The sequence below is a fragment of the Nicotiana sylvestris genome, chromosome 2 (assembly GCF_000393655.2).
Source record: "Nicotiana sylvestris chromosome 2, ASM39365v2, whole genome shotgun sequence".
Lineage (NCBI taxonomy): Eukaryota > Viridiplantae > Streptophyta > Magnoliopsida > Solanales > Solanaceae > Nicotiana > Nicotiana sylvestris.
The window spans coordinates 1,176,888-1,241,255 of NC_091058.1; the positions used below are offsets into that span (position 1 = coordinate 1,176,888).

Here is a 64,368-nt window from a genome sequence, read left to right on the forward strand (position 1 = left end):
CTGAAATGCACTTCAACCCAAACTTATCAAATTTCTTCCAAAATGCTAACTTCCACAATAGGCGCCAAAACGCTCCTGGGTTATCCAAGACCCGACCCGGACATACGCCCAAGTCCGAAATCATCATAGGAACCTGCTGGAACCTCGAATCCTGATTCCGAGGTCGTTTACTCAAAAATCTTATCTTAGCTAATTCTTTCAATTTAAGGCTTCTAAAATGAGAATTTTCTTTCCAAATCAATTCCGAACTTCCTGAAGTTCAATTCCGACGATGCATACAATTCATAATACCTAAAGTGAAGCTGTTCATGGCCTCAAACTGCCGAAGAACGGGCCAAGGCTCAAAATAACCGGTTGGGTCGTTACAATGTCGAACTTATAAGATCCCTTTCCCACGATGTTTAGGACTTGGTAGGGTCCTTCCCAATTTGGGCCAAGCTTCCCTTCATTAGAATCTCGAGTGTTAATGGTGACCTTCCACAGGACTAAGTCCCCGACTCTGAAATGGCGAAGGTTGGTTCTCCTATTGTAGTATCTTTCGATTCGTTGCTTTTGTGCAGCCACTCGAATGAGTACGGCTTCTCGTTTTTCATCCAATAATTTGAGGTTATTATTCATAGCCTCGTGATTTGATTCCTCTGTTGTATGCCAAAATCTGGCGCTAGGTTCCCCGACTTCCACTGGAATCAAGGACTCGGAGCCATATACCAAGGAGAACGGGGTTGCCCCTGTACTAGACTTCGATGTTGTTTGATACGCCCAAAGGACTTCAGGTAGAATTTCTCTCAATTTTCCCTTGGCGTCGTTCAATCTTTTCTTTAGATTCAGAATGATAGTTTTGTTTGTTGACTCGACCTGTCCATTTCCACTTGGATGATATGATATCGATAAGATCCTTTCTATTTTATGCTCTTTGAGAAATTTCATTACCTTGCTGCCGACGAACTGCGTTCCGTTGTCACATAGGATTTCGGCAGGCATCCCAAATCGGCATACGATGTGATCCCAAATGAAGTTTATAACTTCTTTCTCTCTGACTTTCTCGAATGCCTGTGCTTCTACCCAATTAGAAAAGTAGTCGGTCATAAATAAAATGAATTTAGCTTTACCTGAGGCCGATGGTAGGGGGCTGACGATATTCATCCCTCATTTCATGAATGGCCATGGCGATATGACCGAATGAAGTTGTTCCCCGGGCTGATGGATCATTGGTGCATACCTTTGGCATTTATCACACTTTCAAACAAATTCCTTAGCGTATTTTCCCATACTATCCCAATAGTAGCCTGCTCTGATGACCTTGTGAACTAGTGATTCTGCACCAGAGTGATTCCCACAAGTACATTCATGGACTTCTCGTAAAACATAATCGGTGTCTCCTGGTCCAAAACATACTGCTAATGGTCCATCAAATGTCCTTTTGTATAGTATTCTACCTTAATCTAATATGAATCGAGCAACTTTGGTTCGTAGGGCCCTCGACTCTTTAGGGTCCAATGGGAGCTTTCCATTCTTCAAGTATTCAATATATTTATTCCTCCAATCCCAGGTTAAGCTTATAGAGTTTATCTCGGTATGACCTTCCTCGAACACAGATCTCGAGAGTTGAATGACAATCTCTAAGCTGATATCGTCCTCCTCGACTGATGACCCCAAATTTGCACGTGCATCGGCTTCACTGTTTTATTCTCAAGACACATGCTACAAAGTCCATTCCTTGTAACAGTGCAAAGTTACATGTAGTTTGTCTAAATACCTTTGCATTCTATCCTCTCGAACTTCGAAGGTTTTGTTTACTTGGTTCACCACCAGTAAAGAGTCAAACTTCGCTTCAATGACTTCTACGCCCAAGATTTTAGCTAGCTCGATACCTGCAATCATGGTCTCGTACTTGGCATCATTGTTAGTTAACCTAGAAGTTTTGATAGACCGCCTAATAGTGCTGCCCGCGGGCGGCTTCAAAATGATGCCTATACCGGACCCCTTCACATTCGATGCACCGTTTATGAAAAGGGTCCATACCCCTGATGATGTGCCTGATTTTAACAAGAGTTCCTTTTCGACTTCGGGTACGAGGGTTGGCGTGAAATCGGCCACAAAGTCTGTTAGAATTTGAGACTTGATGGCAGTTCGGGGTTGATACTCGATATCGTACCCACTAAGTTCAACGGCCCATTTGGCCAACCGGCCCGATAGTTTGAGGTTGTGCAAAATATTACGAAGTGTGTAAGTGGTTAACACGCATATGGGGTGACTTTGAAAGTTTGGTTTTAACTTTCTAGAAGCGCTTATCAGTGCAAGTGCCAGTTTCTCTAAGTATGGATATCTAGTTTTTGCTTCTCCTACTGTTCGACTCATATAATAAATGGGAAATTGCGTACCTTTCTCTTCTCAAACTAGGACACCACTTACCGCGATTTTCGATACTGCCAAGTACAAGTAAAGTTGCTCTTCTACTTTTGGAGTGTGAAGCAGTGGTGGGCTCGACAGGCATCGCTTTAATTCCTCTAATGCATGTTGGCATTCCGGGGTCCAAGCGAAATCGTTCTTCTTTCTGAGTAGAGAGAAAATCTGTGGCTTTGATCCAACGACCTCGAGATGAATCGGTCTAACTAACCATCTAGTCAGCCTCTGCACGGCTTTTACGCTGTCCACGATGGAGATGTCTTCGATGGCTTTGATTTTATCGGGGTTTATCTCGATCCCCCAATTTGACATCATGAAGCCCAGGAATTTACCCGAACCGACCCCGAAAGCACATTTCTTAGGGTTGAACTTCATGATATATTTCCTCAAAATCTCAAACGTTTCTTGAAAATGAGCCAAATGGTCCTCTACGCGCAGGGACTTAACTAGCATGTCATCGATATAAACTTCCACTTACCTATCTGTTCTTCGAGCATTTTATTTACTAGGCATTGGTAAGTAGCTCTTGCATTTTTTAGCCCGAAGGGCATTACATTATAACAATATGTTCCATACTTGGTGATAAATGAAGTCTTTTCCTGATCTTCCGGGTTCATTCGAATTTAGTTGTACCTGGAATGTCGAGAAATGTAAGGATCTCATGGCCAGCCGTGGCGTCGATCATGCGATCGATGTTAGACAGTGAAAAAGAATCTTTGGGGCATGCCTTGTTTAAGTCCTTATAATCTATACACATCCTAAGTTTGTTTTTTAGGAACTACGACCACATTGGCTAACCATTCAGGATATTTCACCTTCCGAGTGGAACCTATTTTGAGAAGTTTAGTTACCTCGTCCTTTATAAATGCGTGCTTTACCTCGGACTGGGACCTTCTCTTTTGTTTCACCGGTCTGAACCTTGGGTCCAGGCTTAGTCGATGTGTTGTTATCTCCAGCGGTATTCCTGTCATGTCTAAGTGGGACCAAGCAAAACAGTCTATATTATCGATAAGACATTGAATAAGCTTATTCCTGAGTTCGGGGATTAACTTCGTTCCCAGGTATACCTTTCACTCGGGTAGGTGCTCAATTAGTATAACTTGTTCCAGCTCTTCGACCATTGACTTCGTGGCATCGGAATCATCGGGAACTACGAAGGTTCGAGGTATCATATAGTCACCATCCTCGAAATTTTCCTGCTGCACCGATCTGGTCAAGGCTGGTGACTGTGGTTTCTATTTGACTCCTTGCTTTCCTTTCGACTCTGATCCCTTTGTTGATGATAGTGCCGATATTGGTATTACCTTATCGATTGCAAACATCTCTTTGGCTACGGGATGCTTTCCGTACACCGTTTTGATCCTTTCTGGTGTTGGAAATTTCAATACTTGATGAAGCATTGAAGGTACTACCCTCATATTACGAATCCAAGGCCTTCCGAGCAGCGCGTTGTATCTCATATCGCCTTTGATTACATGGAACTTTGTTTCTTGAATAGTTCTAGCCACGTTTACTGGCAAGATGATTTCCCCTTTAGTGATTTCACTCACCATGTTAAAGTCATTGAGTGCTCGGGCTGCTGGTACAACTTGATCCATGAGGCCGAGTTGATCTACAACCCTTGATCGAATAATATTTGCCGAGCTACCTGGATCAATCAATACACGTTTAACTTAAATTTTATTCATAAGGATAGAGATTACCAATGCATCGTTGTGAGGCTGTTCGATCCCTTCTGCATCCTCATCGTTGAAAGATAAGGTATCTTCTGGTAAGTAGTCCCGTGTACGTTTTTCCCTTGTGATTGTGACTTTGGTGCATTTTAATATTGGGCCTTGAGGAACATCGGCCCCACCAACGACCATATGAATCACGTGTTATGGTTACTCCTGTTCATTTTTCCGATTTGCATTCCTTTCTCTGAAGTGATTTTTAGCTCGGTCACTCAAGAACTCTCGAAGGTGACCTTCGTTGAACAATCGAGCTACCTCCTCTCGTAATTACCTGCAGCCCTCAGTTTTGTAGCCATGGGTTCCATGGTACTTGCATATTTGATTGGGGTTTCTTTGGGCCGGATCGGATTGAAGGGGTCTAGGCCACCTAGTATCTCTGATTAGTCCAATGGCCGATACAAAACCTGATGCGTCGATGCCGAAGTTGTATTCTGATAATCGTGGCGCTTCCTTGGGCTCGACATGTTTATCGAAGCTTCTTTTACTCATGAGCCCTCGGGAACTTTGTCCTCGATCATTCCGAGTGAGGTTGTGTTCGAGTCCATTATTCCTTCGATCAATGTTGTAAGGTTGGTATCGATCTCTATTCGATCGGGGCTCTCTATCAATGTCCCTTTGAACTTTGCGTTCGGACCTATTTGGGTAATCGGAATCGGATGGAGCTCCTAGTTGGTCATTCTCAACTCTGATCTTCTATTGGTACCGATTATGTACATTGGCCCAAGTCACAGCTGGATATTCGATTAAATTCTGCTTCAGCTGACGCGATGCTATTGAACTTCGCTCATTCAAACCTTGAGTGAAGGCTTGAACAACCCAATCATCGGTGAATGGCGGTAGGTCTATGCGTTCTATCTGGAACCGAGATATAAATTCCCTTAGCATTTTGTTGTCCCTTTGTCTCGCTTTGAAGAGGTCTAATTTCCTAGTTGCGACCTTTATCGCCCCTGCATGAGCTTTTACGAACGAATCGGCAAGCATGGCGGAAGAATTGATGGAATTAGGTGGCAAATTGTGGTACCACATCATTGCCCCCTTTGATAGTGTTTCTCCAAATTCGATTTCATCATCATCTAAATTATTTCCTTTTATTGCGCACGTATAAGAAGTGACATGTTCATTAGGATCAGTAGTTCCATTGTACTTAGGAAGTTCTGGCATGCGGAACTACTTTGTAATGGTCTTCAGAGTCGCACTTGGTGGGAAAGGCTTCTGTACGAACTTCTTCGAATCTAAACTTTTTAGAATCGAGGGTGCCCCCGGTATCTGATCGACCCTTGAGTTGTATGTCTCTACCTTTTTTATCATTAGCCTCGATTTTATTTTCTCCTGATTCGATTCGTTTGGTGAGTTTCTCAAGCATCTTCATGATGGCGGGATCTGTTACCGATCTATTATTGTTTGATTTCTCCGGTTCGACCCTGTGAATCACTTACCGTGAGGTATCAAGCTCAATTCTATTTGGTGCTCAATTCTGATTTTATAGTTGCGCTATTGCAGCTTGCTGAGTTTGCAATATTTCAAATATCATACAAAGGCTAATTCCGTTTTCTTCGCCATGTTGTGTGTTCTGATTAGCCGCTCGAGCATCTTTGCGAATGTTGTTTTTGGGATCTGCACCCAAATTTCCATAAATTGCAACGTGAGAATTGATATAGGCTGGATTCACAGCTTGTGGTTCATTAGGATTGATTGAAGGTACTCCATTTCCCGGGGCGACCACGTGTTCGTTTTCGCTATGAAGACCAGGGTCAGTATCTGTGTGAGTAAGTACTGCTTGAAAGTTTGACATGTTGATTCCTGAAATAAAACACACTTACAAGAATAAACGTAAAAGCAGTATGTGTTATGGGAATCAATATTAAGCAATCACTATTATCCTTATCCCCACGGTGGGCGCCAAACCGTTTACCTAGAAAATCGAGTAACAATAAAACTTGTATTGTGGTTTTTAAGGACACGTGATTTTGCTTAATACCAATTGACTAATTTTAAGATAAGTGACGAATTGACAAGAATATAAAACAAACTAGTGTTTGAACAGTGCCCTCAAGCTGATGAACCCTTGAGAGCAGTAGGATAATGACAGTTAAAGAGCGATAATTGAAGAATAATAGTAAAAGAACGGTAAGCTGATGAACAAAAGAAAGAAATATTATATTGCCTTGATCTGTGTGAATGTAAAAGATGGTCTATAAATAATGGGGATCCCTCTTTATATACTAGAGAAATCCTAATTGTAGTACAATTTTAATTACGGAAGTAAATCCCATGATTGATACAAATAACCGCCCATGATTTGATCCATTCTGAGATTTCCGACCGGTTACGGATATTACCTTTTCGTTACCGCTTTTGCTCGAAGCTAGTCATATCCGGTCTCGATCGTCGGAGACTTCGATCTCGACAGGTGCCTGGTCCTCGAACTCCGCACTTTATCACCGTGTTCGAGCCTGATTCATAACGAGGCTGACCCTCGATGCAGTTCTCTAATCTCGAAATAATGACAAAATCGGACAGGCCCGATTTTACCCGTATAGCGATTCAATTGAAGTGAAACAATTGCTTGTGGCCTAATTCTATAAATTTAATTCATTAACTTATTATCCAAATTTTAGGTTAAACAATATTCTTTTCAATTAAATTGAATATTTTCTTTAATTTTGAATATTTACTTACGAAGCTGACGGGACGCGAGTATCAAATATCAAGTACTCCTCAAAGGCTCGAGTACTGGTGCAAGGAACACTCTCCTCAAAAACCCTAGTTTGGGTGTCCTCCCAAACCCCAGAAAACACGAAACCAAAAGGAAAATGGCAGAAACAGGACAAGACGAAGAAGAACACACATTCCCAGTGAAAAGAAAGCCCCAAGATATTCCTGCTGCTGCAAAAGAAGAAGTTATTTCCAAATCCCAGGAAGACGATGATGTAAACAAGAAGCAAAAACTCGCAAGTACTGATTCGAACAAACTCGAGGAAATTGACGAGGAGGACGAAGAAGAAGATGAAGATGACTATGAAGGTGAGGAGGATGAGGAAAACGATGATGATGACACGGAGGAGGATGATGAGCAGTCCAACGGAGAGGCCGAAATCGATCGTAAGGGTAAGGGGATTTTAAGGGATGACAAAGGTAAGGGAAAGTTGATCGAGGAGGACTCCGACGACGATGATGATGATTCGAACGATTTTGGAAACGAGTCTGATGTTGACAGTGATACTGACCTCTCCGACGATCTACTGGCTGAGGTCGATTTGGGCAACATTATTCCCTCCAGGACTCGACGGCGTACCTTTCACTCTGGTCTTAAGATTTCTGATGATCCTGCTAAAGGTGATAAACCCTGATTATAGCGATGCTTAATTCAGTTTTTGAGCTTCCAAAAAGCTATTAAAATGATTAATTGAATCTTAGCAATACTAAGTCTTTCAGCTCATCCCTCCTCGTAGTAGCAATGTGGTTAAATGGTTGCATTCCTCTTGTATTTTGACTTGGATCTACATGTCTAATGTAGTTGGGGAATTACCTTATCCTTAACCAATTTTATTAATCTCTGTTTCTCTTGCAATTGTTCTTTTGCTTTTGCTTATTTTCCCTGATAGTTTGCTTCGAAAGTTGCTATTTGTAGCAAGTGCGGCATCTTCTATCCTTAGGCTTTGAGATTGGCTTATATGAATTTGGTGATAGGCTAATATCGGTAAATGAATGTTCCCTATCTAAGATAGGAACTGAATAGTTTAACAGATGCTTAACGTGCTGAGGTTACTCTATGATCATGTTTAAGATGGGTACCGAATTGTCTAACAGATGTTTATCATGATGTGGCCATGTTTTTGTACATGCATTTCTAAAGGAAGAATTGGTCTCTGTTTAATGCAATCGTTGCCCTTTAATGGCAATCAGGTTATTCTGCATTGCAAGAACTAGGCTTTTGGATGTAATATAATTCTTGATGCTTAGTAAATTTGTTTACCAAGCTTTATCTGCTGCTTGTCATCTCATTTCCATTTCACGCGTGAAAAATTTTGATGTTAATAATGTTATTTTTTTGGTTGTTCAAGGAGCCAGCATCTGGCAGAATAAAGTGTTCTATCTGCATGACCTAGCTCGCCTGCTAATCAGTTTTGGTTCATTAGCAGTAAGTTGAAAATGGCCCTCTGCCTGGTATATGATCTTTGTTAGGAAAAAGGAGTAATTCATCATATGATAGTAAGCGTTCGGAATTTGAAACTCAGCAAAAATCTTCAAAAAAGAGGGCATACATGATCAGTTTATGGCTGATTGGCTGTAGATTTTGTGCCTAATAGCCCTAATCTGAATCTTGGGCGGATCGCTGTTGTTGTTTAAATCACTTGACAACTTGTTAGGTATCAAAGTAATCACATGACAGCTTGGTTTAACATAACAGTCTATACTCTATTGATTTGATAGACAAGTTTGCTGGGGAATAAGATTTTCATCAAATAGTATCTGTTTTCAACAAAATGTTGACCTTCTGGAAAGGTAAAATTGAAGATTGGGGGGGGGGGTGGATTATACTCCATTTAGGACACTCTGCTTAAGCAAAAGATTCATTTTTCTACTGTCTTTGCAGTGACATGATGGATTTTATAGTGCAAGTTGCTGTTCTGTTCTAGTAATAAAAGTTTGAATGTATATGTAGAAAGTGAAGTAGTTATGAGGAACTAATGTGCATTAATCTTTAAGAGATGAGAACTGACCATTTTTTGCCAATGATGGAACCCCTCTTTCATTCACCAACTTCCACGTACCTTCATTCTTTTGCTCATTTCTCGTGGCGTTGTATTATTACCAGTCAATGTGGCTAGATATTCTTGCGACTGTGAGAGTGGTGAACCAAGTCACTCTTCAGACCATAGTATTCAACTGTTTTCTTCTTTATCTTTAATTCCTCCAGTGGATGGTTTAAGGGCAAACAAATGCCTAGTATTGGCAGTTTTGGTTGCATTGTCCTCCTTTTATAACAGATACCTGTAATTAAGTGGAGTAGTACTCTGCTTCTTTCTTCTCACCTTCTGATTAACAGAAGTAGAGAGAAAAACTGCAGTTCAGATCAGGCTTTTTTGCACTTTACCTTTGATCATAGTGGCTTTAAACATCACTTTGTTAATGTAATGTGAGTCGTTAAATAGATTTGTGTACTTTGATGATCCAAACCCCAGGGCAGCTGGTTAATTGCTGTCAATTGTCGTGCTATAGAACTTGGACATGATTGAGCTTGGAAGTTGGATTGGGGCTCTGAGAGCCTTTCAAATTGGGTGACTTTTCTTATTCTGAATATTGGGTGACTGATGACTGTAGGATCTTTTTTTCTGTGTGTGTGTGAGATTAACCTGCAGGCAAGATGAAGAGTCCAATAATTAAATTCAAAATAATGAATTCAAAGGTCAACTGAGGGAGCTTTACCAATTAAAGAGCAACATTTAACACTCGAGCCGATGACTAACTTTGCTGATTAAGAAAACTGCACGATTTGTTGCTGATATATTTATTTGTGAAGTCGTCGTCAAAAGTTAGATTAGGTGACTGCACGTCAAACTTAAGTCAAGTCCCATTATTATATAATACTACGATTAAAGCATGGAGGTGCGCATAAAATTATCCTTAAGCTAAGGTGGGGTTCCTCTGAAATGTTTTTTTTATTTTTAATTTTTAATAAGAAAAGTTCTTGATCACTCATTGTGTCAGTTCCGATACCAAAAACGTAAAAGGAATCTTCTTATAAAATCACTTGAAAAAAGTAAAAAAAGAACAGTTAACTCGGAGTTATTGAGAACTTGTTTATCTCTATTACCCGTATGATTGAATACTCCACGTTAATAACAAGTGATAGAAATAAATATTACTCCCTCTGTTCCAATTTATGTGAATCTGTTTTTGGTCTATTACAAAAAGAATGACACCTTTCTAAATTTGGAAATAATTTAGCTTAAATTTCCAATTCTACCTCCAATGAGAAGTTTTTATAACCACACAAATACTCTGGACCCTTTATTGACTTGTTTAGGACCACAAATTCAAAATATTTTTATTTTTTCTTAAACTCCGTGCCCACTTAAATAAGGTCACATAAATTGGAACGGAACGGAGGGATAGTATTAGTAGATAAATGGACCATAATGGTTTGTACAATGCTATAAAGTATAAACCCAAAGAGTTGCACAATATTGTAGTCTGCAGAGGCTGTAGGGCAATCTATACAAATTTAAAAATTACTCCATCAAACCAATATTTTTATCGACAAATGGTCAAATATGTACTTTCGAAAAAAGTTTAAATATACCCCTCATTATACTTTGAGTCCAAATATACCATGCTGTTATACTTTGGGCTCAAATATACCCCTCATTTAACGGAAGGACACATGGGATTGTTTTACTGGCCAATTTTAAATATCTCCTAATTAATTAAAAAGACTCATATCCATACAGGAAGAAAAAGATGGCTTCGTTTTATTATATTCTTTCTCTTGATCACAGCTACCTGCAGTCGCTGGCATTGAGTGAAATACTTCTCCAATTGCCATAGCTTATTTCTTCTTCGTCTTTTTTCTTCCTTTTTTCAACCTGTGAAATACCCAAAAAAAAACTATTTTTGTCCTGTAGTATGGTGATGGGAATTCACATCCAAAAGGCTGAAATACTTTTGGACATCCTCAGCAGGTTACCGGTGAAGTCACTTCTTCGTTTTAAATACAACAACAACAACAACAACCCAGTATAATCCCACTTAGTGGGGTCTGGAGAGGATAGTGTGTACGCAAACCTTACCCCTACCCTAGGGTAGATATACTGTTTCCAAATAGACCCCCGACATCCTTCCCTCCAAGAACTTCTCACCTTGCTCTTGGGGAGACTCGAACTCACAATCTCTCAATTGGAAGTGGGGGTTGCTTACCATCAGAAACCCCTCTCGGTTGGAACTCACAACCTCTCCAAGAACTTCTTCGTTTTAAATGTGTTTCAAAATCTTGGAATACATTGATCTCTGAACCTTATTTTAAGAAAAAACATCTCAATCATGCTAAGCACCAACCCCATTCCCAAAAATTTCTTTTTTCCCAATGGTCCAATAAGGATAAAAAATATTACTTCTATTGTTCTTCTTTAACCTTGGTTGGCGCAACAGTGTTGGGAGGAAAGCTTTGTGTTTATTACACGGACGAAAGAAGTTTTAATTTATGGGTGATAAAAGACTATGGTGTTAAAAGAGAATCTTGGACAAAATTTTATTTATAATGTGAGTGCATAGAACTTAAACTCATCGGAAACAATAATCAATATCCTTGTAGAATCTCAATAATATATATAATCACCAAATCAGCAATAATTTCCTAGTAATGCTTAAGCGGGGGCTTGCGCTTGACAATCCTAAAAGAACCCAACTTTTCCAAAAGGTGCATCACCTTTCTACAAAATGTTTTCTATAAAATTAATTCTTTTGGTAGTATGATCACCGCCCAAATACTCTATAATAATGTGTTTGTTCCTGTCATATTACAGGTCAATTTCCTACATCCAAATTAATCTGATAAAGATCCACGAATATATATATCTACAAAGAGAATGTAGATTTTGCACTACTCAAGGAAGGGTTGTATTCTTGGCACTTAGCAGCAGGGGCGGATTTAGGGGGGCGCAAGGGTGTTCACCCGAACATCCTTTCGCCAAAAAATTACATTGTATATATAAGGCGAAATCTGTTTTTTATCTCTATATATTAAGTTTTGAACACCCTTAACACGATTGCATGTATTTAGTTTAATGGTCAAGGGAGTTCAAAATCTACATAAGGCCATGAGTTCAATTCTCACTAGCTAAAAAAATATTTTTTGAACCCCCTCCGTGGAGATCTTGCCTCCGCCACTGCTTAGCAAATGGCAAGCCGCATTGATCAATTTGAAGTAATAATATTTGTGGAGAAGGAAGACATAATAATTTGATGTACATTACGTCTCCATAACATATTTTTAAGACATTCAAAATAAAGAAATATGCATTACTCGTGAGCATGAAGACATAATATTTCCAAAGAAATCCGTGCTCAAGGGTCAGTACTGGTTGACTATAATATTACTAGCAAGCCAAAAAGCTCTCGGCATATGATAGAGTGCTAGTGCTATTGTGCGCCATATTCACCGGAAAATGCCACGAGGTCAACTTCGGAGATATGCAATAAGTGTGGAATTGAAGTAGTTACCATCGAAGGGTTCAATCAGGAAGTCAGTAGAGGAATTAGATGAGGCAATTACGGTTATAGTTGAGAAAAAACCAATGGAACGGCGGACAGCCCTAACAAAAAGGCTTAAGATCCCGCCGATAATGGAAGCTCAAATCAGTACAATCTGTGCAGAGTAAGAGTGCAACTGTCATAATTGAAGGACCTAAACAACCAGGAGGTGAAAGGGGAATGGAAGATTCTGGAGCTCAGGAAATTGGAGCTACCTGCTCAGCCAGCTGTAGCGACAAAATAGAAGAATCTATTTGCTGAGAACAAGATGGCTACTAGAGTCTAGAGGTATGAATCTACATTACATAGCTCCTACGATTAAGAATGGAGTTAAAGTGGCCAAATTAGACAAAGAGGTGGTTGAGAGAGCTACTGAGCGATGGAAAATGGCTGTAATAGTGTATGTAGTGGGTGAAACTCCTACTATTGCTGCATTTGAAAGATTTGTCACATTCCAATGGAATTTTGTTGCTAACCCTCAGTATACCTTCATAATGATGGGTATTTTGTGGTAAAATTTGTTGCTATGGAGGATGGAGATGATGTGCTGTATTCAGGACCTTATACAATGAATAGCAAACCAGTTGTGGTTAAAATGTGGAATGCTGCTTTTGATTTTGCAAATGAAGTACTGAAGACCATCCCACTATGGATTCAACTTCCTAAGCTGTCACTGAATTGCTGGGAGGATGACTCGCTGAGTAGAATTGGTAGTACATTGAGGAGTTCCTATATATGTTGATGCTTGTACCACTAAGGTTGAACGTATATCATATCCTAGAATTTTGGTCGAGATGGATGTTACTAGACCTCTCCCAAGACAGATCATGGTGGAAGATCCAAACGGAAGGGAATCCGAACTAGAAGTTTGGTATAATTGGATGCCTATGTATTGTAATAAATGCTTGCAACTAGGACATGTGTGCCAGGAACCACAGAAAGAAGCTCTGCCAAAACAAAAGGGGAAAAAACAGAAGCCTCAACAATTCTGGAAGAGAATAGGGCATGAGGAAGGGGGATCAGGGCATACAAAGGGATGTTATTCCACAAACTCAAATACAAGATGAGAAGCAGAAGGAAATTAAAAATGTACAGCCACAGAACTTTTCAAAAAGTCCAAAAATGAATACAGATGGTGAAGGTTGGAAGATGGTTAAGAACAAGTCTGTGTCAAAGGGCTCAAGAAATGTGGAAAAGAACATAGGGGTGAGCACATCAAATGGTTTCAATACCCTTGATCCCTCAAGTTCTCAGGTGCCTGTACAAGTAAGCTTGGGGCCTAGCAGTATGAATAGGTGTGAATTGATGCAGGAGACAGATGATCCTTTTATACCAAGATGAATATAGTATCATGGAATGTTAGAGGCTTGAATAAAGTCTATAAACAAAGAAAAATAAAGCAGTATCTTAGAGACAATAAAGTAGTTTTGATAGCAATAATTGAGCACGAGGTGAAACAACCTATGGCAGGGAAAACTATCCAAAAAATCTCTAGGAATTGAAAGTGGACAGATAATTATGTGGCTAGTAACAGAGGGAGAATATGGATCTTGTGGGATCTTGGAGTACTGGACTTTACCATTCATAGTTGTTCTGAATAGTTAATCACTGGGAAGACTATCATACACCAAAGTCATAAAGAATTCTAGATGACAGCAATATATGATTTGCATACCATTGAACATAGAAAGGCCATGTGGGAAAAGTTGGAACAGTTGCATAATGAGCTACAAGGACCTTGGATTGTTATGGGAGACTACAATGCCATTCAAAGTTTTGAAGATAGGTATAATGATAACCATGTTATGGAGGCAGAAACTAGAGACTTCTCTGAATTTCTAGAGAACGCAGGAATGACAGAACTTAAAACAGTTGGCAGAGAATTTACGTGGACAAACAGTCATATATATAGCAGAATAGACAAAGCTTTAGTTAATGCTAGATGGATGATGAATATGACACAGTTAGAGGTGGTGTTGCAGGATCCTTTCTTCTCTGATCATACCCCTATTTGTGTTTGCTTTGAACATGATCACCAACCTATGCCTAAACCATTCAAGTTATTCAATAACCTAGCTGAGCATAAGGAGTTCCAAAGGCTAGTCAAAGAAACCTGGGAAGTTAACATGCAGATCCCTGCTATGCAAAGAATTTGGATGAAGTTAAAGAGGCTGAAAAAAGGACTGCGCTAGTTAAATGTTTAGGAGTATAGTAGAATTCCTGAAAAGATCCAAGTTATTCGAGAGAAACTACAACAAGTACAATTGGAAATGAAAATTCCTAATCACTCGGAGGGATTGAAGAGCAGTGAAAAAGACCTGAAAGAGAAGCTGGAGAAGTGGATTATGGTAGAGGAAAGTATACTCAAGCAGAAGTCCAGAATTCAGTGGCTAAAGCTTGGTGATTCAAATTTTGCTTTCTTCCATGCTAGTATCAAGAATAGAAATGCCCAAAAGAAAATCACTAGGCTGCTCACTCAGACAGGGATGCATACCCAAAATCAAGAGGAGGTGCAACAGGAAATCATTTAATTCTACAAACAGCTTCTAGGATCAGCAGCAGAGAAAATTTCAACTATTGATCCTAAAGTAATGAAGAGGGGGAATGTGTTGGCAATAGATCAGCAATTGAAGTTAATAGCTCATGTGACTAAGGAACGGATGTACCAGGCTCTCCAAAGTATAGAATATTCCAAAGCTCCAGGGTGTGATGGATATAATGTTGTATCTTTTAAGAAGACATGGGAAATTATAAGTGATGAATTAGTTGAGGCAGTCCAAGAGTTTTTCAGAACAGCTGAGGTTTACAAGCCAATTAATTGCACCACAGTGACTTTGATACCAAAAGTGCAAAATCCATCCAGAATAGCTGAGTTCAGACCAATATCCTGTTGCACCACTATATATAAGATCATTCCAAACTCATCACTAGCAGACTACAAGAGGTAATGGATTATCTAGTAGATGATAGTCAGTCAGCATTTGTTCCTGGAAGGGTAATATCAGATAATATTATACTAAATCATGAACTAGTTAAAGGGTATAACAGGAAGTCTATCTCTCCAAGATGCTGTATGAAGATTGATGTGAGGAAGGCATATGATTCTGTGGAGTGGTGTTTTCTAGAACAGATTTTAATTCAACTGAATTTCCCAGAGATCTTCATTCACTCGGTCATGAAGTGTGTCACTACAGTATCCTATTCCATTTTCATTAATGGGAATCCTATGAAGCCATTCCCAGCAAAGAAAGGACTCAGACAGGGTGACCCTATGCCCCCTTTCCTATTTGTACTAGCCATGGAATATTTCACAAGAGTTCTAAAGGGGCTGAATGAGAATAAGGAGTTCAGGTTCCATCCAAAGTGTGCAAAGTTGAACATAGTATAACTTGGTTTTGCAGATGACCTTCTACTGTTTTGTAGAGGTGATATGGCTTCTATGAAAGTTTTGTATACATGTTTTCAGATGTTCTCAAGAGTGTCAGGTCTGGAGGCAAATGTGGAAAAAAGCAATGTTTACTTTTGGTGGAGTTAACTAGCAATTACAACTTGATATACTTGACCACCTAGGTTTCTTAAAAGGAGAACTTCCTATAAGATACTTAGGGGTGCCTCTTAGCACAAAAAGACTGTCCTCGGCTCAATGTAAACCCCTAATGATAAGATAATAGGCAGGGTTACAAGATGAACATCTAAGCTACTGTCTTATGCAGGGAGACTTCAGCTAATCAAGAGTGTCCTCTTTTCAATCCAAACATTCTGGTCTCAAATATTTACCTTACCAAAGAAGCTGATTCAATTGGTCGAAAGTGTATGCAAAAGATTCTTATGGACATGAGGAGTAGATAATTCAAAAAGGACACTAATTGCGTGGGATAAAATCTGTATTCCAATAGTTGCAGGGGGGCTAAATATCATGGATATTCAAGCTTGGAACAAGGTTGTTATATGCAAACTACTTTGGAATGTTTGTACCAAAAAGGATAAGCTATGGGTGAAGTGGATACATTGCTACTATGGGAGAAGAACCACATTATGGATGAGTCAACCTAAGCAAGCATCTTGGATTGTACAGAAGATCTTAAAAGCAGCAAAATGCCTGGAAGAAGTGGGACTACAAGAGAGGGAATTCATACTGATAAGGAACTTTTCTATTTGAAGAATGTACAGGAAGATTCGAGGTGAGTTCCCTAAATGTTCTTGGAGAAGACTGATATGTGACAACTACGAGGCTCCTAGATGGGTTTATACTGTATCTAAACTTACAAGGGAGATTTCAAACAAGGGATAGAATAGCTAAATGGAGTCAGATTGAAGACTTGACATGCCCACTGTGTGCAAGAGAACCAGAAACAGCTGAGCATCTATTCTTTAAATGTGAAATGACATCACAAATGTGGGAGAGATTATTAGAATGGCAGGGAATCAAAAAGAGAGCTCTGAGCATCTATTCTTTAAATGTGAAATGACATCACAAATGTGGGAGAGATTATTAGAATGGCAGGGAATAAAAAAGAGAGCTCAAGGATGGTCTGAAGAAGTTCAATGGGCAGAGGTTCATGCAAAAGGACAGTCAGCAATTGCCAATATGTACAGACTATGCATGGCAGCGCGTGTCTACCATATATGGATGGAAAGGAATTTAAGGATATTTCAAGGCAAGTCCAGGACAAAGGAGATCATTTTACGATTGATACCACAGGAAGTCCATAGTCAAGAAAATCTGCATAGAAGCTAACTAGGAAGTTGCAAGCTATGAAGTGGTACCCTAGAGATTGAGGATAGCCTAAGTTGTTTTCATTCTTGTACTCAATGATAGAGTCTGATGAGTATAGGACTTGGGGCATGATGTCCAAGTTCCTAGTAAAACAAGTGCTGTAATGTTATATTTGGTTTGTGAAATAAAAATTTACTTACCAAAAAAAAAAATATCACAAGCATCCTGAAATGATTAGAACCTTAATTAAACCCGGTTGCCTTTGTCAGTTAAACAAATCTTATTGATCCATCATCCGACCAAGAAAATATTTCGCACATAAAATGGAAAGGCACAGATGGAAGTGTAAGAAAATAAAAATCGTTGATGCTCAAGAAGCATGGAAACCACAAACAGGAAAGGGCAAAAAACAAAACTTAGGTATTTAAGTAACCCAGTACAAAATTCTCATAAAAGTGAAAATCTTAGCTTAGAGATCTGCCGAAGACTAACATCTCAGTCTAATTACCTGCTTGGATGTTGTTACAAAGTGTAAAAGTTAAAACTGGTAAATAAACTGATGTTTGACTAACGAGGAACACAAGATAAATCCTGAAGGTTCCAATGGATTCTTGCCGGAATAATGACCAAGACATCTAATTTGTATTCAGCGTTTCTTTTTGCTTGCGGACTTTGAAGGGCTCGCGATCAGGTAGACAAATAGAACCACGATTGAGATCACAGAAACCAAGGAGCCATATTTTGCCATCAGCCTCTGTAAACAAGGGAAGATAAAAATGAGGAAATATTTCCACAAAGCGCATCATACTCATAGAAAAACCATACTGCTTTATGAAGAAGGCAACACGTGGGACATGTAAGATACAGAAATTCTAAATTTAACAACACGTCTAACTTAGGGGTGCTCTCAGAGAGATGTCAAATAGGATAAGTTATCAATGCATGTAGTTCTCATTCTCTCTAAATCAGATATGCTTTTTCTATATCAGATAATGATTGATAACCTAGAAACTTGTTGAATTCTCCACTTTCTGTACGTAATCTTATGTAACAGTAAGCATTATCAAATCTAACACTATACAGGAAGATGTCATACCTTTGCCTGTGAATATTCACCAAGAATTTTGGACAATCCATGCAAAAAAAAGGAAATTGTCTTAGCAAATACAATAAACAGAATATATGTGCTGTAGTTTGTAATAGTGTTCAAGCTTACCCAGTCGAACTTCTTCTCCGGAGGCCTATCAGCTAGTATGTCAAGTGGGAGGATTGGAGTTGAGTATGCCTCCTAAAACGAAAACATTATAGATCAATGTCGTCCATATCAAGCATACTAAGTAGAACCATACAAGCAAGAATGTGAAACCTGTAGAGCAGCCTTTGTGGGAATGCGGAATGTTATAACCGCTGGTGCACCATAAAATACTGTTTTTTTCGTAGCCTCCAACTCAAAGGAATGGGAGAGAGCGGCCCCACTGACATCAAACAGGTAAACCTTTATGAGAAAGAGATAAGATATAGAAATCAAATTGTTAGATGTCACCAATAATATGAGGACTCACGCGTCCAGCCTTTCCCATGACATGGATGTGTTACCAGCGACGATGGTAAATACATCTTGAGACCAGTTGTCATCATAAAGACTCACATCATATGCCGTCCTGAACAAAAAAAGCTTTTTCATGTCAAAGGCACATCATTGGTAAATGATTATACAGATAGCATATGACAGAAATCTAGAGGTAGATCTCTGGGAACAATTTAGAATGAAGTTGGTTGCACAAGAAAGGATAAAAAGAATCATGCAAGTCATTTCTAAAAAGCTTGTGAATTCTTAGATTCCTTAACTTTTCACCAAATTGAAGCCAAGGGAATTAGTCTATCCCACAGACGGTTCAGGAATGAGCACAAGGTTTGAATCATGCTGATGTACCGAGAGATTGCTAACAATGTGAAAAGAAAGTAAGAACACCGTATTATTCAAAAGGAAAATACTATTTTGACCAAAAACAATCCTCAGCAATCCTCTGGATGGTTGAATCATGTTGAACATTGTACACAATAATTTTAGAGTCCAAACTATCAGCCTCCTATTATCAATCAAAGCCTGGAACTATAACGTTTAACCCTCCATTTAATTCATCTAGGTGTTAGTTTATCAAGCATTATAAAGTTTACTCAACTGTTACCTGTTGGTGACAAGTCAGTGGCATCAGACAAGAATTCCAATCCCAAGCGTTAAGAAGGATCTTACTACAACCATAGATGATAGATAAACAACTATTCTAAACTGCAAATATTAGATGATAATAGACACAAAACTAAAGATGAAAGCTAATGTAAAGTGTGTTTATATCTTTTACTCTTTCTATCCCTGGTGATATACAAGTATAATGTTTAATTACTGAGGATGGGAGGTAAAGTCGAAAAGGGATTCCAATCTCTTCATTTGTAGTTTATTTGCTCATATTCCACGGATGCTTCACCTTCAAGAAGCAATAGAAAATCTTTCCGTATCAAAAAATAAATAAAGGGAAAACAATAAAAGATCTAATAGGGATTTCAATAAGAAAGGAATCTGATTTCCTGATCTGAAATTGCGATTCTCAATTAGGTAACAAGGATAGAAAAAGAGAAAAAAAACAAGTAAGAAAGAAGATAAACTGATTACATTTAGTAACCCAACAAAACAATCAGATCGAGAGAATTCGCATTCCTATTTGGAAATGAGACAAAAGAAGACTGAGATTACACTAGCATGCATCATATAAAAATTTTCCTTACCAATTGAGCAAACTATTGTTGTACTTATTTATTAGCTTTGACTCCATAAATACGCCTCTTACTATTATAATCAATGCTAATTACTCTGGATTATCTATCTAATCCTTTTCCAATTATGGAAACAGTATACCAGCTCAGATTAAAAAAAATCATGCATAACATAACTATTTACCCAACCAACGCGCGGATCCTAACAACAGAATCTTCAAGGAAAGCAATTAATAGACATGCATATTTATTTAGCAAATAATCGATGAAAAAGCTAAAAAGAGGGAGTACAGGATCTGATTTTTAAAAAAAAAAAAGGGGGAGAGGGACGGAAGACATACGCAGATCCTTGATTGTAGATGTCGATGGAGACGGAGAGACGTTCGACGCCGGATTTGAGGCGAGTAAGAGCCGCCTTCTTGTGTGCGACGATGAATGGCCCGTCGGAGCCGGCGGCGATGGTCCACGAGAAACATAATACAGCTAAGACCGTAGCTAAAAGGAACTTCCTCGTCCAATCCGCCATGTTTACAATCAGCTGCAGATTCAGATTCAGATACAAATGATAAAAAAGAGTCTTCAGCTGAGGGTCTTTGCATTTGGCATCGGAGATGGGCCACATGTCCGTATTTCATTGGTCTAGTCGCTCCCGATGACGCTGCTCTAAACTGGACTGGGCCTACACTGACATGGGTTAATTAGCAATGATGGATTAGGCCCAATTTTCAAGCCAGCCTTGTATTGAATTCGGGTTCCTACAAATAGCCCCTTTTTACATTGCTCTTTAAGGTGCAGCCACTTTTTGCAAAGCTTTGCAAGGGGCGGCCACTTTTACAAAATCAGCCCCAAGGACTGTAATTGGACTCCATTCAGAATCGATTCAGGTCTGGAGCCTTTTTAATAGAAAAAAGGAATTAGCTAGAATGATCATTTTGGGGGTCAGTAATGAGTTTTTAGCCACTATTTAAAATGTAATGAGAAAAAAAATACTCTTTTTTGACATTAAATAATATTTCGACAAAAATACCCCTAACTAGAACATAGGAAAAAAAAATCATACAATGACTATTGAAATTTGGAGATTTCTCAGTAACAAGTACTGGAGTTTGCTCTCAATGATTACAACTTCATACGGTAACCATGGAATATGGCTTTCACCGAAGGCAAAACTTATGGTATTGTAAAACACGAAAACAAAAATCAAATATCATCACAATAATTCTTGGAGTTTGAATTTTAAAATGTTCATAGTCCTTTGTGTAATTTTCCATGTTTCAGCTCAAATATTTTTCTGCAAAAAAATAGCTAAATGCTAATACCCTTTAATATACTGGCTAAACTCTAATAACAACTTGTTTCTGATTTCTTCACTAGTCCCTTGAGTAAGAACTTGGCTTAATTGCTGGTTGATGTCCCTACAAACAATCAAAAGATGAAATATCGTGTCATTAAAGGCTTGTGATGGCATGTTGGGACCTATTTAAATTAGTTTAATCATTGTAACAACTTATTTACTATTTTTTCTAGATTATAAACTCATACTACTTATTAAGAACAATGGAAAGGCCAAAACAATGTAAAACACAAACAAAATACGTGGAAGTGAGGTTTGACTCACAAGTCATCCCAAAGAGAGAGAGTTTCAAGTACCTAGGATCAATTATACAGGGAGATGGGGAGATCGACGGGAATGTCACACACCGTATCGGGGTGGACTGAATGAAATGGAGCTTAGCGTCTGGAGTCCTGTGTGACAAGAATGTGACACCGAAACTTAAAGGTAAGTTCTATAGAGTGGTGGTTAGACCGGCCATGTTGTATGGGGTTGAGTGTTGACCAGTCAAGATTTCACGTATTCAAAAGACGAAAGTAGCAGAAATGGGGATGTTGAAGGAGCCTAGATACCCCGGTTATGAGGTGTGAGCGGTTGGTTTTGGCTGGTACGAGAAGAGGTAGAAGGTGACCTAAGAAGTATTGAGGTGAGGTAATCAGGCAGGACATGACGCGGATTCAGATTTTCGAGGACATGGCCCTTGATAGGAAGATGTGGAGGTCGAGCATTAGGGTTATAGATTAGGGGGTAGTCGAGCAGTTCTCCTCGTTGGGCCGGTAAGCTGATAGTGTTTCTTCTAGGACTGCTAGCGGTTTTTGTTTGTGTTTCACACTGTTTTGGCCTTTTTCATTTATTTGATGTCTTTTACGATACTAATACTATTTTTCTGGTTTCTGTTGTTGTTACGGATCTATTGTCTTTGAGCCGTGGAAATAGCCTCGCTTTCCCTCCGGGGTAGGTCTACGACCTACGTACACTCTACCCTCCCTACAGAGGCGGATTTAAGATTTTTAAAACATGGGTGCACCACTGAAGAAAAGGAAAAAAAAATACTACGTGGGAATTGGTCATTGTTCCTTTAGGTAAATAACTCAATATTCAATTAAGTGCACCATTCAGGCTTTGTGAAGCATGGGTGCTAACAAATAGTATTGGACTAATTCTAGAAAAAACATACATAAAATATCTAATTTGGCGAAGAAATCATGCGTTCACATACCCCGTAAACTAATCTATACATCCGCCTCTGCCTCCCTAGACCCACTAGTGGGATTCTGCTGGTGTTGTACTTGTTAATAACAATACTCCGCTTTCAAATGTGAAAAGATAGAAGGATTTTGTCCACTCAGCACCACAAGTTAGAAAAGAAAAATCATTTTAATATCTCTTTCTTCAGCATGGTTACCATTTGCATTTGGAAATTCCCTTTCCTTTGCAGGTTTGGAAGGTGTGAGCTAGAAAAAGGGCGAAGGGAAAGAATTGGGGAAAATTCCAACTTTGTTCACACTTCCAAAATGTACGATAACAACTCCACCATTAAGTTACTACCTTTCAATTTTTGTCATGAAATTTGCCACTTTACATGCATAATAATTGATTGTAAGTGTATTCCTCTGTTAATTGTTGAGTTTTTGTTTAAGATGAAATAGTCTTAAAATTAGAGTGAATGGGAAATGGGATTTGGATTCGGATTTGGTCAAATGATCGATCGATTGATTAATTTTTTGGACCAAATTTATTTGTTAATAGTGAATATTAACGTGATATAATCCGTGTTTGTAACGGATGTTTTCCAATCCGTGTATTGTGTTGCAACACTAAGCAACAATGCAGCCTAGTGCACCTCCCACAATGGTGCAAGTGCTCCTCCCACCAAGCAAGTGTATATACCACCATGTAAGTGCTTTCTCCATGATCTAGTGCTTGTTGCACCATGGAAGGGGCGGATTTCTCTCAAATAACTGCTATAAATAGAGCATAAGTTGGAGAGAAAGAAGAACACATCGGAAAAAACACTTGAAACACTCTGTATACACTTAATATACACTCTGTATACACTGGATATACACTCTGCATATACTGGATATACACTCTGTATACACTGCGTATACACTGGAAAAACGAATTGCAATTTGATATTCTCTTCAGTAAGAATTCAACATTGGCTATACTTTGCATTCCTTCCTCTCAGAATTTCCATTCGACTTCTGAGTTGTCCTCCTTATTCTGCATTGTTTTTAACTACAAACAAAGCATCCATAAGTATGATTTGTTGCCGAACTTTGTGTTCGCTGAAACACTGGGGTTTGAAGTACCGCTACACTAGTGTGTAATTCGTTCTATCCTGGGAGGAAATAATCTATAACCTTGGGTACTAGGAGGGGATTAAATTCCTTAAGGAAACACTGTGAATTCAGTGGGCTCGAATTAATTTCTGTTTTTTATTTATATTTACGTTTATAAGCTAACGTCTAATTTCCAGAATCATTATTTACAAGTACAGAGGATCAACATTAATTACAGTGTTAGCTACTAATTCATTTTTGTTTTAGATTGACTTACTCCTTAGTCATTTCTAAAGTTGGCTTCTTCTCTTAAACAAAAGTTTTCTTTTTTTTTTCTAACAGTTTATACTAATCCAATATTACTAACCAAGCTAGAGTTGTCTGTTTAAGATAACCATTGGTTTCTTACTCAAAGTGCACAAATGCCGGACGCATGCTCCATGCACCGTCCATTCACACGTATCCAATGAATGAAAGAAACAACTTTCGTATAATTTCCAAGTAAATAATCAAATTTGTGGAAACATAAATCTAAATTACGTCGAGAATCATGGTCTAAAAATTACAAACGTCACTACTAGAAATCTGGGTTTTAACGACCACAAAAAGCAACCAACGTTGATCTGTTTATGCAAAATACCGACCAAAACCCATCCAAACAGACTTGATCGCTATTTTAATGGTCGCTTTTTGTATACCGACCAAAGTTGGTCAGTAAATTAATTTTAAAAAAAAGAAAAAATTGCAAAAAAAAGGACCAAGGTTGGTCGGTATTTTAATTATATAACCAAAGATTCACCATTTGGGAATCGAACCGGGGTGTGTACTGTGCCAGGATACTATTCTACCACTAGACCATTGGTGCATTTTGTTTTAAGATTTCTTTTTATTTATTTATTTTTAATTGTAGCCAAATGTGAAACTCACAAAAGGGAATGCCTCCTTATTTGCCGGGCCAGTTTTCTCTTATGTAAAATCCGGAGTTATGCCTAAAAGAAATAGTAATACTCACTCTTTTAGTTTATGTGACACTAATTTTTATTTTTTTATATTTAAAAAATTTGCACTTCACATTTTATCCTTAATGATAATTTTTATAGTCACATAAATATTATATAGTCACATAAATATTAAATTGGAACAGATGACTTCTAAGTTCTAATTCTTTTTTTATTTTCCTTCTCTCTTTTTTTCTTGTAGTAGAGTAGTTAGAAGAATACTATAGGAAGTAATTAATTTGCAGTAAAATCATTCTTCTGTGTGCATATGTGAAGATTTACAATCACATAATACACAAATAATGCTTAGGTTGTTTGCAACCTAAATGGTGTTTAAATTACAGTTTTCGCAAACACAGAGTGAGACTATCCAGTTAGGAGTTAGACTAGGAATGTCATTGATCGTCTATCGATGCAGGGCTTTACCTTCTAGTTGTACTATACCAGCCATCTATTTCGTATTTCGTATTTCGTATTTCTGTATTTCATATTTCATATCTCTTATATATTGTTGTTATTTTTAATACGCATTTTTATGGTACTAATATATCATCTCCTATTGCTTTTTGTGCCGAGGGTCTCCTGGAAACAACCTCTCTACCCTTCGGGGTAGGGGTAAGGTCTGCGTACATATTACGCTCCCTAGACCCCACTCGTGGGATTATACTGGGTCGTTGTTGTTGTTGTTGTTGTTGCATATTATATCTTTGTATTAAATTCGAGCTAGGGTTTACTTCACATACTTTTTATAGATAACCCTTTAATATATCAAAATCTGGATGTTTATTAGTGTGTAAATGAAATAGACAGCATCACTGTTATAGCTATCAAGTGGGTAAATTTCGGGAGAAATTCAAAAATAGCCAGATTTACTAGTTCAAAAATAGCTATAATTTCAAAAGTCATCGAAATTTAATCGTTTTTCATGTAAAGATAAATCTGAACGAATACACTATTCAAAATTGGGAAAATACTCCAGCATAATATACTGGAGTTCCAATATTTTGCTGGAACTCCAGTATATTATACTGGAGCCAGCAAAGTATACAGGTCCAGCATAATATGCTGGAAGTTCATACACATGTGCACCGAACTCCAGTATATTATGCTGGACCGGTTTCTGTTACAGCAAAATAGTGGCTATTTTTCAATGACTTGACAAATGTTGGTTATTTTTGAATGACCAGTCCGAAAACTGGCTAGCCCGTACTATTTTGACGTAAAATACGAATTTATCCGAATATGCTTCATTATAATCTATTTTAAAATTTATGTTGGATAAGTATAATCTAATTTGCTTTCTTATAGGCAAAATATATGTTGTTATAATGAAGAAAGTCGTTTTCCAATACGCAACAGAAGAAATTACGTGGCATACAATAACTAGACACAACAATTCACATAAAGCAGCCTATTCATCCAAATTAATTACAACCAACTGCATTAACACTAAACATATGTGTATGAGCTAATAATGGCTGGCTTAAACTTCACCAAAAGTTTTAAGAAGTGATTAAGTGGGGCTGTGGGGCAGGGGCGAAGTTACATGTACTTGATCAATTTTTCGTCGAATTACATTGTATATAGAGATAAAATATTAGATTTTAGAGTTATATAGCATAATTGAACGCCCTCGATTGGAATTTTTTTCCCCTCTTATTTCAGATTTGAACACCGCTAAGAAATTTGTGACTTTGCCACCGTTGTGGGGTCCAGAACATGTCTGTATATATTGTTAGTCATGAGACCATTATTGATATTTTATGATTGTTTATTTCAGAACCCCAATAGAATAACTAAAAGTCAATATATATATAAAAAGAAGGTGCAAAGATATAACGAGCTTTCCATTTCAAAACTAATTGTTCTTACATAGTGCAAAAGCTTATCGGCATTTTGATTTCTGTCCATGGCGGCTATTCCCACTGGCGCTTACACGGCGGCCGGTGCCTCGCCGCTGCTCCATCCAAACTCATGGCTCCGTGTCACCTCCGCAAGATTCAATTTTCGGGTGCGTGCATCAGTAAGTACTGCTGGGGGATCAGCCGCCACCACCGGCGAGCAACCGCCAACGCCTCCTGCTCCGTTGAGCAACAACGGAAGCTTAAGGAACAACTCCACTACTCATGAGCTAGAGGAAAAAACTTTGACTATAAAGGATTACATGGAATGGAGCAAGGATATGATTGGATGCGGATCCGAGGGTGGGCCACCACGCTGGTTTTCGCCCTTGGACTGCGCTTCTCCAATCAAAGACTCGCCTCTCTTGCTCTACTTACCAGGTGAGTTAAAGGACACACCGAGTTATTTCTTTTCTTTTCTTCTATTACTAATAAATATCTAGAATTGAACGGACGATAGACCAGAAATTAAAGAGAAGAAAAGGCGACCTGGATTAGGACATGCCAGTATTATAGTGAACTGCTGGAGTAGTAATTTATTACTACTACTTGTAGAAGTAGAAAGTATCGATTGGGTCTTCTACCTATCTAACTGTCCACGTTTTCCCTGTCATCATCAAACACGTAGTAATCACTGATAACGTAGCTGCTACGAGCAAAGGATGCAGATATATCTACTTTTTACTTTTTCTTTTCTTTTAAGTTCTTCGGCGTCTGAACCAGATAGCATAAAAGACGAACTTTATGAAAAAATGTTCGAACAAGAAAAATAAAGAGCATTAACTATGTGCTGTTTATACTCCCTCCATCTTTTATTTTACGCTATTTAACTAAGTACAAAGTTTAAGATATTAGTATAACTTCTTTGTATAAAAGTAGTAATGAAAGAAAATAGTAAAATAAAAAATTAGATATAAGTTGAATAAGAAAATATCGCATCTGAACTTAAAGTTGAATGGTTAATAGATTTAAATTTTAGAAACTTGTGAAAAATGTATAAAATAATACTCCATTGTTAGTAGAATCTTAACTATTTCCATAATTCCATCACACACTATGTGATAAATTTTTTAATCAACTTATGTTGTTATCTTAACTATGTTTGGTTTTACAAAAGGATCTCAACAAATATAATGTTGCTGGACATAGTAATGAGCTCTAGCTTATTGATCCTCTTGTATAAAAACACTAACATCCTCTCAAATAGCTGCAATGGCAAAATTTATAAGTGATTGCATTGTTCAGTAGTGCAATTATTTCGTTGTGAACAAAGCCATAGTGCAAATATTGATATATGGCACACACTAAACAAATATCCTTCTCTGTATCAGCGTCTGTGAAATATTCATACATTGATCTAAATAGCTAAATCTGTAAGTTAATTAAGCAATTCTCTTTACTCGGAACATTGCAGGGATTGATGGTGTTGGACTTGGCCTTATAAAGCATCATAAGAGACTTGGAAGGTGAGTTTGTTAGTTGATCTTTCCGGCACAATGCTGGAATTTAAAATGTTTGATTTTCAGTATTACTATTGTCCTTAAGATGTTTGTGTTGTACTAGATAACAATATCCTGTTAAGTCATCATCTTCTTTTTCTTCTTCTTTTCTTTTCTTTTCTTTTTGGGTGGTGCTATCCATACATGAAGGATCTTCAATATGTGGTGTCTCCATGTTCCAGTTACAGATCGAACATCGTTCACAGGTCTCTCCTTCCTCATCTCCCTGTTGTATTCTTAGGCAAAACTGCTTGCTAGAATTTTAATAGATGGAAACCAAACAGCTGAATAGGAATATTTAAAGAGTGGAAATGGTAGTAAGTGCCGCTGCCCCTAAATTTTGATTCATTGTATGATTCCATATGAAACTTTAGAAGTTATGATCTGAGGATGTATTACTACTATTATCATATGCTGAAGTCGAACTCTCTAAGTGTTGCATAACAGATACAGATCTTATGTAATTTTGCAAAAACGGCCCCTTTAGGTTCAGCTGAATCACCTAATAAGTGGGAGCAAGCGGTGCATAAAAGTCTTTCAGTTATTCTTTAAACATTACTTGCACTTCACTTTAAGACCGGTCCTTCAAACAAAGGCTTAGTAAGCACAGATTCCCTAATGTCTATGCCGTGATATCTTGTGCTTTTTGCATTTCTTTGTAATGTGTAATTTAATTCGTGTTCACTTTACAATTTGAACAATGTGACTAGACAAATCTGTCGTGTTCCATCTTAAGCATTTTTTCCCTTTTAAACTGGTGACTTTGTGTGCTGGTTTTATCATTTGAAATGAAAGTAACAGCGGGATATGCTTCCACTTAATTGTCTTCCAGACCTGGTGCACCTGGTTGAAGCAACTGTTAGGTCAGAGCATCACCATGCACCAAGACGGCCCATCTATCTTCTTGGAGAATCATTTGGGGGATGCCTAGCACTTGCTGTTGCTGCTCGTAATCCTCATATTGATCTTGCACTAATTTTGGCAAACCCAGGTTCAGAAGCTTGTAATTTTATCTTAGAAGATTTAATATTGCCTGAAGCATTTCATAGTTCTCATTGCAAAGATGTGTCTCAGCCACGCGTCTACGTGAATCTCAGCTGCAAAATCTGATAGTGTTGTCAGAAGTCATTCCTGAGCAACTCCATCCAAGCATGGTTAAAACGCTAAGTGTGACGACAGGTTATTGTTAACTTCACCCTCTAATTTGAGTATAGTAGTTCAACTTGATGGAAATTTGACTTGGCGAACTAGCATTATGATAACTTTTAACAATTCTGAGTTGTATATTTATGTGGCATTTGTTTTGAAGTTACCAGAAACTGAGTTTTTTTAGAAAGTGTTTGTTTGAATGATTTTTCCAGGAAAGATTAACTTCTTTTGAAGATTTCCCAACTCATTTTTTCCCGAAATCTTCCAAAAAAAATTACTTTTCCTGCATGTCCTAGATTACTGTGCCAGATGAAATGTGAACTGTTTGGTTTGGTGGATAAATGAACTAGCTTAGGACTATTATTTATCCTGAATCTTTTTGATTAGAAATCTTGCTGACTAGAATTGTATGAGTTGCTTTTTTAGACTGTAGGAGCAAAAAGCATGCTAAACATGCTCTCCAGTTACATTTTAAGATGTTTGCTTGCCGATCTATTACCACACATCTTGCTTTACATTGTATCTTTCTCCAAAATATGTGCGTATCAGTTGAGGCAACATATACTTCATCTAAGTGTGCTGCTACTTATTCTGGTCATGTTTGTTCTAACTTGCACCACAAATCCAGTCAACTCGAACAGCTTGACTGCTGAGCCAGAATAAACCAATGACTTGAAGAACTTAATCCCATTTTTGAACAAAACATTCAGATCTGCTTGCTCTATGCATAATTCTTTAAGAAGCAATAGATTTGGTAAAACACCTCACCTTGTTATTACAGCCTGTCCTTTAAAATTCTCTTGATAAAGCATGTATGTTCATGTTCATCTGATTTATGATGTCAATAAATCATCACCTAATCTTTTAGCGCTTGCACGAATAAATTTACATTTGGTACTTCTAATTGTAATGTTGATTGGGACTAAACCCCTCCTTAATATTGGACTATGATGGGCTCAAAATGGAGCGACATGAAGAGTGAGGATTCATATAGCCGACCAGACTTGCTTTGGATTGAGGCGTAGTTGTTGCTGATTAGGACTAAATAACATTAGTGATACGTGCCGTTTTTCTTGCTTAAATTGGTTAACTGAGTTTACTTTGTGGTAAACTTTTAGATGAACTGACAACTGACGTGTGAAACTCAATTACAATGATTAGGTCTTCCTGCAAGGGTGGCAGTGGCAATTCCTGGTAACGGGCTTCCTCTGCAACAAGCAGTAGCTGAGTTATTTCGCGGTGATGTAGCATTTTCATCCTACTTATCTGTAAGGTTCAATAGTCTTAATTCAGTAGGTTAAATGCAAAAGTCATCCCTCTAACTCTTAAAGTTTTCACCCCCTTGATTTCTTTTTTTCTTTTTCTTTTTTTGCATTTGGACCTTTCACCAATTTATTCTTTGTGACATCTCCTTAGCATTGATAAGATTTCCTTTCAGTCACAAGTTTATTCCTGTTGAAATCTTCTTTTTCCGCTCTAGCTTTGGTACTTCAATAGTTTCAAAGATTTTAATTTAGAGGTCCATTATTAGTTGATATATTCAGTTTCAGTTTTTTCATGTAGTCAGTTTGAGCAAGAAAATGATGAAAAAGGTCGCAGGTGCTGGCTGATGTTTTACCTGTAGAAACACTTATCTGGCGGCTGAAGATGCTCAAATCAGCCGCAGCTTTTGTCAATTCTCGCCTCCATGCTATCAAAGCTCAGACTCTAGTACTTTCTAGGTAATGCTTCAGAGTTCCAGCGTGTCACTGGTAAAATTTGATGAAAGAGAGATTTTTTAACCCCTCCCCCCTCCCGGGAAATCGTTGATTTTCTCTCTCTTGCCATCTTTACTTGAAGTTTATTAGTGTACACTAGAATTGTTGTATTCTCTTCTCTTTCTAGACATTTCGAGCAATATCTAATTCAGGTTAGCTTTCATGGCTGTCACTACGCATGAGTAAGTGTTCTATTGCTATGCAGTGGAAAGGATCACTTGATACCCAGCCCAGAGGAAGGTGAGAGGCTTCGTCACATGCTTCCAAACTGTGAGATCCGGAGATTTAACAACAGTGGTCATGCCCTTCTCCTGGTAGGCTGTTCTTCTTTTCCAAACCCTTTCAGACCCAATTCCTTTTTCCAACCTCCACAAATGACTTCTGTTCTGTACCACACCCAAAACTGCTAATGCAAATGGTAATAGTTCAAGGACTTTCTTTAGAGAAATCTTTGTCAACAAATAGTAAAACAAAGAAGAGAACTTCTTGATAGACTATACATCAAATAGGTAGAATTACCAAAAATCTTGTACATGAAGTTTCGTTGAGGTTTATTTAGTTATAAAAAAGAAATAAAAGAGAAAATGCTTCTTAATCAAATGGAGCAAAGAGAACATGCCTCTTAGTGAATGAAGAGGTTTAGGAATAAGTGAAGTAGGAGACAGAATCTCAAGGATCAGATGCATAGTGAGGCAAGATGATAGCGAGCCCTCTGTCTTTGGCAGAGGTGGACCAAGGATTTGAAGGTTACAGGCGCACTTTTGCATTCAACTAAAATTTGTTTTGTATATAAGGTGCTACTACTAATATACTGTTATTTTTGAGTAGACATATATGTATATGTATACATGTAATTTTTGCCGAACTTTCCGGATGTCGGTGAACCCTCTCTTTACAACTTAGGTCCGCTTCTGGTCTTTGGTACTTGCAATTTCCTGGTAATAGTGTGCTTTCTAGTTGCTTACGCAAAATACAGATCCTGGTCATTCATTTATACGTTATTGATTATTGGGATATTCCCTGAGCTCTTCCAACTTGGAATTATCCATGCAGTTTGTATACCAGCTGAAGTTTGTAGCTTTTTCTCTCATTTTCTATTATCTGCTGTAATTTAGGATTTCAGGAATGCTACAATCCTGATATAGCACTTTTCTACTTACTTTTTTTTTTTATCTTCGAAGCTTGAAGATAAAAAGTACCAACTTCAGCGTGGCCTTCCAACATTACTCTATCAATATAATTCCATAATAATGTCACACAGTGGCATATTACATGCATTACTTCCTACTGAAATAATCAGTACCAATGGCAGTTTATATAATAGGCTTATAGTAAGTGAGGATTCATATAGTTGTTGTAATGGCAGTTTATATAATAGGCTATATAGTCATGCAGTAGCCTATGCTGTAAGTGCTGCTTGCATGTAGGTGCTTACTTCAAGTCCCCAAAAATATATACTCCCAACTTTTAAAGCATTCATACCAAATCTTATGCAACAACAACAACTACCCAGTAAAATCCCAAATCTTATGCCCCCCCCAAAAAAAAAACTTTGTTGGGGTACATGTTGAGTTGCAGTTTTTGTGCAGGAAGATGGCTTTGATTTGGTAACTGTCATAAAGGGTGCCAATTTTTATCGACGTGGAAGGCACCTTGACTTTGTTAAAGATTTTGTGCCGCCAAGCACTTCTGAATTTGACAGTGTTTATCAACCATACAGGTATGTTGTCCTGTACTATGTTGGAAGACACTAACCAGTCTTTAGGGGACTGTAGAGCCGCATTATTTGCTTCCTGGTCTCTTACAGTTGTATATTGTGCTCTATGTGCATACATAGGATATCTAGTTAATGAGGTTCCATGCTGAAAAAATATTATTGGCGGGTCTTGCTTCTTATAAGATGCTACCTTTGAACTACTTAAACAGGGTTAAGCTAGTCAGGAACTCTTATTGGCATAGTGAACCAACTCATCTGCATCTGCTATTCAACCTATACTTAGTTCATTTGATAAATAACACAAAAACTGTAAGTTTATTTAATTTTTAGTACTTGTATGACTGATCAAAACACAGATGGATGGAAGTTGCCTTCAACCCTGTAATGATATCAACTCTCGAGAATGGAAATATTGTTCGGGGTCTGACTGGAATTCCTTCTGAAGGCCCGGTCTTACTCGTAGGTTATCACATGATGCTTGGACTTGAGCTAGTTCCTCTGGTGTCCCGCTTGTGGAATGAGAAAAAGATTGTCCTGCGAGGCATAGCGCATCCTATGATGTTTCAGAGACTAGGAGAGGGGAGAATGCCTGTGTTATCGATGTATGATGATTTCCGTTTTATGGGTGCAGTTCCCGTGTCAGCAACTAACTTCTATAAACTTTTATCATCAAAATCCCATGCTTTGCTGTATCCCGGGGGCATGCGGGAAGCTCTTCACCGGAAGGTATTATTTACGTAAAACGTATTGCTTAGAAATGCGCTACTCAAAATATTTCTATATTTCATTTTAAGAATCTAAGGGTTGCATCTCTTAAAAACTTTGTGATTAATTCGTGTGATTTTTCCGTGCTGTACTTGAAGCATAAAGTCATGTGAAACAGTTAATGAGTTGATCACTAACCTTTTCTTTCTTTAAAACCACTGCACCATCCAGCAGATCAGTTGATTCCGTATCTTAGGCTCAACATTAATCTTATTAATGTCATCTGGTAGGAGCAGTTATCTTGTATATAAAGATACACATCTCTCTCTTTCTTGCTTACTTATTTTGGCATATATGCATGTTTTTAAAGATACCAATAATTATAGGAAATTGATTATTCCAGTTTGGAAACTGAATCTGTCATCTGTAAGCATTTGATATTACAACTATCTATATGAGCTAATTTAACTTTGTAATATCTGGACCCCATCACTAAATGTAGAATTAGATGGTCATTATTCATATTGATGAAACAAAAGTGAAAATTACAACCTGTTGATTTCTCAAGATGCAATGTTATCTGTTGTTATATGTGGTTCTAAGGAAAGTTTGATACAGTGTATATCTAATGAGAAGGCCAAAATTAAGTACTGAAGTAAGTTGTTGGAAGATATTTCTTATGTAAAGGGAATTGACTTAGAACAATTGCAGTATTCTTTATAGTTTTAAATGTTGTATAAGGTTATTACTTGGATAGCCAATGAGCAGAAAATAAAAGCCTGCTGTTCTTCTAACAGTTTGGTCTTCTAACTTCAGGGGGAGGAGTACAAATTATTCTGGCCAGAACAGTCTGAATTTGTCAGGATGGCAGCTAGATTTGGAGCGAAAATTATACCTTTTGGTACGGTGGGAGAAGATGATATTGGCCAGGTAGTCTCATGAGTTTACATTCTTTGAATAATTTAAATCAGAACATGCACATCTATTCTGGTCCATGTGTTTCAATACAAAAGTTGAGCTTGTTTTGTTTGGGATGCACAAGTACATTTAGAAATATAAATATAAAAAGAAATGCTTAAAGCAATGTTGAATACTTATGACAATCAAGATGGAAAATCATTGTTGAAAGGCAAATGGAAAACGTGTGCAGGCACAAAACAGCTTGTGGCTTCAGTGCCATAACAGTGTTTTATTAATCAAACTGAATCCTTAGGTTTTTTCTGGTGCTGAGGTTACACAATTCTCATTTTGAAAGGGAAAAGAAACAGAGTTTACAAATGGATGTATCGAAACTTGTCTAGTAACTACCATAAGTAGATTGTAAGAAAGCAGCTCTTGTAAGCAGAAAATTTAGTCATTATTTGGCTGGTCATGATTTTTTGCTCAATATAAAAAGACTTTCATCTACTAATTGATGTCCCTCCAAAGCTCAGTTTAGCATGGAGAAAATGTTCTTTTGCTTTTATGTTGAAAGATAAAATTGGAAAATTTTGTTCAACTACGTCGACAGATCTGACTACCCCAAAGCTCTTTCTTGAAGAAGGCATAAAATGAATATGCTTTTCTATGGTGGGTTGTTATTCTAACTTTTGATCTACTGCGAGTAACATTGAGAGCTTTCCTTATTGGAAGAAATTTAGCAACTTTTTTATCATTAGAATTCATCCTCTTGTTGACTCACCAACCTTCAAGTTTCAACAGATGCTCCTTGATTACAATGACCTGATGAAGATTCCCTATTTCAAGGCTGGGATAGAGGAGTTAACTGATGAGGTGGAGAAACTAAGGTATCAAGTTTGTTCTTTCGTTATTTTATCTGACTTAGAGTGTGTTTGATATGATGGAAGTCAATGTTCATGGAAATGGTGTTTCTGATTTGTTCTGGTGTTTGGTTGGTGGGTGGAAAATGTTTTATGAAAAAAAATGTATATTAAAGATTTCATAATAATATTAGCACATAGGAGAATGGTTTGATGAAATTTTGAGTAGTAAAGATCAATAACAATGTCCAAGTGTTAGTTGAAACAATTAATATGAAGTTTAAATTTAGCAGAAAATATTTTTATGAAAAATGACTTCTCATACTAAACATACCATTAGTCTCTATATTGTGATAGTCAATGGACCTTTGCTTTGATAGTTGGAAACTTATTTGCTGCATGGAAGGTAGTTGAGCTAAAAGCCACTTTGCGAACCACATGATTGAGTGACAGTTAAATATCACCTGGGAATGTTGTCTTGTATGTGAATACAGAAATGACATTGAAGGAGAGGTTGCAAACCAAGATGTACATCTTCCAATCATTCTTCCAAAACTTCCCGGCCGTTTTTACTTCTACTTCGGCAAGCCAATTGAAACAGAAGGTAATTCTTAAAGTACATCACAGTATTAACCTTCCATGCTGGGGAAAGCCTGGAGGTGATATTTGATGGCATTTTATTTGGTGTTGTAGGGAGGAAGGAGGAATTAAAAAGCAGGGAAAAAGCACATGAATTATACTTGGAAGTGAAGTCTGAGGTTGAGAGATGCATTCATTTCCTGAAGGAGAAAAGAGAGAATGATCCATATAGGAACATAATGGCCCGAATAGTTTACCAGGCTAGCCATGGTTTTGATTCTGAGGTTCCCACCTTTGATCTATAGTTATTCTTCACGTATCTAATTCTTTGCTTTTGTGCTGCGTTTTAACCAAAAAAAATAAAAATAAAAATTCTTTTCTTTTCCTTTGATAAAATATGGCACCTTTCGTCTTTGAAAGGAAAAACAAAAATAAAAAAGGTGCTACCTTCTTTTCTGTGTTTGTATCAGAAGAAAACAATGATTTGATTTACAAGTTCTTTTTCTGGAATATTTTGTGTGAACAATCTTAAAAGAAGGAACTCTAAAAGCTCTTAGCAGTTTGCTGCGAGATGATCAACCTTTACATAATATAATGTGGCATGGGAAAGGTTTAAGGAAATGTTTATATGTTAGGTGGGCCCTTTCATCATATCCACATCAATTACGTATCCTTAATCTTTAGGTTAATCCCCTTCCCCCTCCGATCACCTGACGTAATAAAAAAAAGTTTTGTTAAAAAAATCTTTAGATTAATGTTTGAGTTGAGCTATTTGTTGACGTGTGGGAAAGTGAAAGCTAAACGCACATAAAACAGAAATTGATTTTTCGTTATATCTTGTTTGGATGATTGTTACCTATTGTATTGTATTGTTACTTTAATATAGTCTTTATTTTAATAGTTACTTAAATTTTATTATATCGTATCGTTAATTTCATTATTTTGGTGTGGTCGCTTCGTTACCTTATTTTTTCCTCTCGTTCTGCCTTTTCTTCTTATTAAATAATCATATTTTATCCTTTATCCTACCTTTTATATAATAATTTTACCTCGTACCATACTGTTTCTTTGTAATATTGCAAGTTTATTGTTCATATTGTTGGTACATGATATCATGCAACGACGGTAAACAATACAATTTATCCTTGTATTCGTAAAGAAAAAGTACAATACAATATAAGGAAGATACATTATGAAATAACATGTAACAATCATCCAAACAAGCTGTTAGTAATAGCCAAATGCGCCGAGAGCCTTGGTCTGTGAGTTGCGGGCATATTACCACCCAGGGGCGGATCTAGCGTGTAGTATACGGGTTTTCGGGAACCCAGTAACTTTTGCGTAGACCCTGTATTTTTATTAAAAAAATTATTAAATATCTATTTGTGAACTCAGTTATTATTGTATATTAATTTGAAATTGCGACAGAAACTCATAAACTTAAAATCCTGGATCCGCCTCTATTACCACCCTATATGGCCACCTCAAGGACAGGGTTATCAAAAACAAAATTAGACATTTTCTTGCAAGTTTTCTCTCAACAAAATATAAAAATACAAAATACTTAAAAAAAAGGACCAAATTTGATTAGGCAAAAGACGTTTAGGTGGTGGTGGTCCCTCCATCGATTGTCCCAAGTATAGTAAGAGAAATCAGTCAAAAGCGATTGTAGCAAGTCTAATGCTAATATTACATATGCCATTATATGTAGCATGTTTTTTAACTACGTAATAGAAATTAATTTCCCTATTTTGGAGGTAGCAGTAGTTAATGTTGTGTTGCAGAGTATAATATAAGGTACTATTTTAGAACTAGTATTGTGTACATTAAGTAATAATGGGAATCAGAAGAATGAACAAATTAGGAATGGTTTTATATTGTAGTAAAGTAATAAAAAGGGGTTGGTTTTGAAGCTCAACAGAATGCTAACTTTGTTGGGGCTACACGACAGCAGAATAAATTAAATGGGAGTATCTCACTGTATTAATTATGTTATCCACTGCAGAAAACACCAGTATAATTCCACTTAGTGGGGTCTGGGGAGGGTAGTGTGTACGCAGATCTTATCCCTACCCTAGGGTAGAGAGACTGTTTCCAAATAGACCCCCGACATCCTTCCCTCCAAGAACTTCCCACCTTGCTCTTGGGGAGACTCGAACTCACAACCTCTCGATTGAAAGTGGGGGTTGCAGAAAACACACGTAAAAATTAATTATACTAACTAGTACTTAATCAATAAATAAAGACAAAACTACCTATTACTTCTTTTACTCACTTTTCTGCTCCATAATTGAATAACATAAGTAGTTAATAAAGACATACAATATCACATTCTCATTAATTACACATTGCTTGAACATCAAAGAGTATATATATCTTCTGAACTATGCATGCATGCAACTATAAATAACTACTACTACTACTGCACATACTATTCCTACTCAAAATTATGATATTATCCATAACAATCAGTTTTCTTGATATATACTCTATTCACACCCAAACTAAAATTACTAATCGATTAACTGAATTTAAAATTTTAATAAGTGGGAGCCACCATCACATTTTCAGCTTTACAGTTTTCTTAACCCTCTCCCCCCCTACCCAACCCTGGCCTCTCCAAAACATAGTACACATATACCACTTGTTTACATATTGAATAAGCAGTTCATTTGGAGCTTTCAACAAAGAGGAGACGAAACATTAGCTGAATTCACAGAATTTGCTATGGTTTAATTACGATAAATACAAACTTGAAATGACAAACAAACAACAAACAACAACGACCCAGTATAATTCCACACGTGGGGTCTGGGGAGGATAATATGTACGCATACCTTACCCCTACCCCGAAGGATAGAGACTGTTTCCAGGAGACCCTCGGCTCAAAAAAGCAATAAACAAACTTGAAATGAAAGGAAAAAAAAACCAGTACGCTGCACTAAGTTCCCGCTATATGCGCGGGTTCGGAGAAGAGCCGAACCACAAGGGTCATCGTACGCAGTTTTACCCTGCATTTCTGCAAGAGGCTGTTTCCACGGCTTGAACCCGTGACCTCCTGATCACATCATATCAACAACTTTACCAGTAACACAAAGCTTCCCTTCAAACTTGAAATGAAAATGAAAAGAAGCTCAACAGAATTCATGATATTCATCTGTAAAACTTTTTAACTACAGGGAATTAAGACTACTTTAGTACGTCCTATCTAGCTAGTAGTAAATGAACTAGATCTGACGCCGGCCATGAGTGTAACTGCTTGAGTTGCTCGTTCTATTCTTTTAAAAAAAAACTCAATACCCTGAATTTTTTTTCGAAAACTAATGCTTAGTAGCTCGCTAATATTCTAAAGACTAAAACTCGAATAAGACTGAATTTCTTTTTTCTCTTACAAAGACTAGAAAAAGGAAAAACGCAGAGCATCACCCCACAATACCCAGCCAATTTCTCTCTTACAAACGAAGGGTAAGGTCAAGATTGAGCTGGTGATTATCCATAGAAGACAAATCCTGTGCAGTCGAGAGAGTAGCATCACCGCTAGTAAAATAGACATGACGGCCGCCGAGTCCAAGAGTCGGTACCGGAGGAGGATGAAAAACGTCAGAGGAGGAGAAAGGGTTAAAGACGTTGATATTGTTTGAAGCTGGTGTTTGGAGCTGACCGCTACAGTAATTAGCATAGGGGTTACTATAAGTAGTAGTAGTAGTATGATTAATGTTACCATTAATGTCGATGATGTTTTGTTCAGGCAGCATCTGGCCGGTCATCAGAGGATAATTATTCAAACTAGGCTCCAGCTGCTTGTCGTTGTTGTTATTTTGAAGAAAATGGAAGTGTACCATATTACGGTTGTCGGAGTCGGTGCCGGTGACCGGGAACATAGTACGACGAGAAGCGGCTCTTTCACGCTTGTGAGCATTTTGGTGACCACCCAAAGCTTGAGAAGTGCAAAACTTGCGAGAACAGTAAAGGCAGGAGAACATTCTTGAAGGTTGTACCTTTGGCTTATTGGGTTTTGGGATAGGAATGGGTTGCTGCTGCTGATTCAGATGAGAAGCAACATTGATATCAGACATCATCACCATTTCAGTGGAATTAGAGTACTGCTGTTGGTTCCAGAAGTCGTAAACTAGGTTGGGATCGGCCATTGTTGCTGTAGCTAGAGATACAAGAAAAGAGAGAAATGTATGTGAAAATGATGAGAATGGAGTATTATATATAGAGAGAGTAGTGATCAGAAAAAGTGGAAGGAGGAGAAGCAGTACGTAGTGAGAGCAGGGAATTGTTGCAAATGGTGACAGATTTTGGCAGAGCAGAGAGAAATAGAGAGTGTTTCTGCCTCTGTTTAATTTGTTTGTATCTATCTATCTCTACCCCACTTTTCTACAGTTGTTCAATTAGGGGGGCACTTCAACACTTTTTACTAATTTTGTCATCATCAAATTAGTTGGTCCGCTTCCAACCGAGAGGTTGTGAGTTCGAGTCTCCCCAAGAGCAAGGTGGGAAGTTCTCTTGGAGGGAAGGATGTCGGGGGTCTATTTGGAAACAGTCTCTCTACCCTAGGATAGGGGTAAGGTCTGCGTACACACTACCCTCCCCAGACCCCACTAAGTGAGATTATACTGGGTTGTTGTTGTTGTCATTTGTTGTTGTTGTTGTCATCATCAAATTGCATGCATGTAATCACTAATAATGATAACTCATTATTAGTGTACTTAATTAATAAGTTGTATTAATAATAGATTTATCACTTCACACGTTCTCAATACACATTTATTATTATAAAATAGTTAATTTCATTTATTTGGTTTTTATGTACTCTAATATTGTGAAAGCTCTTAATTTACATTACAAGTTTATAAACAATCTACCTTTTTTGGCATTACATAAAAGGGCAGCACAGAGCACTAAGCTCTCGCTATGTGAGGAGTCCGGGGAAGGGCCGAATTATAAGGATCTATTGTGTGCAGCCTTACCCTGCATTTCTGCAAGAATCTATTTTCACGACTTGAACCCGTGACCTCCTAGTCACATAGCATCAACTTTACAAGTTACATAAGGTACATTTTATAGAGTATGAAATTAAGGACATATTCTATTAGAAACTGCTTCTCTATTCCACCAGGGTAAGGATTATGTTTGCGTACATATACACTACCCTCCTCAAATCTCACTTATAAGATTATATTGGGTTGTTGTTGAAATTAAGGACATTGGGGTGCGGTGCGACACACTATTTGTCGCGCATTTAATTTGTTAGGACTTTTATCATGCTAAATTTGACCTAATTAACAATCGAAGAGTGTTGTTCAACGTTGTAGATTCCTCATCATTTAGTTTCTTTTATCCTTTACATATAGTTGCAGTCCTGATTCTGTTAAAGTTATAGACTCACTAGGAGTATCACTCTTTAAGAGGATTAGGTACACACTGGTTAGGTTTAAAGGATACTATGGTATATATGAGAACCTGGAAACAGCCTCTTTGCCCCTCGGATAGGGGTAAGGTTTACGTACATATTATCTTCCCAGACCCCATTTATGAAATTATACTAGACCGTTGTTATTAAGGTATATATAAACTTGTGGGATTATACTGGGTCGTTGTTGTTGTTGAGATATATATAAGAAGTACGTGAAAGTTTTTTTTTTCCTTTTTTTTTGCGGGGGTGGGGGGTGGGGTGGGGTGGGTTAACAACTTTCATATCTTTAAGGAAAAGAGGTGATTGACAAGATGAATGCGAGGATATGTGTATCTGCGTTCAACAATTCCTTGTATATTATAATTCTGACACACAAAATTAAAGGGAAGTCTAATCACATTTAACTTTGAATTCAAATAAATCACTAAAATAACACCCTACCCAATATGGCTACACTACTAAACAATCCTAAAATGGAGTCCTACTCCTATTCTAGAGGTATGGTGATACACACCTAAGTTATGTCAACTAGTACTACTCCTGAATGAGTATTTCAGAAACTACACTTAGACAGGAAGCCAAATAGATTAAAATATTTTATGTTTTGTTTTTTCTTTGATGTAACAAGACGGGAGAAATTCAAAAATAGCCAGATTTACAAGTGATCATTCAAAAATAGCCTCAATTTTAAAAGTAATCGAAATTTAGTCACTTTTCAAGTAAAGATAAATCTGAACGAAAACATTGTTCAAAATCCGAAAAGTACTCCAACATAATATACTGGACTTCCAGCATAATTTACTGGAGTTCTAGTATAATATACCGATCCAGCATAATATGCTGGAAGTTCATACACATGTGCACCGATCTTCAGTATATTATGCTAGAACTTTCCGTGTTGCAGCAAAATAGTGACTATTTTTCAATAACTTTGCAAACACTGACTATTTTTCAACAACCAGTTCGAAAACTAGCTACCCCGTGCTATTTTAACTTGAAAGGCTTATACGATGACGCACATAAGGGGGAAAATTTAAAAAGAAAAGCTAGAAATAATTAGAATTATAGTAAAGAGATGTGATGTGGAGTACTAATTAATTAACATGATCGGTGGTTCATTATCCTGGAAACAGCCTCTCTACCCTTCGGGGTAGGGGTAAGGTCTGCGTACATATTACCCTCCCCATACCCCACTAGCGGGATTATACTGGGTCGTTGTTGATCGGTGGTTCATTATAAAAGGAACAAAAAAGATATGAAATGTACCAAAAGGACAGGAAGGGGAGAGAGACTGAGGAATCACCCGGCCACTTACTTGGCTGCAGTGATTGTTATGTCGTACAAACGCACCCCAGCAATGCTGCAGTTTGTTTGTTACAGTAGATGACAATTAAGAGACAAGTGTCAAAGAAATATAAGTTAAAAAAGAAACAATTGGTTTGGTGATATATGATGGAGACTTGGAGAGGAGGGAACTAAACTAGAACTGTACTGAATAGAGGAGAGTGGGAAGTATGAGCCTATCATTATCATCATATAATTCCTGTCGGAGTTTCCAAAACTGCTCTCTATTCCCTCTCACTCGCAACTGCCCAAGCTAAGATAGACTACCAAATTAAAGTAGGCGTCTGAATGTAGATATGACTTATGTGTATTGTGCTCACTCACCAATGTATATAAATACACTAAATAGTCATAGTAATACTTCATCGAAATCCCAATTTATATCATACTTTTCGCTTTTCGAAAGTTAATTTGACTAATAAGCTAACCGGGAGTTTGGACATAAGAATTGTAAAATTCCGAAAAAAAGTGAAAAAAAAAATTCAAGTGATAATGGTATTTGAAAATTAGAATTGTGTTTGGACATGAATATAGTTTTGGGTTGTTTTTGAATTTTTGTGAGTGATCTGAGTAAAAATTTTAAAAAACGGTTTTTTGGAGTTTTTCAAATTTTTGAAAAATTCCAAAATTCATTTTCAAGTGAAAATTGGAAATTTTATGGCCAAACACTCATTTAAAAAAAAAAACCCAGAAAAATCCCACAAAGAATTTGTCATTTAAAAAAAAAGTGAAAAAAAAATCATGGACAAACGGGCTCTAAATTGGATAAGATCAACTCAACATTTTAAATTAAAATTTAGATATTTAAAAACTATACGAAAAGTATTACTATAAGTTACTACAAATCTTCTCATAACAATATATATATATATAAAAGTATTTTAAATCTTGATTAAAATTCACATAGTTTGAATTTTAGGAAGCAAAAAGTGAACATAAATGGAATAGGGAAAGTAATAAAGAATTCAAAAGGATTGGTATCAGCAGTCAGCACATGGCTGTGTGGCCTCTGCATAAAATTTTCAGCAACTGCGTCATCCTCGATAGCTAGTCCGATCCAACACTCTTCCCTTTTATGGAACGTACTAGGATATATGGCCTTCAATCTCCTTTTATTTCGACAACCAAACATCACTTCTACTTTCACCCAAAAGAAAACATATACAATCACAAAGAGAAATAGAGGCAACCTTGTAGGTCCAATTTGGACGAGCCTTTCCTGAAATGGATTAGGACTGCTTCACCAACCAGTTCAAAGCTAATCTAATATCAAGTTATATGTTTGAACAAAACAGACTTGGCACCTTTCACCATTGATTTGACTGCTCCATTCAACATTATACAGGACCTAAGTCTCTCGAGCTTTAACAACATGCCTAATTAAAACATAAAACTACTAGACTTAGTATATATCTACCCAGGCACACAGCTGTGTCTTAATTTATTTGTTCTAATTAAGCACTGCATTGATATTATTAGCTTTGCAAAATTTCGATCCCTCCTTCCCTTTATAACCAGTTCACCCTGGATTAAACGTCCCAAAAGTATTATTGTTCTGATAAGGCCCAGATATATATATAAAATTGAGTGAAACTCAACTACAGAAGAGGTCAGATTTTGAGGATTTAATTGTAAATAATCTGAATGATTTGAAACGCATATGTGAAAATGCTACGTCTTCACCAACCCCTCCAAAACCTGAGGATGAATTTTCTAGTGTCATTTGCTAATGAGATCCAGAGAATTATTTATTTTATTTTTTTGATTCCTTTATCCAACATTGCATTATGCGCTGCCCATTCAAACCCGAGCATGTTACAATTAGGGCTCGTTTGGTACGAGGGATAAGGAATAATTAATTCCGGGATTAAATTTGAGATGAGTTTATCTCACATTTGGTTGGGATAAAATCATGGTAGAACTAACCTTAGGATTAGTTATCCCAGAATTGTAGTATTTTTAATACTCATGGGAGGGTGGATAACCAGGATAAGTAATAATGGGATAACTTGTTTCTCAATCAAACGACCCCTTAGAGGCAAGGGAATCGGTAAGTGTGAGTTGTGTGCTTCTGATTAAGAATAACCAAAAAAGGTCAAATAATATTACGCAAAACTAAATATTGAAATTTGTCAAACGAATTTAGCCAACTTCTTGCTTAAAACACACCATCTGAAGGACAATAGTATGTATAGCTGAAAAATTTACAAGCAGCGTGTCGTACCCTTTTTATTATTGAAAAAAAAAACAAAGGAAAAACTGAAACAACAAAAATATAGGTGTATGGTTACTATATAGAACAAGGCTGTAGCGTTAACTGCATATAAACGGAAGCAAAAGATTTGGAGGTGGGAGTTGCTCGGTTGCTAAATGTTTAACTATTAAGTATTAGGTAGTTGAAACTTATTTTGCAGATTGGCAATTAGAAGAGTTTCATCCGACCACAGTAAAATACAAATGTGCACAAAAGTACAATATTAACAATACTCACAATATACATGCCGCTTAAGAATTACACTCACAATACTAGAAGTCATTCAATTGCAAGAGCTTCAAGTATTGCCATCTTTCTCCAACTTCAGCACAGCACTTAAGGCTCCAAACAATAAATGTTGATTCTGCACATAATAATTCGAATAATTTCAAAATCTTTCATTTGATATTCTAATAATAGAATCGTCGCATTCAATTGTATGTTTAAGACTTTTTTGTTATAAGTCACAGTTGTGCATCTAAGACTTGTTCAATATGATTATTTTGGTCAACAATATACTGTTTTCTAGTCATTCTTAAGTTCATCGGCATTTTTTAATGGAACTTTTAAATGACTAATGCAATTAGTAGGAAGTAACACTGATTTTTCTCTGTTTTCCCCTTGAAAACAGACATCCTTCTTGGGCAGCTTCGTCAAAGCATGTCTTTGCTGTCAAAACCTCTTAAGTGCTTCCATTTTTCCTCCCTACACCCTTCCTTTATCTTCTTCTTAGTCTTCCCTCTCGAACTCCCCACATCATCTTAGTCAAATCCACAAATGTAACTTCAGGATTCAGCATCTCACTCTCTGGTATGTACTATTTTATTTGATCTAATTCTTTTTCCACATGAAGATCCATATACCACAAGGTTAGATGCAGCTAATGTATTATCACCGACACTGGTAGAAGCAGAAAATATATGATGAATGAAAGGACCGAGTGACTTGATAGTTTGGTTGCCGTAGGTTGCCTGCATCAAGAAGAGCAAGCCTAGCAAGAGGTATGACACATCAAGAATAATCTCAGGTTTTCTAAATGATAACGGCATATAAATCCAAAATCTAGTTAATTAGCAGGATGAGATTAAAAGAAACTATCAAACACCCCTTGGAACAATGCTGATAAGAACTAACCTAGATAGTCGGCATTGGTTGTGATCGAAACTAAAATGGCCTGGCAGCTTCTTCCATCAACTTCTTTACTCTCATCAATCTCTCTATCTCCTTCAGAGTCTAAAATCACCATAAAAAATAGAAAGTCTATTTACCTTACACGGTCAATTAGCGGAAAAAAAAAAAAAAAATCCTCCCACTTCATGGGGAATTTTTAGTTTACCTCCAAAACCATATCCTCTGCGGTTACTGCATCTAATGTATCATAGCCTAACCGAGAAGCAACCTCTGCAAATGTAAAATAAGCTGTTAAAAATACAGCAAAAGAGACGTTAGTGCTACTGACTATGAAGCAAATAGCAAATTACTCTGGAGTGCAATAGTTGTATCAGCTGTAGCATATCCCTTACGGCTTTCTTCATAAATAGCAGTTAATTGAGTCAACACCTGTTACCATGGTAGGCTAAAAATCAGCATAGCCCAACAGCTGAAGAAATCCACAAACAAGAGGCACCATTAGGTTAACAGAAGGAAGATTAACAAGGAATATGAGCAAAATATTCGGGTTTGTCTAACTTTTTTGGGTGGAAGTCATCAGAAAGACAGAAATAGACCTCGGGATATGATCCTTGTATTGTTTCAGCAGCAGGAGGTTGAAAACTCTCCTCCACAATTTCCTTGGCTACCATATCCAAGGGGACGTCGATCCATATTGATATGCCGTGTCTCATAAGCGCCCTACAAACATCAAGTATGATCAAGAACAAGTGATTATTCTTTTTTCCTCTTCCTGTTTGACAGGGGGGGGGGAAATACAATTAGCAGCTGTCCTACAGATTAGCTGCACGCTGAACCGCACCATTCCCAGCACCAACAACAAGGCGACCCATGGACGATAACTGCTTCAGTACCTCTGTCTGCATTGCAAAGTGTATTTCGGTCATAAATCTCAACACAGAAAAGCAGTAAAAGACAGGAAAACACTGCATATGGACATTAGAAAGTCACTTCTGAGTCTCGAAAGCCCTTCAAGTCTGTCTTCACAAATGACCTGACAGCATCCTTTCCTCCCAAAGCTTCTTCAACGACACTGTCACTGCAACAGATTAAGGCAACAACTTTAGTTACTAGACATGGTTATTATTGTAGCACTAGTTCCCGCAAGCAACTTAAATGTATAACCTGTCAAAATAATAATAGCGCAGTGCATCTGCAAGAAGTTTTCCCGAGTTGGATTTGATGGAGCTGTTTAAGCCTGTAAGTTCAAAGCAACACAAATTGGATAAGATAAATCTGCATCAGTGACTTTCGCAAAGCATAACCAGTCTGAAGCCTGAATAAAGGAGGAGGGTTGCAGTAGGATGACGAGCTAGCTAAAGATATTCCAACTATGATAAATACGAGGGATTTATATATCTAACCCCAGCCAATTTGGGATTGAGACACAAACTAGATAAAATTAGACAAGAAACAAAGAGAATGCTAAAATGGAGGCAGAAAAGTAATGCCCACCAACAAGGAAGATACAAGTTCCTTTCATGTCTGGAGATATTTCTGCTGCTTTCCTCTGAATCACAAGAGAAGAACTACAACTGAGTATTTAAAGGAAAAAAAATACAAATAACTAATATCATTCAAAGTTTGGTTTTCATTCCCAGTCCTACCTTCACGGTTAACGAAAGATCAAATTGAGTGGCCTGGGTTGTGGAATCTGAAAAAGCGCAAAAGACAAAGTAATTATGGCCAATATTTTGGCTAATGGATTCCATCATACATAAGCATGTTTGCAAAGTAGACTTTGTTGGCAATATTTTTTGGGACCCAAAAATATTGCATTATGTGGTGGACATCATTTGTACAAGTTGTATCTCTTCTTTTACACCTAAGAGAGCCAAGACTTTTTTGCCTATAAAAGGGAAGGTTATTAGTTCATTTTAGACACACCAAATATACACCAACAAGACTTGAGTCTTCATTTCTTGTTTCTTCCTTTTATTAAGAGTGTTTTGTATGAGAGTTAAGTGTTGGGAAGCACTTGTGTGAACCCTTTCTTTGGAGTGATCTTGTGAGGTTATTCTCTTGGGGTATTTGGAATTAATTAGAGTGTTTACTCTAATTTTGTACTCTTATTGGTATAGTGAAATTACTCTTTTCCGCTTGTGGACGTAGGTCAATTTGACCGAACCATGTTAAATTTGTGTCTTCTTTATATACTTTAATTGCCGTTGTTATCAATTTCCATTGTCTTTGTTATTGTCATTACATCGTTGTTTGGCTAAATTCCGCACTACCCGGGTTCCCGATCCTAACAGACAGGTTACGTAACATTTCTTTTTCCCCAAATTAGAGCGTGAAATCAACATCGGGAAAGAACTAGTGGTGAATTGGATGTGGATGAGCTCATCCATGCACTGCTTTGAACTAGACGAACTCTATATATAAGTAAGACAATTTTAAACAGTTACTTACTTTGCACCCATTACTACAATTGAGTAACGCATAATGTACTATAACACTGCTAAGTATATAAGATTTTCGAATCTGCTTTGAGGGAACCAATATCAAGCACTTGGTATGCGACTATAACGGAAAGAAGAGAGAAGGAATGAAAACTGTATAGCTCACCGGAAGCACCAGGGTCGGAAAGTGCGAAGGTGCGAATTTTGAGCCTGAGAGAGGGAATTGAATAAGGAAGATGAGGAGGCTGAGAATGGCGGGACTTGCCGGCGTATGGTTGTTGCAGCCACAATTGCTGAGGCAATTGGAATAGTTTCATTTTCTATGCCCAATTGCTTTTCGCTCCTATTCGCCTCTTTATCTTCGCTTCTACATTCCTCCATCAATTTTTACAATTTTATTTTTTCCCCTTTTTGTCTTTTTCCGGCCTAACTTCAATGTAAGGTATAGTACAAGTGAAAAAGTAGGCACATAAATATTTTTAAATTTTCTATTAATGACATTACTGAGTGGGCGTTTGGACGTATGAATTGTAAAATTCAAAAAAAAAAAAAAGTAAAAAAATAATTTCAACTGAAAATGATATTTGAAAATTAGACTTGTGTTTGAACATGAATATAATTTTGGATTGTTTTTTAAGTTTTGTGAGTGATCTGAGTGAAAATTTTGAAAAATAGTTTTTCAAAGTTTCGAAAAATTCTATAAATTCATCTTCAAGTGAAAATTAAAAATTTTATGGTCAAATACTGATTTCGAAAAAAAAACAAAAACAAAAATCGAAAAAAGTGAAAAAAAAATGTATTTCCAAACGGGCTCTGACCTATTCAAACTTTATAGATTATACTAGTTTCTCGGCACGTGCGTTGCACGTGTATGCCGAGTCATGATATACACAACTTCATAAAATAATATTAATATTATTATAACAAATCTTTGAGTATATAAGTATACATTAATGGAAAAAATACATTTTTTTGTGATAGATTAATGTGAATTGTCGCATATTGATTTTTTCGTCGAGGTCAAGATGATTGGATATCATTTGAACCTATGAAAATGAATGATCAAAGTTTAACTAGAGAAAATATTCCTAGAGTATGCTCGTTTCATCTGTTGTTAGTTTAACATGACCAGGACTCTTTTTGTCGACATTGATAATCCTCTTGAAATTACTATATAAAGTTGCTCATGTGAGAAGTGCAAAGCCGCGTTTAACCAAGGAGTGTCAAGGAAATATTATATTGTTATTACTCTGTAAGATTTTTTTTTCGTTTACACATGTTTATTGTATTTTGAATCTCCTTGGCTTTTTCATGAGTTTAATTTTTTATATTTTGACACCCCTTGTTGAAAAATATGTTAAGTGATGGACGTAAGAGAAACTGAAACCTAGTATGCTCTGTAGAAATTGCATGCAAATCTAGAACTTTATTTTCGCAAAAGGGGAGAATTTATGTGGTGATCCATCAACACAAAAGAACTAACAAAGAGAAAAAAAACAACAAAATATGAAGTGCTTAATCTATCAAGAACATATGAAGTCTAGTAAAGTTTATCAATTTGTCTAATTCAAATTAATTACATTGTCATTAGCACGACAATATAGATATCTAATGCAAGATATGTATATATATATATTTAGATGGCATCCGATGATGAGCTATATATGGTATTATACGGTACCATAGTTTACTGTCCATTTAAATTTCTTTTTTATTCTTTTATTAGTGAATTTCTTTCATATTTTGATTTCAACAATAAAAGCTCAAGTGTCTAATTAGGAAAATGTGAATGTTGGTACTCTTAGTCCATATAAATTTCAAGGAAAAGTTTCATCTCTACTGACCAAGACAATTTTCGAATGAATGTTCATTTCGAACTAACGCCAAAATCTAAAAGTTCGTTCCTAACAAATGCCTCATGTACAAGCTATGGTAAGTATCTCATCTTTAACGGTATTTATATCTATTTCTCGTTTGAAGCACTCCTTTTCTTTCTAATTAATGAGATTATATGTCTAACTTGGGAATTCTCATCTACAATATATTGCCCATCACTTACTATTCTTTCATTCTTTGGTTGTCTTTGTTATATTTCCACTCTCCAAAGAGCACGGAGACAAACTTCAACCTATTACTTCTATTAGCAAAAAAAACTAATACTTCTCATTTGTCATTTTTTAGGGTATTCATTTATATACATGGTTCTCAACTTATAGACTATGACTATAGTAGTTTCTACAGCCTTATCTAAAATCAGGATCAGTAGAAGATCTATTAATGAGTTAAGTTGTAATAAAAATCTTAAGTTATTCCAAAAATTTTGCAATGATCAAAAGATAGTAATAAAATATCATCATTTATGAGCATTACATAGAATCAGATAAGGACACAAAGAAATTGTACAAAAAACACATAGAGAAGCATGCTCTCAATTTGCATAATACCGTAGGACATGATCTATTCATCTTATCAAGAAATTAAGAAATTAAATCATTTGTTTTACCTCATCATAAATAATCAGTAACGTGTAATTTGGTGAACATAAGTTTATGACCAACAATAAATGATTTATATTGGCAGAAAACACAAACAAGATAATAAAAGGCAAAAGTCTAAAGTAGCAAAGTTGAAGACGTGATTCACCGGAAGAAACTTCCCTTCTCTTTTATAAAACAAAGCACCACAAAATCTTTAAATAAACTAAAATGGTCGAATATCCCTATCCAAAAGAAACTGTCACAATAGACTAATATTAACCAGTGAGTCATAAGAAGTTTGGTTAATTAGGCTAATAACATGGGCAATTAAGTAATTAAACTTTTAGCTTAGAGGATTCCTGCTTTTATAGTAGTATAGATATAGATAGATACTCGTTTTCGCTTTCAATTTAACCCTATGTTGCATTTCTTTTTACTTCCTGTCGGAAATAAACTGCCTTGTGCTCAGATTTACCAGTTAAACATTATAGTACTAGTTTTCCTTTCACAACAATGGTGTTAGAACCAGTTTATGCGTCCCCACTAGTCTACTTGTCATCTCTCATCGACCAGATATTGAATAATTACTGGACTACATACCTTATTAAGAACATAACTGAGATTGATTCTTAATTTGATTTTTCCTTTTCAAGGCTTCTCCAAACGCTAGAAAGGGTGGAGAAGGCAGTGTAAAGAATACACTCCGGTATCAAACACCACGAGATCAAAACTGAGACAAGGAGCTTCCATTACATTCGTGTAAGATATATGGAGAACGTCAAATGGACAAAAAATAAAAACTTACATTAATAACATATGTACAAATCCCACTCCCGCAACACCAGCTTGTGGGGAAAAAACTCTACACCCCGAACCCAAAAGAAAAAAAAAAATGTCACTTTCTGCAAAGCCTTACGTAAATCAGCTCCTACCTGCATCCACCGACATTTAGATGTCAAAAGACAAGGGGGGAAAGGAATAAATTGAGCAATCAACACATAAAAACAATGCATTCTCCTATCTGCCTCTATGATATATCCAGAGCCTCTTTTAGCTATAAAAATACTTAACTACTTATCGACCATTTATCCCCCCCTCCCTCCCCCCCCCCCCCAAAAAAAAAAAAACAACAGAGGCAGATCCTTCAATATCAGGTTCACAGATAAGAGGCTCACTGTAGAATTTATCATTTGCTCGGAAAAAGAAATAATCCATCTGGAAACAATATAGTTGCCTAGTAATTATAATCAAGATATTTTACCTCTGATTTGCCCAGAATTTGAAGCGTTTGAAAGAGATATAGGTGTTAATGGAGGAGAGCACATTACATCACCCTTGCCCTTTCTTTGAGGAGACTCTAGCAGCTGGGCTACATGTAGCGCCATTGCTCTCTGATTGTTGGACGGTATAGAAAAACTTCGAGGAATGGTTAGTGGAGGAAGTGGTAGTGGAGAACCCGTATTTGATGCCAGCACAGGACTCTGATTTGTTGGAGACATTTCTCGATTTCTGTTGACTAGGGGCGCAGAGTGCCCAACTGCAGTTGAACTTGATGGCTTGGAGGCCAATAAGCCAGGAGGCCGCGGGAGCTCATGAAGCTCACTAATTTTTGGTGAAGAAACAAGGGGAGGTGAAGCACTGTAGGATACATCTAGAGTTGATGGTGGCTGAGTTATTGGTACTCCAGAGGCCAATCCAGGTTCTAGAAGAGGCCGTTCAGCCAAGCCAATAGGTCCGCTGGCAGATAACAAAGGCTTGCCCGATGAAGGTTTACTTGATAATGGACCTGAGAAAGCAAGTCGTCTTATTTTTCTAGCATCAAGTCCATTTTGTACATCATATTGTGGGAAAGAAGTTCCCTCAGCAAGAGGCGGGGGTAGTGGGGCGGAGAGATTATTAGCAGTGGGTTGGGCTTTTGCAAGAGTGTCCGTTGACAAGTTTCCTTCTGCAAATTTAGAATAATTATCCATATTAAGCGGGGAAGAATGCCAGGGATTGTTGGTTCCTCCACTAGGATTTGTAACACTAGAGTGAAGGGAAACACTTGTCCTTGTACTCAAACTTTTCGCATCAGCTGGAGTTGGTAAAACGTATGTGTGAAATTTGCGGACAGATGTCTGTGCTTGTTTGATTCTATCAGAAATATCCAATTTCTCCGCAAATATTGGAGCAGAATGACTGCCTGCACGAGGTTGTCTAGTAAAAGTCTGCTCTTGGTTTTTGCCAAAATCCAACTGCAAGATGAGTCTTCCAAATTAAATAAGTTAAGTCGCACAAGTTGATAATCTAAGCGAAAATCTAAGGCAATGTGTGAAGTAGCTCAAAACAGTAATAAACCTCTTTCGAAATAAATTACAGAACCCACATAGGACAATTATATAGCTGAATATATGTATACTGAGTACCAGTAACAGTAACAGTAACAGTAACAAGAACAGAATGTTACCTCCCCTTCCTCCATCCCAGAGGTTAGTAGGGCACTTGGAGCATCCGCCGGATCAAACTGCCAAAGTCAGGCATATTAGACCAAAATCCAACATTTAGCAAATTAAACAAGTTCACCATATCAAACCAAAATTCAATAATGCCTATATCGCTACCAAGACAGATAATAACCACCATTCTCGGCTCTCCCTTTTTGCACGGACAAATTAACAGGCGGATGAATTCAGATGTGCATTGTATGAGTACAAGAAATTAGTCAAGGGATGAAATACAATTGAAGGACAGAGGCAGTAATAAAAAGGCTTAGCTAGCCTTAGTAATAGTGGGATAAGACTCAGTTTGTGTAGAAATGCATAGAGAAGATTAGGAAAACCAAAAGACAATTTTTTCTGCTAAAAGCAAGCACCCTATCGCTTTACACAATACGACAAAAAAATGGATATAGCATCGTGAACTAGAACATATTTACGTCAGCCAGTTTTATTGTGTTAATTACAAGCAAAGGGCAGGCAACAGGATTTAAGAATTGACACGCCGCAAAAAGCTGCAACAGTCAAGATCTCCAGGATAAACCCGAACGAAGGCAGTTCATAATCTTCCACAAAAGAAAATAGAGGCATGACAACAATATGGTAATTTACCTCCATTGAATCCCTCAATGGGAAAGGATCATTTAGTTCCTGCTTATTTTGTCTATAATCAAAACTCAATTCACCACCATCATTAGCCTCATAGCTCTTCCCTCCATCCTCACTATCATCCAATTCAACAAGTTGGTAGTCAATGTGTTGCTTTTCAGCAACTACCCTTATTTGTGGTTCAACAGCTTCAAGAGATTTCAGTCCTTTGCGAAAGAAATTCAACTGCTCCAGAAAAAGAGAAATTAGGCAAACAAATCATTAACCGATCCAAGACAAAGATGGATAACCTATAATGGGTCAAATGGAGCCCCAAAAAAAATGCAAAAGGACACCTGTGCTCCATGGTGACGAACTGCTTGGGTCAAAAGGCTGCGACATTGCCCTTGCTTCAGAGATTGTACACGGAAAATGCAAAGTCTTGCCATTTCCTCATAGTCTTCCCGGGCCGCCTGTAACTGCTGAGAAGTAAAGTTCTCCCCTTTTCCACCCTTTCCCCTTTTTGCCATATACTCGTACACCTCCCTGTAGATCATGCCTGATGTTAGCAAGACATAAATTTTTTAAAGAAAAATAGATATCTGCCAAAAGACATGTGAAGAGGGATACCTTTTCTCATCACACTGCAGTTTCATTTCCTGCATCAAGGAAAAGGATACTACCCACTGAGTAACGAGGAAACATGCAAAAATTCTTACATAGAAGTGTCCTATATGCAACTTCCTGAAGAATCCATTCATATAACTGACTTTTGGCGGTTGATGCAAATTAATAGGATCTGTTTTGTTTGATCAACCAAATTGTTTTTGGTCATCTGATTGACTGGTTATTAGATTGATTTAATTAACCGGTCACAGAAGTATTAGCTGTAAAACCGGTCACAGATTTAGTTATTAGCTGTAAAAGTTGATGTTTTATAGGATTAGCAAAAACTACTCTGATTAAATAAACCAAATTAATGAGAAAAAGAAATCAGCAAATTAATTGAATTAATCCCAACCAACCAAGCCCTCATATTTATAGGGATTGTTGGTGTAACAATATTGTCGATAATTTAATATCTATCAGAGAGCAAAGAAGCCACAGTTGTGGTGCATCTACAAGCAACTCCAAGCACACCCAATTAAAAATTTATCACAGCACCTAATGCAGGACATCTTCAACTAAGGCGGCAAAAGAGATACACTGAAGAAGTGAAGATTATCAAGTAACTGTAACATAAGCTCATGTTATACCTAGGTGAAAGGCATTAAGAGATCATCAAATTTGTCTCACAACTTGTCACTAGATTCGAATGACCATAACCGTAGACATTTCCTTATTCTATCCCAATTTAGCTCTTTTGGCAATAACAACAAAGAAAAGGAAAAGAAACATCATCAAACGATATTACTTTCAAAAGTTTCAACCAATTAACGAGAAACAACTATCAGTCAGGACAAAGAATTAGCATGGCTTATTTATAATTAATAGTTTCCAAATTGTTGGAGTCAAATGAAACTGGCAATGAAGATCAATAAAAACCAACCTGCATTAAAAAAACCATAGAAGCAATGGCTCAAAAGAAATGAAAACAAGATTAAGAGAAATTTCAGGTAGCATGCAGAACAATTTCGTTTTGGTTCTCTCCATTTTCTTGGTACTTTGACATCAGAGTTGCTGAAACAATTTGGCAACCATTAACCTCACTACATCTCATTTGTTTCAGGAACATGTTAGGCTGAATTAGTATGACAAAATTGCTCAGATCCAACAACTCTTGGTTATTTAATTGGTTGCAGCACATGATTGGTACAAGTGGGGTTATTGAGGAAGAGAAAGGAAGGAAAAGGAAATCCTTTACTATTGAAAAGGTACAGCTCATTTAGCCTTCTTACTATCTAAAATGTGGATAAGAAAATAAAGCGCATAAATATCAAAACTGATACAGTTAACAATCAATAAAGAGAAAGGGGAAAGCTGAGAAAAGTTATAAATAATTATCAAATAATTGATAAAATTAAGAAAAGTGCCTTTTTATCTTACAATTCATCAAATACAGAAAACAATCAAAAATTTTGAAAAACGCCTTTTTTGATTAGGATGGAAATGAATGAAAAAATATTAAATCGTCCCATATTGAATCTGGAATTTTGGTTCTTCCCAGAATTTGTACCACTATCAGGAAGATGTAGAGGTGAATAACAGAATCACAAAAGAACAAACCTCCACTTTCCGAAGTTCACTAAGAAGAGATTCAGATGGATTTGTGATAGTTAGGATGATATGCGAACGCTGCAATACAAAAAGCAAAAGTCATAACACATTCAATATAATTTGGTACAATGATTATTAATGAGAGAAAGAATGGCACTGACATAGCAGTCGACGAGTTTCTGAAGTTCTAATTGTACTCCTCCTAACATTGACAATGCCTTGCCTGCATATAGATAGTATTTGACAAAGGAAATAATCACATAAATGAACGAGGAATTATGGGCAAGTTCATTAAAACTCAGCAAACAAAAAGGGAACGGAAATGGATAGAAAACATTTGTTATACATGTGCAATCAGATTTTCGAGAAGAGAATAATGGAACAGATATCATAAATTTACTACAGCAGACACTGGAAAATACTAAGACAAGAATGTGTGACTCTTCTCTTTTTATTTGGTACTACTTTATTCTACTCCATTTTCCTTTTGCTGCAATGTGGGTGGGCCTGGGAAGACACAGCAATCAGTGGGAAATTAACACTTTTTACAGTGCCTGATATCATTTGACCTGGAGGGGAGATCGTGATCAAAGACAATCTTAAATACCAAATAAAAGACTGCAAACCAATGAAACCAGGTAGAGCTCCTACATGGTAAAGGTATAACAATGCGAAAGGCGTAACATTCACTCAGGCATTAAAAAGGGCAAATCCAATTTTTTCTTTTCTTACTGAAAAGTTCAAAGGAATTAACAAGAACTGGTAGCACAAAAAGTGGGATCCAATCTTTTATTTCAACTTCTATATTCACCTAATATCTAAGCATACATTAAGCAAGGATGTTAATGCTTAAATACGCTTTGCACGGAAGCACAGGTTTAGCTGATAACTTTATTTGAGCAGTAGAAACGATCCCAGCCTAATTGTTCAAGCATAACCCAACAAAGAAAAGAACTATAGAATTATATAAGGAGACCCAAACATGGATTCACTGACCATTTTCCCCATCACCATTCAGTGCAATTTTCTCCAATAGGCAGCTGCCCATTTCCATCAAGGATTCTGAAAACTCTGCAAAAGGAAAAGACAAAATTGATACTTTGATGAGCTAAAGATGGGATTCTTTTTACGAAGTAACTAAATACGCAATTTACATTCAGGTTTACAGATATAGATCATCTAGAAAGACTAAAATAAAGGGGGGGGGGGATATCTACATTTTATGATCCTGTTACACACTGCAAATGAAGTGAGCTTTCCCATATCTATAGGGCACTTCTTGTTATCAAACTCTCTTTTGACAAACAGGGAAGTGAACTTTAGATGCTTCCATACAACCCGTTTCAAAAGCGATGCTACTAACAATTAAGATGAAAAATATAGCAGATAAAGTGTGTACCAAATGCACTATTAGCTGCAGCTGCTGCTGCAGATAGTAAGCTGTCATAGGAATCTCTCATGTCTTTCATATCCTGCAAAAAGAGGAAAAGTAAGAAAACTTTAAATTAGACATAGCACCACGGAGCTACAAATTTAAGTGCCAATGAAACAGGAAAATGCTGTAAGAGGAGTTTAATAGTTGACTGATAAATCAGATTCGTAACTTGAACGGAGATGAATTCGGAGCAGCACTACCACAAGTAACAGAAGGAGAATCATTAAAAAAAAAAAAAAAAAAAAGTGGAACTAAATGGATACGGGTCGGGTAAAAGCAAAGGAAAGAAAGAGGAATCGGAAACCCTAATTGGGGAATGGTGGAAAGGGAGTGGGGAAGAAAGCGGCAAAGAAGAAGAAACCTGAGAAGCCTGAGAGAGGCCATCCAAATGCAACAAAATCTGAGGATCCTTCTTCTCCTTATTGTGCAGTGCAAATTTCTTCAGCTTCCCCAAAGACGACTTCATCTCTAAATCAGATTTACTGTTTCTTTCAATTCAATGATCTCTCTCACCTAAACACGCGCGCGCACAAACACAAACACACACACACACACACACACTCTTCTCTTTCTCTCTCTGTGGGGAGTATAATTTTGACGGGCTGCAGTATGCCGGAGAAGAATTTAGATTTTATTAGAATCGAAATAAAATAAATTAGTAGTATAATTTGCAGTAGAGAGGAAAAAAGGAGCTTATTTTAGTTTTACCAAAGAAAATTCTAATGTCATGCGCCCAAGTCAGAAAGGCAACTGTCTCTCTTTGCTAACACGTCTCTACTTTGACCCATCTTTCTAATTTCGTCTCCGCTTCTACTAGGTACAGTTACTGCATAGTAGTTACGGGGTTACTCTGATGGTAAGCAACCTCCACTTTCAACCAAGAGGTTGTGAGTTCGAGTCTCCCAAGAGCAAGGTGGGAAGTTCTTGGAGGGAAGGATGCCGGGGGTCTATTTGGAAACAGCCTCTCTACCTCAGAGTAGGGGTAAGGTCTACGTACACACTACCCTCCTCAGACTCCACTAAGTAGGATTATACTGGGTTGTTGTTGTTGTTGTTGTTTCCATGGTTAATTACCTTTTCCTTAAAAAAAAAAACATTTCCCCTTTTATTTTCAGGTAGAATATACCGTTTGTTCCGAATATTTTTATATATTATAGCGAAGTGTTGTTATAAAGAACATATATTATAACATAACATGAAATTTGGTTTCGGAAAAGCTTGGCTTTTATAGTGAAGTATTGTTATATAGGGATGTTGTTATAGAGAGGTCTCGCTCTATATTTAAAGTTGTATGTTTATATTTATATTTTGGCAATTTTAATGAATTATCACACATAAATTTTTACTTCTCGTCAAATGGTATGGATTCAATTGCACCCTTCGTTAGCATACTACATCCGGCTCGGCTCTTATCTAAGCATAAGAAACTTCTTTCTATATTAGTTTTTGGACATAGATTTGCTTGAAATTTGAAAAAAAATAAGTTTTTAAAGTCGTATTGAAAAATAATTTTGAAAGTTGAAGTTTGGACGTTATTTTACTTGAAAAAAACTAGAAGTTTTGTGAGTGGATAAAAAAAATTCACGTTTTTGTGAATTTGTAATATTTTTTTAAAAAATAAAATAAAATTGATCCAATTACATGAACTAACATGTTTTCGATTTTTTTTTTTTTTTGAAAAAGAGTAGCCAAAACGGGTCCATAAATTTATATTTGTTATAAATAGAATTGTATTTAACGTGAATAAGAGATTTTAGGGTTTGTTATTTGGTGGCTAAGTAACTTTTTTCCTATAAATAAAAGATTCTTTTTCATTGTGATTCATTCTAAATCAATAAAAAAAAAATATCTCCCTACTTTTCTCCGCAATATTCTGCTTTTCTTTATTGTTTCATAACAATATTCATATTTCGATTTAAACTGGTGAAATTGAGGCATAGCTATTATTCTCGTAATTTTCAAACTTATATACCAACAATAATTATATAGTAGAAGAAATCATTCTTAATAAAGAACATTTTAGCATCCATAATTGGCGTGTTGTAGCTACTAATATAACATGCGGTACATGCTACACGTGATTAATTTAGAGAGAGATGGACGGATGAACAAGTCCCATAAGAAAAGGCCCAAATAAAGGAAAAGGAAAATGGACTTATAGCCTGTTTGGCCAAGCTTTTTTTTGGTCGAAAGTATTTTTTTTTTTGCCAAAAGCATTTTTGACCAAAAATTAAGGTGTTTGGCCAAGCTTTTGGAAGGAAAAAAATGCTTTTGAAGAGAAGCATAAGTAGTTTTGGAGAAGCAGGAAAAAGTAGTTTCTCTCAAAAAGCACTTTTTTGAGAAGCACTTTTGAGAAAAATACACTTAGAAGCAGTTTTTAAAGCTTAACCAAACACTAATTGCTGCTCAGAAGTGTTTTTCAAACTAATTAGCCAAACACAAACTACTTCTCACCAAAAGTACTTTTGAGAAAAGCACTTTTGAAAAAAAATATTTCTCAAAATAAACTGATTTTTGCAACTTGGCCAAACGGGCTATTTGGCCTCAGATTTGGGTAAGTGCACAAACAACCATTTTTAAGTATGCTAATTAGAGATTAACTAGTGATTATTTTGTCCTACAATTTTGAACTAAAAATCTTAACTTCAGGACAATGCAGAATATTTTTGTCCTGAAAAATATAATTGAAAAACTGAAATTCAGGATGCACTGACTAATTTTTAAATACTAACAGCCTTTAGAGTGGCTACCTGTGTCATTTCTACCTCAGATTTGGTGAGTGAATTTGCAGGCCTCAATGGTATTCAACTTGGTGGAAAGTTGAGGATCTCAGCCCTTTGGGCTTGGGCTTCTTGCTCGTTCTACTCTCAAATAAGCTAGCCCTACTTCAGGTTTTTCAACGGAAACAATTCTAGACAGGAGGATTTTAAAGTTTGGATTAAGGGTGTGTTTGGTATAATGGAAAATATTTTTCGGAAAATGTTTTCTCATTTTCCACTGTTTGGTTGCACAAAAGAAATTTGAAAAATATTTTCTAAGGTATCACATTTTTTTGAAATTGGAGAAAAATTACTTCCCTAAAAAAGTTAGGAAAATATTTTCCAAAAACTCCACCTACCCTCACATCTAACCCCGCCCCCTACCCCGCCCCCCTCTCAAAAAAAAATTCTTTTAGATTTCAGTTTTTTTCTTTTCCGTCACCGTCCACCCTGTTCTCCCTCCCCCCAACCCTACCCTGCAAAAAATATTTTTTTTAATTTTTTTTGTATTTTTAATTTTCTGTTTTCTGTTTTTTTGTTTTTCTGCACCACGCACCCACCTAACCCCTCCCCCCCCTCCCCTAAAAAAATATTTTTTTTATATATTCAGTTTTGGTTTTTTCACTTTTTCGGTTTACAGGTTCGAAATTTTACGAGTTCCAAAGTTATGAGTTGAGAGGTTTATGTGTTTGGAAGTTCGTGGATTTAGAAATTATAGAGTTTACGGGTTCGAAAGTTTAGCGGTTCAGAAGTTTATGAAATTTGTGGGTTCTGGAGGTTATTGGTTCGAAAGTTTATGGCTTCATGTTCATTGTATCTAAATTATTTATGAATACTCTTGAGAAGTTATTTTTCTTATTTGCGTACCAAACACCGAAAAATGAGTACTTGTTTCCCAAGAAAATATTTTTCACGAAAAATATTTTTCGTTATACCAAACACACCCTAAATAAATAAAAATTAGTTAACAAAAAGATCACTCAACTTATAGTTGATAATTTTTCCTCAACTTTCATTATATTTCCTATAATATCTTTTAGGAGTTTAAACCAAAAATTGGTGAAGTCTTGGCGAAAATCATACTATCTATCTATATATATATATATATATATATTTGAATTAAAAGATAATTTTGAATTTATTGATAAAGTTCTAAAATTCGAATTTAAATTAAATATAAAATTTATCGTTTTGTATCATTTTATCATGCTTAATTCGGTTAATAATTATATGCAATCACGTTAGGAACTTTTTTTTCTAATTATTTAAATACTACTTCGCGTCTAGCAACAAAAAAAACTACTTCATATAACTATACAACTCTTTCACATTTAAAATCTTATAAGTATAGTTCTTTAAAACACTGTAGCTAGATTTAAATAAAACAAAATTATTTTAAAATAAATGTAATATATATGGTACATGTCTATGTTTATCTAAATAACAAAAAAGAGTTTACAAAATCAAATAAAAGTTTAATTACATATATAATAAAGTAAACATACATACTGGGAAAAAAAACATCACAAAATCGGTCAATATTAAAAAAAATGTTTTTTCTTTTTTTTTTCTTGAATAATATTTGTATGAAGAGTCAATTTGCATAAACGGACATCAAACAAATAAGAAAACTTTAGCTATACAATTGCTATCATTAATTTCACTTTAGCACATTCAAGGAATTGAAGGGTATAAGCTGAAACCCTTTCATTTAGCTGTAGTCAAGCCAATATTGCAAGGGTATAATATTTTTTTCGTTGAAGAATATTAGTTTTGAATCATTAGATTATGTGAAAGTTTTTTTTTTCAAACTCAACAAGAAAGAAATTGGTTTCTAATTGATAGTTTCTATAACGACTTTTAAGTATAACAAAGAGTATATATAAAGAAAAAATTGGTATGACGTGAAATTTTTTTTTTAAAATGTAAACAAATTATTTCAAAAAAAACTATTTACTTTTTTTAATTCAAAAATAATAAAAAGTTAAGATATTTTTGAACATTAGTAGATAATTTTAAAATTATTATAAGAAGTTATATTATGGATAAACTCCAAAAAACGAAATCTTATGAATATTTACATAATATCCGACCATATTTATTGTTTACTTTTTATAGTTAATATAAATAGATGATATACCGACAATACACGATTATACACATATTATATATGGTTTATATATAAATTACACATCATTCAATTTTTTAACTTAAGTGGTTAGATGAGTGATAGTGGCCAACCCTGTACTACTATTGAGTAGCGAGAGAGGTCGAAGCAGCTTTTACTCGATGAAGGTCGGGATCGATTTTCATAGGGAGCTAGAAGTTGGAGTCGGGTGTCTATCTAAAGTGGAAATGTGTATTTGCTCTTAATTGCACTTCTAAACAATTTGAGTTTTGATTTACTTCTAATTGTATAGAACTACAGTGATCAATTAAACTAAAATAAGCTAAGATTAAACTATTGCGAGTTGTTCAAATGGATAAAAGGCACTAGGGTAGTGACTTTCACCTAGGTGGTCAATTGACGGATACTTGAGTCTAAGGCATGATTGTCACATTTGGGGAGTATGATATAACCATTGCACGATTATACTCACTCTACACCTCTCGGTAGTTCGAGTGATTTTGCTCGAATTGACTTTCTCAAGACCAATTGAGTATGCAAATTTGCACATGCAATCAATGTTCAAGTCGGGTATTACTATTGTCACACCTCTTTTTTCGCCCGCGCCGTCGCAAAGGGGCGCGGAAACGAGTTTTTTTCAATTAAAGGACAATCGAAACGGGATTTATTTATTTATTTCAGAGTCGCCACTTGGGAGATTTACGGTGTCCCAAGTCACCGGTTTTTATCCCGAATCGAGGAAAAGAATGACTTTGTTTAACAATCCGCGAACTAGAAATCTGAGTAAGGAATTTTGTTAATCCGAGAGAAGGTGTTAGGCATTCCCGAGTTCCGTGATTCTAGCATGGTCGCTCAACTGTCATATTCGGCTTATTTATCTAATTTTATACATGTTGAATTTATGCGCAAATTTTAACTCTTTAACGCTTTCATTATTATTATTATTATCTTACAATGAATTGCAACGTTGTGAAAGTGTATCTCGAACCACGTCACAATCAATGTACCCGTGGTCGTCGATACATTTTGACTTCGTTGAGATTTGGATTTGGGTCACATCAATGTACACCCGTGTTTAAGAAAGTAAATTATTAAAAGGCTCACCTAAAGCGACTAGCACATTATTATTTTTTGAGAAGGTCGTGAAATCTTGCTAAAACGGCCCATCCGAAGTCTAATTAATTATTAACCATTTATTGAGGGCCCCGCAGCTTGCGTTTTATTTGGCGAGGCTCGTCTCATTTTTTATTTTAAAGGGCAATCCTAAAGTGACTACAATTCTATTAAGTTCGTCTTTAAAAGAAGCGAGAAAAGTCTTTATTAATTACATGCTTTGACAAGTAGTTATTGGATTACAGTAGATGATAACGGTAATTTACACTCGAATTCGTAAAAATGGAGAAATGTTTCGTGCCTTTATTCTATAAGTAAACTACTAAAGCTGAAATTACGAAGTGCATACAAAGTTGTCAAGATATTCAAAACTAACCATTCTCCAAATTGATTTAAACTAGCATTCCTAAAATTGATTTAAACTATTGGAATTAACGGTTAAGAAATGTTATCAACATGGATTCAAATATTGGCCTATATGCTGCCTAACAGAATCAAACACTGCCTATTTAAAATCTGCCTCAAATACCCAAGAAAGCTAAAGATGAAATATGGCAATTAATCCCTTAACTGATTTGTTCATTCTACAAATTACATGTTTAACTATATGGAATCTGTAGCTGACAACAACAAACTATAGTTTGAAAACCAAACAGTTCCCATTAAATACAAGGCTACGTCATGCATTCCAGTTGAGCTATAAAATTAAACTATATAAATACACATATCTTATTAAACTATAAATACAACAATAATTCATCAAACAACCTAGCATTTCATTTCATTTTCCACATCTCACAGCCACATCAGTATTGATTCGAAAATATAACTGATATTGGAAGCAAAAGAAAAGGAAGATCAGCAGAAATGTAGTAGCATACAACAACAACAACAGCATCCCAGAAACAGATTAAAACTAGCAGAAATCCAGCAGACAACCAATGGAACAGTTTTAACCAACAGCAAATTCAGGACCACAAGTTGCAATTTCAGAATTACCAAACAGCAACACAGATACACC

General features: G+C 36.6%; 7 protein-coding genes across 10 annotated transcripts; 3 read left to right on the forward strand and 4 right to left on the reverse strand.

Annotated features, from left to right (window-relative positions):
- Positions 1 to 6,835: 6,835 nt before the first annotated feature.
- LOC104246200 (uncharacterized) lies at positions 6,836 to 7,710 on the forward strand. The gene has a single exon (XM_009801966.2). It carries the CDS (start codon positions 6,953 to 6,955, stop codon positions 7,487 to 7,489), a length of 537 nt encoding a protein of 178 aa, XP_009800268.1. The 5' UTR covers positions 6,836 to 6,952; the 3' UTR covers positions 7,490 to 7,710.
- A 6,331-nt stretch (positions 7,711 to 14,041) lies between these two features.
- Positions 14,042 to 14,584, forward strand: LOC138886461 (uncharacterized). Its single transcript, XM_070167572.1, has one exon. The coding sequence runs from the start codon at positions 14,042 to 14,044 to the stop codon at positions 14,582 to 14,584; it is 543 nt and encodes a 180-aa protein (XP_070023673.1).
- Positions 14,585 to 18,184: 3,600 nt separating this feature from the next.
- Positions 18,185 to 20,518, reverse strand: LOC104246199 (uncharacterized). The gene is made up of 4 exons (XM_070167592.1): positions 20,223 to 20,518; positions 18,672 to 18,770; positions 18,476 to 18,584; positions 18,185 to 18,397 (listed from the first exon to the last, which is right to left on the reverse strand). The coding sequence occupies exons 1-4, from the start codon at positions 20,501 to 20,503 to the stop codon at positions 18,200 to 18,202; spliced, it is 687 nt and encodes a 228-aa protein (XP_070023693.1). The 5' UTR covers positions 20,504 to 20,518; the 3' UTR covers positions 18,185 to 18,199.
- Positions 20,519 to 26,270: 5,752 nt separating this feature from the next.
- Positions 26,271 to 36,072, forward strand: LOC104246198 (phytyl ester synthase 2, chloroplastic-like). Of its 2 annotated transcripts, XM_009801964.2 has the most exons (14): positions 26,277 to 26,779; positions 27,813 to 27,864; positions 28,048 to 28,103; positions 28,730 to 28,888; positions 28,972 to 29,076; positions 30,208 to 30,314; positions 30,646 to 30,767; positions 31,009 to 31,117; positions 32,393 to 32,523; positions 32,877 to 33,246; positions 34,042 to 34,155; positions 34,927 to 35,012; positions 35,480 to 35,589; positions 35,679 to 36,072. In XM_009801964.2, exons 1-14 carry the CDS (start codon positions 26,407 to 26,409, stop codon positions 35,867 to 35,869), a joined length of 2,085 nt encoding a protein of 694 aa, XP_009800266.1. In that variant the 5' UTR covers positions 26,277 to 26,406; the 3' UTR covers positions 35,870 to 36,072. The 2 variants fall into 2 exon arrangements, with proteins under 2 accessions (XP_070023694.1, XP_009800266.1); XM_070167593.1 differs by lacking the exon at positions 35,679 to 36,072 and having other exon boundaries at positions 26,271 to 26,779; positions 35,366 to 35,540.
- A 2,944-nt stretch (positions 36,073 to 39,016) lies between these two features.
- Positions 39,017 to 39,712, reverse strand: LOC104246211 (uncharacterized). The gene has a single exon (XM_009801976.1). It carries the CDS (start codon positions 39,710 to 39,712, stop codon positions 39,017 to 39,019), a length of 696 nt encoding a protein of 231 aa, XP_009800278.1.
- Positions 39,713 to 44,718: 5,006 nt separating this feature from the next.
- LOC104246195 (probable inactive shikimate kinase like 1, chloroplastic) lies at positions 44,719 to 48,630 on the reverse strand. 2 transcript variants are annotated; one of them, XM_009801959.2, is made up of 11 exons: positions 48,323 to 48,630; positions 47,362 to 47,408; positions 47,210 to 47,264; positions 46,880 to 46,952; positions 46,706 to 46,793; positions 46,532 to 46,614; positions 46,312 to 46,435; positions 46,066 to 46,144; positions 45,921 to 45,985; positions 45,719 to 45,817; positions 44,719 to 44,948 (listed from the first exon to the last, which is right to left on the reverse strand). In XM_009801959.2, exons 1-10 carry the CDS (start codon positions 48,471 to 48,473, stop codon positions 45,749 to 45,751), a joined length of 834 nt encoding a protein of 277 aa, XP_009800261.1. In that variant the 5' UTR covers positions 48,474 to 48,630; the 3' UTR covers positions 44,719 to 44,948; positions 45,719 to 45,748. The 2 variants fall into 2 exon arrangements, with proteins under 2 accessions (XP_009800261.1, XP_009800262.1); XM_009801960.2 differs by lacking the exon at positions 44,719 to 44,948 and adding an exon at positions 44,955 to 45,555 and having other exon boundaries at positions 48,323 to 48,586.
- A 2,604-nt stretch (positions 48,631 to 51,234) lies between these two features.
- Positions 51,235 to 58,078, reverse strand: LOC104246197 (uncharacterized protein At2g33490-like). Of its 2 annotated transcripts, XR_715908.2 has the most exons (12): positions 57,709 to 58,078; positions 57,312 to 57,384; positions 56,909 to 56,983; positions 56,074 to 56,135; positions 55,922 to 55,990; positions 54,326 to 54,354; positions 54,052 to 54,241; positions 53,720 to 53,941; positions 53,080 to 53,136; positions 51,895 to 52,867; positions 51,439 to 51,565; positions 51,235 to 51,363 (listed from the first exon to the last, which is right to left on the reverse strand). XR_715908.2 is itself a non-coding variant. In XM_009801962.2 (11 exons), the coding sequence occupies exons 1-11, from the start codon at positions 57,811 to 57,813 to the stop codon at positions 51,555 to 51,557; spliced, it is 1,866 nt and encodes a 621-aa protein (XP_009800264.1). In that variant the 5' UTR covers positions 57,814 to 58,078; the 3' UTR covers positions 51,358 to 51,554. The 2 variants fall into 2 exon arrangements, 1 of the variants encoding a protein (XP_009800264.1); XM_009801962.2 differs by having other exon boundaries at positions 51,358 to 51,565.
- Positions 58,079 to 64,368: the final 6,290 nt, after the last annotated feature.

Coding starts and splice junctions, on each gene's coding strand:
- LOC104246200 (XM_009801966.2), top strand. CDS start 6,953: ATGGCAGAAACAGGACAAGACGAAGAAGAACACACATTCCCAGTGAAA.
- LOC138886461 (XM_070167572.1), top strand. CDS start 14,042: ATGACAGCAATATATGATTTGCATACCATTGAACATAGAAAGGCCATG.
- LOC104246199 (XM_070167592.1), bottom strand. CDS start 20,503: ATGTGGCCCATCTCCGATGCCAAATGCAAAGACCCTCAGCTGAAGACT. Junction 18,771..20,222: donor ATCTACAATCAAGGATCTGC/GTATGTCTTCCG, acceptor TTTTTTGTTCAG/GACGGCATATGATGTGAGTC. Junction 18,585..18,671: donor TCATGGGAAAGGCTGGACGC/GTGAGTCCTCAT, acceptor GTTTGATGTCAG/TGGGGCCGCTCTCTCCCATT.
- LOC104246198 (XM_009801964.2), top strand. CDS start 26,407: ATGGCGGCTATTCCCACTGGCGCTTACACGGCGGCCGGTGCCTCGCCG. Junction 28,104..28,729: donor AGATCGAACATCGTTCACAG/GTCTCTCCTTCC, acceptor ATTGTCTTCCAG/ACCTGGTGCACCTGGTTGAA. Junction 34,156..34,926: donor GAGAAGATGATATTGGCCAG/GTAGTCTCATGA, acceptor AAGTTTCAACAG/ATGCTCCTTGATTACAATGA.
- LOC104246211 (XM_009801976.1), bottom strand. CDS start 39,712: ATGGCCGATCCCAACCTAGTTTACGACTTCTGGAACCAACAGCAGTAC.
- LOC104246195 (XM_009801959.2), bottom strand. CDS start 48,473: ATGAAACTATTCCAATTGCCTCAGCAATTGTGGCTGCAACAACCATAC. Junction 46,953..47,209: donor AACTTGTATCTTCCTTGTTG/GTGGGCATTACT, acceptor TTGAACTTACAG/GCTTAAACAGCTCCATCAAA. Junction 46,615..46,705: donor AGGGCTTTCGAGACTCAGAA/GTGACTTTCTAA, acceptor TTTGCAATGCAG/ACAGAGGTACTGAAGCAGTT.
- LOC104246197 (XM_009801962.2), bottom strand. CDS start 57,813: ATGAAGTCGTCTTTGGGGAAGCTGAAGAAATTTGCACTGCACAATAAG. Junction 56,984..57,311: donor TGCAGCTAATAGTGCATTTG/GTACACACTTTA, acceptor TTCCTTTTGCAG/AGTTTTCAGAATCCTTGATG. Junction 53,942..54,051: donor TTCGTCACCATGGAGCACAG/GTGTCCTTTTGC, acceptor TTTCTGGAGCAG/TTGAATTTCTTTCGCAAAGG.